The 71,104-nt window shown below is 38.0% G+C and overlaps 7 protein-coding genes and 1 long non-coding RNA gene across 11 annotated transcripts; 2 read left to right on the top strand and 6 right to left on the bottom strand.

The window, feature by feature from the left end:
• Positions 1-13,406: 13,406 nt before the first annotated feature.
• On the bottom strand, positions 13,407-14,549 carry LOC112022629 (uncharacterized). Its single transcript, XM_024055249.1, has one exon. The coding sequence runs from the start codon at positions 14,547-14,549 to the stop codon at positions 13,407-13,409; it is 1,143 nt and encodes a 380-aa protein (XP_023911017.1).
• A 7,237-nt stretch (positions 14,550-21,786) lies between these two features.
• Positions 21,787-24,262, bottom strand: LOC112013218 (G-type lectin S-receptor-like serine/threonine-protein kinase SD2-5). The gene is made up of 2 exons (XM_024045602.2): positions 24,250-24,262; positions 21,787-24,089 (listed from the first exon to the last, which is right to left on the bottom strand). The coding sequence occupies exons 1-2, from the start codon at positions 24,260-24,262 to the stop codon at positions 23,548-23,550; spliced, it is 555 nt and encodes a 184-aa protein (XP_023901370.2). The 3' UTR covers positions 21,787-23,547.
• A 491-nt stretch (positions 24,263-24,753) lies between these two features.
• On the bottom strand, positions 24,754-27,853 carry LOC112013249 (large ribosomal subunit protein uL29c). Its single transcript, XM_024045637.2, has 2 exons — positions 27,427-27,853; positions 24,754-25,181 (listed from the first exon to the last, which is right to left on the bottom strand). The coding sequence occupies exons 1-2, from the start codon at positions 27,757-27,759 to the stop codon at positions 25,008-25,010; spliced, it is 507 nt and encodes a 168-aa protein (XP_023901405.1). The 5' UTR covers positions 27,760-27,853; the 3' UTR covers positions 24,754-25,007.
• Positions 27,854-35,743: 7,890 nt separating this feature from the next.
• On the top strand, positions 35,744-41,898 carry LOC112013260 (ubiquitin carboxyl-terminal hydrolase 3). 3 transcript variants are annotated; one of them, XM_065773722.1, is made up of 7 exons: positions 35,744-36,190; positions 37,119-37,235; positions 38,102-38,200; positions 39,287-39,475; positions 39,930-40,111; positions 40,930-41,364; positions 41,768-41,898. In XM_065773722.1, the coding sequence occupies exons 1-6, from the start codon at positions 36,074-36,076 to the stop codon at positions 41,336-41,338; spliced, it is 1,113 nt and encodes a 370-aa protein (XP_065629794.1). In that variant the 5' UTR covers positions 35,744-36,073; the 3' UTR covers positions 41,339-41,364; positions 41,768-41,898. The 3 variants fall into 3 exon arrangements, with proteins under 3 accessions (XP_065629794.1, XP_023901422.1, XP_023901421.1); XM_024045654.2 differs by lacking the exon at positions 41,768-41,898 and adding an exon at positions 41,506-41,707; XM_024045653.2 differs by lacking the exon at positions 41,768-41,898 and having other exon boundaries at positions 40,930-41,707.
• Positions 41,899-44,201: 2,303 nt separating this feature from the next.
• On the bottom strand, positions 44,202-47,167 carry LOC112013275 (calmodulin-binding transcription activator 2). Of its 2 annotated transcripts, XM_065773721.1 has the most exons (5): positions 47,077-47,147; positions 46,321-46,952; positions 45,398-45,974; positions 44,930-45,250; positions 44,202-44,419 (listed from the first exon to the last, which is right to left on the bottom strand). In XM_065773721.1, the coding sequence occupies exons 2-5, from the start codon at positions 46,872-46,874 to the stop codon at positions 44,318-44,320; spliced, it is 1,554 nt and encodes a 517-aa protein (XP_065629793.1). In that variant the 5' UTR covers positions 46,875-46,952; positions 47,077-47,147; the 3' UTR covers positions 44,202-44,317. The 2 variants fall into 2 exon arrangements, with proteins under 2 accessions (XP_065629793.1, XP_065629792.1); XM_065773720.1 differs by having other exon boundaries at positions 46,321-47,167.
• A 1,696-nt stretch (positions 47,168-48,863) lies between these two features.
• LOC112031553 (uncharacterized) lies at positions 48,864-50,562 on the top strand. Its single transcript, XR_002884973.2, has 2 exons — positions 48,864-49,342; positions 50,132-50,562. It is a non-coding gene; the product is annotated as an uncharacterized LOC112031553 (long non-coding RNA).
• A 5,357-nt stretch (positions 50,563-55,919) lies between these two features.
• Positions 55,920-56,690, bottom strand: LOC112022729 (uncharacterized). Its single transcript, XM_024055358.1, has one exon. The coding sequence runs from the start codon at positions 56,688-56,690 to the stop codon at positions 55,920-55,922; it is 771 nt and encodes a 256-aa protein (XP_023911126.1).
• Positions 56,691-57,284: 594 nt separating this feature from the next.
• Positions 57,285-58,010, bottom strand: LOC112022731 (uncharacterized). The gene has a single exon (XM_024055359.1). The coding sequence runs from the start codon at positions 58,008-58,010 to the stop codon at positions 57,285-57,287; it is 726 nt and encodes a 241-aa protein (XP_023911127.1).
• Positions 58,011-71,104: the final 13,094 nt, after the last annotated feature.

The raw sequence follows: 71,104 nt of genomic DNA, 5'->3' as shown, positions 1-71,104 counted from the left end.
TGTTTCGAGGGGAAAGAGCTACCTTTGACGAAGCTGAAATTTTATTTATGAATACTTTATGTGGAATTCGGTTTCAATTTCTCTCTCTGTCTCAAACATAGTTTTTTTGGATAAAATAATTAACTCAACGTGTTCTTTCTTTCTTTTTCCCTAATTTTTAAAAAATTCCACTTGAAACCATGATTTTTTAAATCGTTTTAGCTATATACTTATATGTTCTTATTAAGTTATTAACAAAAGCTCTATCACCAAAGTCTCAAAAAATTAAACCAGTACATTTTCTTTTATATTATTGTCACTTTTAATGACATTAGTGAAATATTTTTGTCAATACATGTTTTCAACAAATACATTGTTGGATTATATTCTCCTTATACCCTCTATACTTACAAAACATTAATGGCTTGTTTGGAAGTTTAGAGAGGGAGGAGGGTAGAGGGGAGTAGAGGGAAGGGGAGTAGTGGGGAGGAGAGTAGAGGAGAATGATTCACCTCCACCTTATTTGGATGTTTTTAAAATTAGTAAGGGGGAAGGGAGTAATTAGCCCTTCCCCTTGTGTAATTTTGTTAATATAATAAGGGTAAATTAGGTAATTTACTTGGTCAATAGTTTATGTAATCTACTCTCCCTCCAAATCTCTCCAATTTGGGAGAATTAAAATTGGGGGGCTAGAGGGAGTCCAAACTCCTCCAAACTCCTCTAAACCCCTCCCCCTCATTCTTTAAAAAACTTCCAAACAAGGTAATTGCATTACTCTCCCTCCCTCTACTCTACTCCCCCTCCTTTTTTAAACATCCAAACATGCCATAAGATAATAAGAGATCAATAACTATTTATCGATAATTTCATGTTTTATCTACTTAATATTTTTTTTACACAAAAGTATGAGTTAATAAATTGGAATCATTGGATGGTCAATAACATTTTATTTATACAAAATTGGATGTATGTCTTGAGAACTTAAAGAACTCGTAATTTGAGTGTGGAAATTTAAAAATATTAAACAAATTAAACATTGTTAAATTGCATGACATTGACAAGAAATTACATAAGTATACCTTCTTTAATATATACTCAGTATAATATTAAAAATGCACACTTATTGGATTAGTTTATGATTGTTTTTAATTAATTTGATGTGAAATAGATAATTGGATAAGAGTTTTATAATCAGTTCGGATCATAGAATTTAAATTCTGATAAATATCAACCAATTATGACTTATCTATAATTCCCCTACTCTTAATTCTTATCCAATTGATTCTCTAAAAAAAAAAAAAAAGTCTTATCCAATTGTTTTCAACACTATTATTAAAAAGATTTTATTTTGGTTTATTTGGTTTATGTGATTTGTTTTTCAATGCTTTATTCCTCTGCAAGATTCCTTTTGTTGATTATTGCTTTCTTATTATTTAATTTGCCTTCATTTTCTATCCATATCAATCTTTGATGGAAGGTCACTTAAGATATTTGCATGTTTATTTATCTATTAATAATCTATATACTGTATACTATTGTAAAAATGCCAAAAGTCTTATAGCTAAACTGATTAAATCTCCCCATACTCAACCATGGAATTATCCCAAAAAAAAAGTGGATACTATATCTAAGGATTAAGATTGTATTTGGTACATCAATTACACTAGACACATATCCAGTGAACAATACACCATACGCAAGAGGGACGTACAGTTTTTTTGATACACGCCTTTTTGTTCAATCTAATCATTATTTCTCAATAAAATTATATATTTTATAAACTCATGACCAAAAGCACGCAACCCATACCCACACACATTCAACTAGTTATTAACAATAATAAAAAGTGTACTAACAGATCAAGATTTGAAGTCCAATCTGTTTGGCCAAAGGCTGACATAACACGCGGTTTCAAACCGCAGCTTGGCAAAATACTTAAAGTCTGACACGGAGACAAAAACGTGACCTATAAGCATCTCCCGGTAGCTGCGGTATGCTTGATTTTTTTTTTTTTTTTTTTCTCATAAACAGTCTGATAAGTTACTGTTTATCCTTCAAATACATTTTTTCTATTATAAAAATTAAGCGTTGAATAAAAAAAATATTAAAAAATGTATAGTTATTAAAAAAAAAATTAAAAAAATTTAAATAAAAATAAAATAAAAAATCTATTAAAAATATATTTAAAAAAATAAGTAGTTAAAAAGAGTAAAAATTACTGTCTATTCTCAAAAATTGTTCAAAAATTTAGAGATCCTATTCAAGATGCCCTGGAAGCTTGGCAATTCATAGCTAAGAAAGAACACTTCCAACAAAGCCATAATTAAACAGATAATAGTCACCTCACGGTCAATAAAGCTTAGCTGAAGTTTGACCAAAAAACTAATAATTTTTCACTTCTCGTTAACATTTTAAAGTTCTTCGCTGACAATAAAGGGCTTAAAGGAAGAGTTTAGCAGCACAAAGATTCTGAATTGTCGTTACCTAACACTCTTATTATTAGAGATTATTATCCATTTGGAATTGGATGCATCCACACGAAAAGTTTTATGATGTTTACTTCATGACTATTTCCTTGTCTTTTTTATCACGTTTACTGCAAGATTTCGAAAGGAAAAAGAATGCATTTGAAAAAGACTTATCGATAATTATGGTTAATATAATAATATTAATAAATAATAAGAAGTTTTAGAAGAGACATGTTATCAGAGAGAAATTATAGAGTTTTCTAGTAGACTACATCATTTGTCTACTATTTCATTGAAAAACTTCCACTTGTTTAAAATTGCTGAGTCAGTAATTAATTTCTGTTTAAAAATTTTTTTAGCTAACAATTTTAAACAAGTGGCAGTTTTTTAATCGAATAGTAGATCACATCACTTATCTACCTTGTGGATCTTATAATTTCTCGTTACCTAGGAAAAAAACATTGCAACCTTGAAATGGGAATGAAACTAGGAGGATTCCTAAGAATAACAAGCACGAACACGGTTACGAAATAGTAATATGAGTAATTTCTAAAAAATTATAATATTAAACGGTCGGTACGACACCAGTATGACATGACCCATATACAACACCCAAAATGAAGTGTTTGCCATTCTTAGCCTAAGATATGTTTGTTCAAGTTTAAAATGCTAATTTTTTGTCATCAATATAAGTTATGTATATCAATCATATATATATATATAGAGGTCATGTATAAGTATAATTTTTTTAAAGTCACGCGAAAAGTTGTACATTAATTTATATACATTTGGTATTTGAGTAGTCAAAGGAAACCAAAAATAACATTACTTCTATAAAAGTACATAATTTTCAATGAGCCAATGAAAATAGTTAACTTCATTCACGCTCCTAGAAGTGATCTACTTACTCAAAAAAGTGATTTTCTAATGTTTTAGCAGCTTAGTAAGCAGGGTGTTTAGTTTAGTTTTTTCTAGGAACTCTTTTTTTATTAATCCACTTTCACTTGGACTAAATCAGAAAATAAATAAATCAATTATTCCAAACACACATTTATATAATCATATTAACATTCTCTCGTTTACCCATTCTAAAACACAAGGAAACCACCGTCGATATATCTGACCCCATTGTGCTTTGTTAATATCCGACCCCAAAGCTCCTAAGCAGCCCCGAGCTTGACGCTTTCACTTTGAGGCTATGTGGACAAAGAGGGAGGAATGCAAGGAGTAGTGCTCTGGAGGTGACTTGAACACGCAAGAAGGAGTAGCTTCAACATTGAAAGCCTGTGCCTCTGATCTTAAGGCTTGGAGCTCAACAACATTTGGGCAAATCCCAAAGAAAATTTAGGAAAAAAGGAGAAAGCTCAGTACGTTGATTCAGTTGGACAGAGACAGGTCTTTGGGTGTAGAAGTAAACCAAGCAAGGAAGGAAATCAACGATCTCCTGGACAACGGAGAAATTTATTTGGGTTAGCGTTCGAAGTCTCACTGGCTTAGAAAGGGAGATAGGAATACCAAGTTTTTTCATGCAAGGACCTTTGAAAGAATAAAACAAAATACAATCTTGGGAATCCAAGATAAAACTGGAAATTGGTGTGGGGATCAAGATATTTTTGCCAAGCCTGCTATTTCCTATTTTGAGGAAATATACTCTACCTCCTTCCCAAGTCAAACAGAGAATGTAACTAATTCCATCCCTATCAAGGTGACTAATGAAATGAATTTAGAGCTATCGAGAGCCTTAACTAGAGAAGAAGTGGTCACTGCCCTCAAGCAATTACACCCCACAAAATCATCTGGTCCCAATGGTATGTCAGCACTCTTCTTTCAAAAGTATTAGAGAATTGTAGGTACTAATGTCTCAAATATGGTTCTAAATGTTCTTAACTCTGTCATGTCTTTATCTAAAATTAATAGAACCAATATTGCCCTTGTGCCAAAAACAAATAATCCTCAAAGAATGACTGACTTCAGGCCAATTAGCCTCTGCAATGTGGTTTATAAGCCTATCTTAAAAACTCTTGCTAATCGTCTCAAAGCTATCCTTCCCCATATTATTACAGAAACTTAACGTGCGTTTATAGCAGATAGGCTCATTACTGACAATGTTTTGGTGGCATATGAGATCGTGCATTTTTTAAAGCAGAAAAAGGGCGGGAATGATAGCTTCATGGTAGCAAAACTCGACATGAGCAAAGCTTTTGACAAAGTTAAATGGATTTTTATTGAAAAGGTCATGAGGAAGATGGGCTTCAATGAAGGTTGGATCAATTTAGTGATGAAATGCATATCCTCTGTGTCATACTCAGTCATTATCAACAACACGACTCATGGAAACATTGTACCTACCAGGGGACTCAGACAAGGCGATCCGCTATCCCCGTATTTATTCCTTTTGTGTGCGGAAGGCTTCTCTGCCCTCATTCATGAAGTGGCAAGGACCAAGCAGTTGAATGGCATATCCATTTGCAGGGGTGCACCAAAAATCACTCATCTCTTCTTTGCTGACGACAGCTTTCTCTTCTGTAGGGCCAATAGTGAAGAGTGTAACAAGCTGAAGGAAATTCTTGGAATCTATGAGTCTGCCTCGGGGCAGAAGATTAACACCGACAAATCCTCTATCTTCTTCAGCCCGAATACTTCCCAAGGACTCAAAGAAGAGATCATGAACATTCTTGGGCCAATGCAAGACTCAAGACACTCAAAGTACCTTGGCCTTCCCTCCATTATAGGTAGATCAAAAAAGCTTATCTTTGCAGAGATTAAGGAAAAGGTTTGCAAGAAGCTAGCTAGCTGGAAGGGCAAGTTGCTCTCTTTGGGGGGAAAGGAAGTACTTATCAAAGCAGAGACCCAAGCCATTCCCACTTACACAATGAGTTGCTTCCAACTCCCGAAGAGTCTTTATGAAGACCTTGAAAAAATTATGAGGAGCTTTTGGTGGGGGCAGAAACAACAAGAATCCAAAATGGCCTAGATTAGTTGGAAGACAATGTGCAAACCGAAATCCCTTGGTGGTATGGGCTTCAGGAACTTGTAGGCCTTTAATCTTGCCTTGCTCGTAAAACAATCCTATAGAATCCTCACAAACTCGAGCTCCCTGGTAGCTCATATCCTCAAGGAAAAATATTTCCCCTTTAGTGATATACACCATCCAAAGTTAGGCAGTAGCCCCCCCTTCACCTAGTGAAGTATTTTTAACAACCTTGAAGTCATAAGAAGTGGAACACAATGAAGAGTGGGAAATGGACGACTAATCCACATTTGGGAAGACAAATGGCTCCCAACTCCCTCAACATACAAGTCATTACCCCCTCCCCCCTCTCAAGCCCTTGAGGATTTTCCAATGGTCTCCTCTCTCATTGATCCGATGTCAAGATGGTGGAAAATCAATGCTGTCAGAGCTCTCTTCTTGTCCTTTGAGGTAGACACGATTTTAAAAATCCCCTTAAGCCATAATCTGCCTGAAGATAAGCTTATTTGGACCAGGAGTAAAAAAGAGGTGAATTCACAGTTAAAAGTGCCTACTTTGTCGCAACCAAACTCCTTGACACAAAGGATGAGGGGGAATGCTCTACTGGAGACCCAAATGCTCGGCTGTGGAAAAAACTATGGACGTTAAAGCTCCCTACTAAAATCAAGATATTTTCTTGGAGAGCATGTGTAAATGACCTCCCTGTGCTTACAAATATGGCTGCAAAGGGTTTGCAAGTTTCTTGCGTCTGCCCAATTTGCGGAGAGGAGCCTAAAAGTCTAATTCACGCCTTAATCTCCTGTGACTATGCATTCTCGGTGTGGTCCCTATGGCAAGACTACCCTATTGAGGTACCACTGAAAGCAAAAGACTTCACTGGTCTGGTGCACCAAATCAGCTTAAACTCCACTACTAAACAACTTGAATTTTTCTTTGCTATCTCCTGGTCTATCTGGTATAATAGGAACATGCTTGTCCATGATGAGAATGGTCTGCCACCCTTGCAAATCTAAGAAATGGTTAAAAGCATTGTTGAAGATTTCCAGGAAGCCATCTCGGTGGATTTTCCCCTAAAGCAGCCTATTCAAAGGGGCTGGGTAGCTCCTCTATCTAGTTATTTCAAAGTAAATGTGGATGGTGCAACATCCTTGGATGGCTTGGGACCTTTGGAGTTGGTGTGATCATTCGCAATGAGGAGGGAAGGGTGGTTGCAGCCCTTAGTAAAGCACAGCCCTTGCATTACCCTGCTGATTGGACAGAGCTCTTTGCAATGGAGCAGGGTGTTCTCTTGGCCCAGGAGATGACTCTCCCCAATGTCATCTTTGAAACTGATGCTATCTCGGTCATTCAGGCAATTTCCCAAGACCTCAATGGCAGTGAAATGGGTCACTTGATCCAAGGTATTCAACTAGCAAAGTCTTCCTTCTCTTTATGTTCTTTTCATCAAGTGAAAAGGGACTACAACAGGGCTGCGCATGAGCTTGCCCAGTTTGCCAAATGTAATCAAGTGAACAGCCTTTGGAAGGGTGTTACCCCGCCCTTTTTAGATCATCTAATTCAATTAGGCCTAGGATGATTTATTGTATGCTTTTGGCCTCTGTTGTATTCCTTTTCTTGTGTTAATGAAATATAAATTTCTGCTCAAAAGAATAAAAATAAAACACAAGGAAACCAAAATAATAAAATACGAAATAATATTAAATGTAGTCTACAGACTCTACACTATTGTCTTTGTCCCATTAGATTTTCTTTTTATGCTTACACGGTTTGCTCTAATATGGCCAACTTGTGTAGAAGGATTTATCAGAACAATGATGTTCACATTGACATAGCCATTTTGCTTTTAGTGCGCACAGCTGTATTACTGTAATAGCCTAATAGGTTAGCAAACGCAATAACTCGCTTGGGCTCCAGATTTGGCTTTTGTACTTTGCTTTATTTCAATTGGGAAAACCTTTTTCATATTCTTGTGAGAAAATTGAAAACAATTTTTTAAAAAAATTACTGTTCACGCGTGGGTTATTATTCATTTGCCTATTTGCACTGTTCATGTTCCATGAATATAGCAATAGTTGCTGGTTTAAAAAAAAAAAATTGGTGAAAAACGCAAATGTGGCCATGGACTCCGGATCCAAACGCTCACAAAGAAAATGAGAAGCTTATGTAATGTCACTTTCCTCCTATTTCAATTTTACACTTCTCTCTTTTAAGTATTTTTGTTTTTTTTGTTTTTTGAGTAAACCGTAATACTTGTGTTTTAATCTAAATTTATAATACATTACATAACCAGAGTATAACTACAAAAAGACTAACTTTTGTAATTGTAAACTGAGATTATAAACAGCGAACACTAGACACATACAACCAATTTGAGATAAACATCCTTTTTTTTTTTTAATAAATAGTAATACCTATTAGAACACACACAAAAATAGTAATAATAGTATTTTAAACCGAGTTTATAATAAATTATATAACCAGAGTACAATTGCTACTCCCCCTTGTTCGGTAAACATTAAAGTCTTTGAATTATCATATTAAATTAAATTCAGATGTAATGTTTTTTTAATTTTTTTTATAAGAAATAAATAAACTTCATTTAGAAATTACGTCAGTAAATAGTGCGTATTTTAAGAAACACAGATTCTCCCCTAGGCATGCTACAAAATGATCAATATGTAGAGCATGATGTGCTAAAGGTGTGCGGGTTTGTTGGCTTTTTACGACTCACATATGAGATTTCAAAGTGTCTGAAACTGTGTTTGAATCACTGCATTGGTGAATTTCTTAGGTGTTCTTTACAAAAAGGATAACAATTAAAGGGGAAATTATAAAAGGTGTACCAGGCTTCCAAATAATAAAATAAATAAAAGGTGTACATTTAGCCTATAGGATGTTATTGACCTCTCAAATATAACTAAAGATGATGGGACTGACGAAATCAAGTATAGACGAGACCAATTGTACAGACGAGAACAGCTTTCAGTGACGAATATCCACTCCACTGACGATGATAAACACCTTATTCAATGCCGCCCATAAACACCCCGGATGGTTACAAAGCCAATCGTATGAACCGTTGGAGCACATTAAAGCCACATTACACAGCACCAAACGTTACCAAGAGGAGCATTAAGACCTCCATAACTACTCCAACGGCTAGAAGCTATGAAAAGCATATATAAAGCCCACACATTGCCAAGTAAAAGGTACATACACATCTAGACACTAAGAGATCTCTTTCATTCTGTTCAATTATATTGTTTATTCCTAAGAGAGCTTCTTATACTGACTTTAGCATCGGAGGCATTGTGGCAGGCACCACACCGGTGACCACCTTTGAGAGTACGTTCATGCAGGCTGAGGATTGCTTCTGTGCGCACTCGAAACTGAAACCCGCTGGGCTGGGCATCACTTGGACTCACAGCTTACTTGTATTGTGGGTTTGGATTTCCTACACTGGGTCGTTCTTCACGCTAAGACTTAATGTGATCGTTTTTCTCTCCTCGGGGGTCCGAGCCACCTTCTTACTCTGCTTTCTCTCTGTTTACACTATTCTTCCAGCCCCTTTTCCAACCCTTGTCTTCTCAAAACTTCTTGTATTTATAGTCCATAGTTTAGTGGAGAGGTCATAATTACTTGCCAGTGAGTACAACCGGCGGTCCAGTATTATCGATCGTAAGTGGGTGGTCAGGTGGGAGTGGGAAGCGATGAGGGTGGCATTGGAACTTGGTTCCCACCTCTACGATAGTTCTCGGCAGCGGTGCCTCTCCGAGGCACAGCCGGGTAGGTACAGGGCGGGGCGTCCCGAGAGTCGAATATTTATCACTGCTTGGGAAGGTGTTGCCGAGAAACGATGAAGAGGCAAGGCTTGGGCCTGCAGCACGCGTGGCCCGAGGGTGGGCCGCCAGGTAGAAGGAGATTGGCCTTATGGGCCATATACCCAGGCCAGGGTCCAAAGCCCAATATAGGACACGGTGCGGGGGCCGTACAATAGCCCCCCCTTGATTCGCTCCCCATTCCTGGGGGTGAATCAAGGATCACAGGGGGTAGATACCCATCTGGGAAGTCGAAGGGTCAGTGCTCGGCCATTGAGGGGTGCATTAATGTGTGTCTCAAAAGACGCGTTTGGAGTTGACCGACGGCCTATCCGTCATTACTGTCTAACGGTTTGTGAACCGAGGCGTTACGCGTGTGGCAGTTGAAGCGACGGTCCTCGTGTTTTCTTGCTAGTGGATTTTAATGCTTCTCATTTTACTCCCCACGCTTATAAATAGTCCCTCTAGTCACTGGCTCTCACTTTCGCATTCCTCATTTTACCATATCTTACTCTGCCGAGCATCCCTCCTTCGTGGTTCACCCTCTGGCCCAGAACACACTTCCTCCTTAGAGCCCACAGTAAGTTCCTTTCCCTCTTCTTACTTTTTCTGTTTAGCCAGTTCAGTCTATTCTTTGATAATCATAGCATTTCTTTTCTTGATTTTCTTTAAAAAAACACTCGCTTTGAAAAATGAGTTACTCTCACCTCCTTTCTTTCGAACATGCTTTGGCTAGATTTAGGGAAGCATATAATGTCCCTAGTGACGTAGACATTGCCTACTATAATATGGGCGATATCAACATCCAGAGGCGCCGTGGTGAAAACACGGTGTTCTTTCCCTTGATGGCCATTCTAGAGGGTGGGCTTAGGTTCCCGGTTGACCCTCTAATTCTTAGTACCCTTAGATTTTACGGCCTTTGTCCTGACCAACTCCCTCCCAACTTTTACCGGGTAGTGAGTTGCGTGAGTAGGCTGAACCAGTTGTACGGGTTGCAACTAAATCACTATGACATTAATCAAATGTATAGTCTGTGCGGCAATATCGAGTCTGGCTATTATATAAAGACTAGGGATGTGAGGGTACGGCTTATTTCATGCCTACCAGATTCAAATCGTAACTCGGCAAAAGATTTCGTTCGGGTGAGCGGCAATTGGTTTGCCGAGGAGGTCCCCTGTGCATTTTCGCCGCGCGACGTTGGTCGGTGACTAGCCTTTATTTACTTTGGTCTCTTTTGATTTTGGTCCAGTTATGTAATTGTTAACCCTTTTTTCCTTTGTGCAGAGAGCAAAAGATTCAAGCCGGACATTAGAGTGGTACATGTTCGGGACCTAAACTTCGTGCTCAGGTCAGAAATCTTCGTACACACGGACAGACAACTTCGAGTGTCCCACCTCATCCTCGGTGTCAATCCCGTCTACTCAACTTGGCAGGCGTTCAGCCAAGCTTTGCTAGTTGACAGCCCTCTCCTCTCATATATCAATGTACGGCACGCGAACTTCTTCCCCCCAAGGCTAACTGTAGGCGAGGCACGTGATCTCGGCCCCCAGTTCATTTGTTTAGATGAGCGACAGCCCATCCGTGACGAATCAGCCGAGCGCGTATCTGCCGAGCGTAAGAGACGCGCCCACGAGCAAATCCAGCAAGAAGCTCCTACTCAACCCGAGAGAACTGTAGAGCCCGAGGCTCCTGTTCGAGAAGGGGAGGGTGCAGCCGCAGAACCAACTGACTCTTCTGAAACAGGATCCGATTAAGGCAACGCCATGGTGGCTAGGAGGAAGATGACGATCGACCGCTTTGTCCCGAGTGCCCGGCCTGCCGTGCAATGACAACAAACCTCCGGCCAAGATGCTTCGCCTCCCGCTGTCCCATCAACCCGAGTTCGAAAAAGGCCGCGCACAACCGATCAGACTCAGACGGGCTCGGGCAACGTGCCCCCTCGACCTTCGACCGGTATTGTCATCCGGGAACCGGTAACGCAAACCGGGATAGACCTGGCGTCTACTTCCCAGGCTCGGGCAGCATGGCGACCCTCCTTCCAACTTGGCGGCGAGCCTCTTCCATCGACGGCCAGTGCCCGAGTATGGGACAAAGGTTATGGTGGCCGTGTGGCGCAGAGTCTGGCATGCGGTATCCTCTTGCCCGAGGACTTGAACGCTTTTACGGAATCGACGGACGAGTCTTTGGGGAGGCGTTTGCAGTGGCACACCATAGCGGTAACTGTTTCACTTTTCTTTACGATTCTCGGTTTCCTATTTGCCTATCTACGTGTACTTTCCATTTTACATTACAAAGTGAATATTGTATGGTCAGGCTGCGCAAATGTCGTACGTTGTGGACGGGAGGATGAAGGAGCTGGCCGAGGAGGTTGAGCGGGAGAAGGCTCTGAAGGATGTCGCCGAGGTCACAGCGAAGGAGAAGTCGAAAATTGCCGAGTAGGCAGAGAATAAAATTGCCACAGCCGTAAAGGCCCAGGCTCTTGCCGAAACGAAGTCTGAGGAGCTGGAACTGCAACTGGGCGGCACCGAGCTTAAATTGGCGGAGGCTCAGAGCTTGAATACCATGCTGGAAGGACAATTGGCCGATTCGAAGGCGGCGCTGGAGGCTTGTGAAAACAAGTGGTATAACGAGGGGTTCGCGGATGCCGAGAATTTGGCCGAACCGGTCATTCGCCAGGCCCACAGGCTCGGATATGAAGAGGGCTGGTTCGCCGCTCTTCAAGCCTTGGGGATTCCCGAGGATTCTCCGTTGAGGGATCGTAGCAAGATCCCTTTCCCGAGCATCCCCCAAAACGAGAATCCCGCGCCCCTTGTTATTGACGAAGAAGAGACCTCCAGCATGAAGGAACTGGTGAACGCCATTGACTCTCATGCAGTGCCGACCGACATGTAGAGGACCAGCCACCCCCATATTGGGGACCGAACCGGGGAGGACATCCAGCCGCCAACTCCTCACGCCGACCAACGCTCTCAAGAGGACGCATCCTCCGCTCATGCGGCGGATATCTAAAGTTGAAAGCCTGCCCTTCTTTATTTTTCTTTCTTTTGAGAATTTCAATGAGCGGAATTGCCTATGTCACCGGGTTGTGGTGACGGGATAATTTGTTTATGTTGTCTTTTCTTTATTTCGAGTTGCCGGGTTTTGGCAACAAAACGTTAATTTAAGTTTTATGCTTTAATATGAATGCTTTATCGTGTTGCTCTTTCGTATTGACCGAGTAATGAACTCTTATTGGTTGCCTCTTTATTGTGATGTGTCCGACCATGGTAAGGTTTCCACCTGCTCGGTGGTAGGATCGAACCGAGGGTCAGGCTTCTGTCCTCAAACCCTTAAGGTTTCCACCTGCTCGGTGATAGGGATCGAACCGAGGGTCAGGCTTCTGTCCTTAGAACCCTTAAGGTTTCCACCTGCTCGGTGATAGGGATCAAACCGAGGGTCAGGCTTCTGTCCTTAGAGTGGATTGTCCGGGTTTCCACCTGCTCGGTGATAGGATCGAACCGAGGGTCAGGGTCAGAAAGACGCGGATCTGCTTGAAAAACATCATTAGTATATCTACAAAACATATACAACAGGTTGCGATTAACTTTATGCCCGGCATATCGCCCATCAATGATAGTACTTCTTGAGATTATGGACGTTCCATGGTCGGGGCAGCTGTCTCTCGTCTAGGTCTTCCAAGAAGTAAGCCCCGGTGCCGGCCACGGCTGTGACCCTGTAGGGTTTCTCCCATGTCTGCGCCAATTTCCCGGCACTAGTGTCCCGCATGTTGCCCACGGCTCTTCTGAGAACCAAGTCCCCGGTGACAAACTCCCTCGTTCTTACACCTCGGTTGTATCTCTGGGTGAGCTTCTGCTGATATTCCGCAAGCCGTATTGTCACCATTTCGCGGTACTCTTCCACCTTATCCAAATATCCTACCATCATTTCGTCGTTTTGGGCGTGATCGAACCTCGCTACTCGCGCACTGCATAGATTCACCTCGGTAGGGATCACGGCTTCCGCTCCGTACGTGAGAGAGAAAGGGGTCTCCCCGATGAACCGTCTAGGAGTGGTGCGGCATGCCCACAAGACTTTTGGAAGCTCCTAGGCCCAGTTTCCCTTTGCGCCCTCTAGCCTTTTCTTCAGCCCACTCACAATCACCTTATTCACGGCCTCAGCCTGACCGTTGCCCTATGGATAAGCAGGAGTTGAGTACCTGTTTTTGATACCGAGACCACCACAAAAGTCTCGGAACGCCCGGCTATCAAACTGTAGCCCGTTGTCCGACATGATAGTGTTCGGCACCCCGAACCTAGTGATGATATTTTTCCATACGAATTTCTTTACTTCCACATCTCGTATGTTGGCCAAAGCTTCCGCCTCCGCCCACTTGGTAAAATAGTCGACGGCCACCAAAACGAACTTTTGGCCGACCGTCGCCCAAGGGAACGGGACGATGATGTCCAGCCCCCATTGTGCAAAAGGCCAAGGACTGCTGATCGGGTTCAGGTGGCCCGCGGGCTGATGGATCAGAGAGGCCTGCTTTTGACACCACTCACACTTAAGCACATACTCGGCGGCGTCTTTCTGCATCTGAGGCCACCAAAACCCCTGAGTCATTGCTCGGTGCGCCAATGAACGTCCCCCGACATGGCTGCCGCACACCCCAGAGTGGAGCTCCGCCAAGAGCTCGCCCACCTTCTCCGGGCGTAAGCACAAGAGGTACGGCCCTTCGAAGGACCTTCGATACAAAGTCCGGTCTTCTGCTAACCAATACCGAGGAGCCATCCTACGGATCCTGATGCCCTCTTTTTCGTCACTCGGCAGTCGGTCGTTGGCCAGAAAGTCGATTATGGGGTCGATCCAGCACGGGGCAGGGGCTGCGATTGCTGTGGCATTGATCCCTGTAGTTCCCGAGTCGCTCATTACCCTGACGCTCGGCTCCGAGATAAGCTCGACTTTGATTTGCCGTGGTATCTCTTCGATTATTGACGACGCCAACGTGGCTAGGGAGTCAGCATGTCTGTTCTGTGTTCGGGCTATGTGGAAAACCTTCACCGTGTTAAAGAGGGCCATAACTAGCCATGCTTGTTCTAGGTATGCTTTCATCCGGGGATCTCGGGCTTCAAAACTGCCCAGCACCTGATTAACCACCAGACGCGAATCCGAATATAGCTCAATCTCCCGAGCCCCCAGGCTCGAAGCTGCCCTCAGTCCGGCCAGAAAAGCCTTGTATTCTGCCTCGTTGTTGGATGCCTTGAAACCCAATCTAAACCAGTGTTCTAGTCGTATTCCTTCGGGGGTGATCATAACAACTCCTGAACCGGCACCCATGGAGCTCGACGTGCCGTCTACGAATACCTTCCACGGTCGAGCCTCCAGTTGGCAAACAATCTCCCCCTTCTATCTGGGCGAAAACTCAGCGATAAAATCCGCAAGGATTTGGCCCTTCACCGAGCTTTGAGGTCTGTACCGTATGTCGAAGGAACCGAGTCGAGTCCCCTATTTGGCTATACGGCCCGTGAAATCCGACCTCTTTAATAACGACTGTAATGGGTACTAGGTCAGGACGTGTACGGTGTGAGCTTGGAAATAGTGCAGCAACTTCCTGGTGGCGTGTATCAGGGCTAATACGAGCTTCTCCAAGGGCAAGTATCTCGCCTCGGCGTCAACAAGAGTTTTGCTGATGTAGTACACGGGTTGCTGGATCCCTTTGTCCTTCAGTAGCACAGCACTCGCGGCGTGCTCAGATACCGCCAGATACATGAACAAATCCTCACCTGGCTCCGGTGCCGTAAGCATGGGCGCTCGCGCCAAATAAACCTTCAGATCCACAAAGGCCTCTTCGCACTCCTTGCTCCACCGAAATCCAGTCCATTTCTTCAGCAGTTGGTAGAACGGTCGGCAGCGATCTGCGAATTTTAAGATGAACCGGTTAAGGGCTGCCAGCATCCCGGTTAGTATTTGCACTTCCTTCGGGTTGCTCGGTGGCTTCAATCTTCTCACAGCTTCTATCTGGTCGGGGTTGACCTCAATTCCCCATGTACTGATCAGGTACCCCAAGAACTTCCCGGCCCCAACGCCAAACGCGCACTTCTCCGCATTAAGGCACAACTTGTGCCGTCGGAGAACCTTGAAAACCGCCTGGAGGTCCCCCATATGCAGGGCTTCCTGTTTGCTCTTAACCACCATGTCGTCGATGTACACCTCGACCGTGCGCCCTGTCTTGTCTCGGAACATTCTTGTCATCATTCGTTGGTAGGTGGCCCCGGCGTTCTTCAGTCCGAAGGACATCCTCGTGTAGTGGTAATTTGCCTCCGGGGAGATGAACGCCGTTTTTTCTTGATCCTCGGGCACCAGGGCGATTTGGTGATACCCTTGGAAAGCGTCCAGAAAACTCATCCTCGAGTGCCCACACGTGGCGTCCACCAGCTGATCAATCTTGGGCACGGGAAAAGGGTCTTTTGGGCAGGCCCTGTTCAGATCGGTGAAATCGACGCAGACCCTCCACTTGCCGTTCTTCTTCTTCACTACCACGATGTTCGCCAACCAATCCGGGAAGAAGATCTCCCGAATCACCCCTGCCTCCTTCAATCTTTGAACTTCCACTTTTACTGCCTCGGAGTGCTCCCAGGCTGATCTCCTCGGCCTCTGCTTTTTAGGGGCGAATGAGGGGTCAACTCCAAGTCTATGCACGATGAATTCGGGGTCCACCCTGGGAACCTCGTATGGACTCCATGCAAATACGTCCACATTCTGTATTAGGAGTAACAACATCTCTACTTTTTCCCGGTCCTCCATGCTCTCCCCTATTTGGAAGTACTTGTCCGTATCCGGCAACACCTTTACCTTGAGCATGCTCTCGGCGCGCGCGACCTCCTTCTCTGGCGGGCTCTGTAATTGCTATAAAGGCGTCCTCGACGACGAACATTTGGGGTCGGCCTGATCCTTCTGGTCTGTTTGCTCCTTCTTCCAATCGACCATGGCGATCAAACATTGCCTGGCCGCCTGCTGACTTCCTTGTATCACCGTGACACCACAATCAGTATTAAACTTGACCTTCATGTGCAGGGTGGACGGGACAGCCCCAATTGCATGTATCCATGGCCTCCCTAGAATCGCCGTATAGGGGGAGTATGAGGCCACCTAGAATCACGGGCAGAGAGATTTGCCCCTTGGGAGCCACCATTTTCCCGTCGAACCCAACCAGGGGAGTGTTGTACATCGACAGATTCTCATCCCTCAACCCAAGCCCCCTGAATATGTCCGGGTACATAACATTTGCTCCGCTTCCCTGGTCTATCATTATTCTCTTCATAACGAAGCCACCAATCCTCGCCATGACTATCAACGCGTCGTCGTGCGGCTGAATGGTTCCTTCCAAATCACTGTCGCCGAAAGCGATTGGCTCTTGGGTTAGTCTGATCTTCTTTGCGGGAGGCGGCACGCCCGTACTCCCCTCTACCGATATCACTGTCAACACCTCCTTCCCCTTTGCCGTCAAAATGCCCCTCGTGGCAACGTGAATTACATCAATTATCCCAAGAGGGGGCGGAAGGGGATTCCCTCTGTGTGGGGCGCCATGCCCTGTTCCTCGATCCCCGGCATCCGTCACAAAATCCTTGAGGTGTCCTGCCTTAGCCAACTGCCCGAGATGGTCCCTTAACACTCGGCACTGCTCGGTAGTATGGCCCCGGTCTTTGTGGTAGGTGCAGTATAGGTTCTGATTCCTCCTAGAGGGGTCGCCAGCCATCCGGTTCGGCCACCTGAAGTACGGCTCGTGCTTAATCTTATCCACAATTTTATGCACGGGCTCCTTGAACGTCACGTTCACCTCCCCTACTGGCGCTACTGGTTCTTGAATCCTCAAATTTCCCCGTGCCCTCTGTTGAAAACCGCTCTGCCGAGGACGATCCGTCACCTGTGCCTTGCCTTTGCTTTGTATTCTATCATCTTCCAACCGCTTGTACTCCTCAATGGGCCTCATCAGCTGCCTCATATCCTCGGGAGGTTTCTTAGTTAATGATTCCCTCAACCCCGACTCGTCAGGCAATCCCATTCTGAAAGTGCTCGCTGCAATCTTCTCGTTCCCTCTGCCAATCTCGTTATAGAGCTCCCAGTATCAGCTAGCATAATCACGGAGGGTTTCCCCTGCCCTCATCTTCATAGACAGCAGCGCGTCCACCGGTTGCTATTCCCAGCTGCACGTCACGAAACGGGAACCGAACTCCTGTATTAGCTCGGCGAAACTATGAATGGAGCCCTTGCGCAACCCGTTGAACCACCTTAAGCCGTGGGACCAAGGCTGGAGGGAAAAACCTTGCACATCAGAGCGTCATTGCGGGTATGCAGAGACATCATCTGGATATAGTGGCTGACATGCTCCACGGGGTCCGTTTTCCCACCATACGAATTGAACGGCGGGCGCGTAAATCTGTCTGGCATCGGTGCTCGCTCAATATCTGCTGAGAATGGGGACCGAGCTGCCCTGCGCAATGCACGGCTCATAGCATCCATGGCCGCATTCCTTGGCCGTCCCTCTGGAGAACCCGAGCCCTGATTCCCGTATTCCCGCGACCGAGAGCGATTTCGCCATCGGCGAGATTTCGCTGAATTGGAGCGGTCTCGATGGCGACGGGACTCCCTCGAGTGCGAGCGCTCCCTGTGGAGGCGGGATCCTGATTGATTCGATCCCATCCCGCGTCTCTCTTCCTCGGCGTCAGGCCTTTTCCCTCGGTCATCTTGACCGGCTCAGCGGCGCTCGTTTCGTGCTTCCAACTCCAGGTCTCGTACTAACCTCCGCAGCCGCTCAAGCTCTTCATCCCTGGCGTCGGGCTGCCTGTGCCGGGAAGCATGGGATGCCGTTCTCCCCGTTTGATATGACCCTTCTCCAAGACCGGATCGTTCTTCCAGTTGCTCGTAAACCGGATCCTTGCGTCTCTTCTGCCTCTGTTCCCGCCAGGTGAAGCCCCGGGAAGACCCTGCCGAGCCGCTCTCAGCGTTACTTCCGGACATCTTCCTGTAAACGAGTCTCGGCGGAACCACTGCTTAGTAGGATTTTCCCACAGACGGCGCCAATTGTGTGCACTCGAAACTGAAACCCGCTGGGCTGGGCCTCACTTGGACTCACAACTTACTTGTATTGTGGGTTTGGATTTCCTACACTAGGTCGTTCTTCACGCTAAGACTTAATGTGATCGCTTTTCTCTCCTTGGGGGTCCGGGCCACCTTCTTACTCTGCTTTCTCTCTATTTACACTATTCTTCCAGCCCCTTTTCCAACCCTTGTCTTCTCAAAACTTCTTGTATTTATAGTCCATAGTTTAGTGGAGAGGTCATAATTACTTGCCAGTGAGTGCAACCGGCGGTCCAGTATTATCGATCGTAAGTGGGTGGTCAGGTGGGAGTGGGAAGCGGTGAGGGTGGCGTTGGAACTTGGTTCCCACCTCTACGATAGTTCTCGGCAGCGGTGCCTCTCCGAGGCACAGCCGGGTAGGTACAGGGCGGGGCGTCCCGAGAGTCGAATATTTATCACTGCTTGGGAAGAGTGGGTGGTCAGGTGGGAGTGGGAAGCGGTGAGGGTGGCGTTGGAACTTGGTTCCCACCTCTACGATAGTTCTCGGCAGCGGTGCCTCTCCGAGGCACAGCCGGGTAGGCACAGGGCGGGGCGTCCCGAGAGTCGAATATTTATCACTGCTTAGGAAGGTGTTGCCGAGAAACGATGAAGAGGCAAGGCTTGGGCCTGCAGCACGCGTGGCCCGGGGGTGGGCCGCCAGGTAGAAGGAGATTGGCCTTATGGGCCATATACCCAGGCCAGGGTCCAAAGCCCAATATAGGACACGGTGCGGGGGCCGTACATGAATGTATAAAATAGAAAAAATAGTTTTTTTTTGCAAAATAGACGAAAGTTTACAATGGCTAATGCGGTTGCTCTAATGGTAATGGACCTAGTGGTGCGAGTGGTATTTGACTTTGGACTAAATTATTTTATTTAATAAAATATGTACCCATGGCAAAGAGTTTATGGCACATATGAATTAATTTTTTTTTAAATAATAATAATAATAATAATAATAGGTCAGTTATTAACATGCTACCAAGGTCTAACCTCTAATAATAATAGGTCATTTTTCCTTTGATTCATTTTTTATCCTACCAAACACTCAAAAATACAAAAAATTATCTTTCTACAAAGTTTTTAATAGAAACAAACAGTGTGTTAAAGTACTTATACAACTCTATCCTACTTTCATTTCCTTCCCACTTAAAATCTCCAATTTCCACTAATACGCTACTTCACGAATTCGATTGTGTAATTCAAGCATTATAACAACACAAACTTTAATAACCACGCATAAACTATCCAATCAATTTACAATTCAAATCAAAAGAATTGGGAAAGCAAAACTAACCTCCAATTATTCATGAGTCCTCCTCTTCATATTCATAGTCCCTTCACCGCTCGTTAACAATCCCTGCCATCCCTACCTTCAACTTCTTCCTCGTTCAAGCTCAGCTCCGCCAATGCCGGTGCTTTCTTCTCCTTCTTCTGCATAATCACCTCGCGCCTCAGTTGGTGGTATTTGGTTAGGCGGAACCCGTACCCGGAAACCAAACCGGGTTCTCGGGAGTGGACCAGCTCGTACAGAGAGTGTGTCCGACCCGGTGTTTGGGTAATTGGTGGGGCAAAGGGATGAAGATTTTTCCGGCATTTGGGCTCGGGTTTGGGTTTGGGTTTGGGTTTGGGGAATCTTCGGTGAAGCCGAAGGAGCAGAGCTTGTGGGCAATGCATTGGATAGCGGATTTGGGGAGGGTTTGGGTTTGGGTGTCGAAGGCGGAGCTCCGAATACGGAATCCAGTTTTGGTGAAGAAAATGAAGGGGAAGGGTGATTGGTCTGTGAGGGGCTTTGAAGAGAGTGAGGAGGTGGTGAAATGAAGTTTCTTTTGCAATAAGATTTTTTGTCAAAATCAAAATTCATAAAATCCTGCTTAATATTGACTATATCACATAAAGATTAAAGCTAAACTATATATTTGCAACTTTTTGTAACAAAATTAGTAATTTTGCATATAAAAAAATGAAAAATAAATTCTAAATATAAAATATAAAATCTACTATAAAATTAATTAGAAATAATGTGACTGACAATAACATTATCGTATTAGTCTTCAAATTGTATCCATCTAGTCCTTAAAGGGAGAAAAGTATTGTATCTCAAAAAAAAAAAAAAAAAAAAAAAAGGCACCAGCTCAAATTAAGTTTACAACACAATTACTTTTTGAGTGAATTTTGTTTCATTAGAAAGTAACTTTTGGGGCTTTAAATAATCTAATTAGAATTTGAAATTAGTGAAACATGACTATTTAAAGTTGGCACAGCTATACTGTGTTCGAGGGTTGCTCAATCCTTGTTATACTTATACACTTGCTTAACCAAAATTGCAGCAAAGCTAATACTTTTGAAAAGTTCTTCAAAAATTCCACTTTGTTACAAATTTATATGAGTTTTATTGTTATTTATTGAATTTTGATTTTGATGATACTTTTTTATTTATTTATCGATAATTCAATAGTTGGTAGTAGAGATTTTGGTGATACTTATTGTGTTTGTTCAATTCAATATATCAAATGGTTAACTTTGTAACTTTTTAATAAATAAGGATTTTTGCAATTGAACATCTATGCATTATTAGGGTTCCAGTTAGCTCAATTGGTAAAGTCTCTGATGGTTGTATAAGAGATCTGAGGTTCAATCCCTGCCTACACCAAAAACTAATTAATGTCTTGGTTTGATGATAAAGAACTATCATTAGAAACGGACGCCATAAGTTGAAACTTTCTCTCAAAAAAAAAAAAAAAAAAAAACATCTATGCATTATACATGTCAAAATTAGAAAGGAAAAAAAAAATCAAAACAAAAAAACTTTGGACATAATTGAAAATCTATCAGTTAATTCGTTATTCCGCTACATAACTAAATCTGACTTTTCAGCAACATTGCATGCAAAAACAATTCAAAACAACGCTTTTTGCCTTTTTTTTTTTTTTTTTTTTTTTTTTTTTAGAATCAACGATTTTTGCAATTGGACATCTATGCATTATACATGTCAAAAATAGAAAATAAAAAACCATATCAAATGTCCTTCAGTCCTTGTGCTCAAGAAACCTCTGCTTCTAAGACCGAGTAGCATCCAAGAAATGGACGTAATTACAATAAACCAAAGATTTGATTGCCATAAATTAACTTGCCTGAAAAAAGTTTGTTAGCTGCTTCAGGATATACTAGAATGTATATGAGGAATTCCATATAGTAGATTAGAAAAGGAAAAAAAAAAAAAACCAATAGCATCCTGATTAAGGTACAAAACGATTTCAAAAGGAACAACTGAATTAACTAAAAAGTCTATGCTCTCTTCTTGGTTACATCCAAAATTAATTAGCCAACACATTAGCGCGTTGATTGGCTTCACAGAGGACATGCTTCAGACTGTATTGCTAAATCACATAAAAAGAGAGGAGAGAGATCCATTAAAAGAAGAATCGGATCAGAGTTGACTAAAGTTCACAATAAATTGATCTATTTAGATACCGCTTATTATTGAAAATTAAAAATACTGTAGCAAAATAATTTTTAAATGTGTGAATAGTATCCCATAAACAGTGCACAGAATCCACTGACAGCACCAGTCCCAGTGTTGAAAATGCCAAAACGCAGACGCACTCCTTTATCAGCTGTATCCAACCGGGTACTTGGCATACAACTCTATTTCAATACTCTTGAACCACAGCTTAGAAGCTAGGATCAGCCCAGCACTCAGCAACAACGCTGGAAGAAGTCCCGATCTCTTGGTCTCTGCCACCTACCTACAAGGTTTGTTTAATTTAGAGCACAAATTCCGGGAACCAAAAGGATTTAGCAAATCTACAGTCTCTGAGAATGTAAATAATGGATTCATTACCAAAGTTGCAAACAGAACAAGTAGTGGTACAATTAATGCCTCCTCGGCAACGACCTCTGTGACTGGGACACCATCCAGCACACACAACTACAGTATAATCCAAGTTCTGCTACTTCATTTCAAACTTACATAAACAATGCAACTATATATTACGCATATGATTCGAAACACAACAATACAACAACTGAACAAAGTCTACAACTCTTCCTCACTTTAAAAAAGCCTGCAACTCAAATTTAAATTTCAGTGTCAATGATAGAATAAACTCATTTGCATCACTGAACAACGTCAAATAGAAGTTAACAAATTAAGAAGCCATGCTATTGCCAATAAATGACCATTGGCATGACTCATCTTGAAAGCTTCCATTAAAATTTGAACCACCAATATTTGTCAATGGACATGAGAATTTATTAGAAGTATGGAAATTACCTCATTTGTCAAGAAGAAACAAAAGATGGTATAGTGAACAGTCACCGTGGTTCTGATAAAACTAAAGGCAACAATGGAGTAGCAGAAACAACATGAACTTCGTGGTTATCAACTCCAGCTCTTGTGTTTGGTAAAGGTGGATTCAAGAAGAAATAATCTACTATATATAATTATGTGCATATGTCGAAATAAAACAATACAATAACAAAGTCAACAACTTTTCCTCTCATAAAAAAAGGGTCTACAATTCAAACTAAAAGTTTAGTGTCAATGACAGAGTAACCACTCATACAGCTAGGACTGCAACAATGTCAAATAACTGAATAAGTGTTTACAGAGAAGCCTTGCTATTGCGAATAAATGACCACATGAGTTATTCCTGTTAAAAGCTTCCATCTAAAAAAAAAATTCGAACTACTAGTATTAGTCATTGGATGAGGGACTTTATTAGTAGTATGGAAATTACCTCATTTGTTGGGCAATGAAAGATGGTATGGTGAACTGTCACTGTGGTCTTGATAAGATTGAAGGCAACAATGGAGTAGTAGTAACAACATATTCCTGGTTATCAACTCCAGCTCTCATTTTTGGTAAAGGTGGATTCAAGAAGATATAATCTAGGTTAGATTCAACATTTGCAACACCCTTCAAGACCTTAATCACCATGGACATGGTAGGCCTCTTTGTGAAATCATTTTGCAAACACCAGGTTGCAACCCTCATCATATTCACTACTTCTAGTCCATGTAATTGCATATCTTCACTATACTTATCAACTAGATCCAATAATCGGTCCTCCTCAATTTTTTTCTTAAAAAAATCAAATAGATGCATTGCTTCCTTTGGCTGGGAGTGATCAAAAATTTTCCTTCCACACAATACCTCTAGGACCATTACTCCAAAGCTATAGACATCCACTTTTTCTAGAATTTTTGAACTCAATCATTCTGGAGCCATATAGCCAGGAGTTTCTCTCATGGTTGTCACAACTTGGCTTTGGTCACGATCAACTAGTTTAGACAATCCAAAATTAAAGACTTTTGCATTAAAGTTCTCATCTAAAAGGATATTATGGGGTTTAATATCCAAGTGAACTATCTTTTGTCTGCAATCCTCATGTAAATAAGTTAGTCCCCTTGCTACGTCCATGATGATCTTCTTTCTATGTTGCCAATCAAGCAGCATCTCGGGATTTTTTTCGAATACCCATTTATCTAAAGACCCATTAGACATGTATTCATAAACAGAAAGCCTATGAAATTTCTCAGTACAAAATCCCATCAATCTTACCAAGTTGAAATGATGAGTGTTGCCAATTGTCTTAACTTCAGCTAAAAATGATTTTTTGATTTGACTAGAACCACCAAGACGCTTCACTGCAAACATTTTCCCACCAACTAGAATCCCTCCAAAAACTGTGCCAAATCCTCCCCTACCGAGTTCCTTATTGAAATTATCTGTTATGGCTTGCAAATCATCATAAGCTCAATCACTCTTTCTCTAAAGTAATTGGCATAGTTGATAACCTCTCCATCCTAAAGGACTTTGTGGACATGAATGTGGCCTAGTCGTGTCTATTTATGTTTTCAATTCATTGCATTTGAATTGGATACAAAATGGCTTAGAGTCAAATACCAACGTTACCTGAGATTTCCATGTTCAACGTTACAAAAAGAGGGGCAAAAATATAATTGATTGAGTTGAAGCAAAGTCCCCCAAGTTTTCTGTCCAAATTGGAGAGAGGATTTTGGTGGGCTAGGAAAGAGAACACCCGAGCCCACCAAAATTTCCTCCCCCTCCCCTTTCCAACCAAACACCTCTCTCACCTGTTTTCTCTTCTTTTTTTTCCACTCTCCCTATTTCACCTCCAACCAAAGGAAGCCTTACTACTTCCACCAAAGATGGGGGTTAGGATCTTCATAGGAACAGGATAAGGATCTCTTTAAAGAAGAAAGGGAAAGTAAGGAAACAAGGTGGTGATTATAAAGGCTGGGGTTTCATATGCAGGTCATTGACATTTTCAGACTATCAAGAAAAAATATCATGCTTCCCAACAAGCAGAGAATAAAACTCTTTTATCCTTTCCATCTGTTCTCATTAGGCTCATTAGCAAAACTGCCAATCTGCTCCTATACAACCAAACAGAGCTAATTCAAAAACAGATTTTAATTAGCAACGAGATGAGCATATACTCAAGATTTTCATCCAAAATTCTAATGAGTTTGGACTTCAAAGAAAACCCGAGCAAGAAAACAACAATTGGAGGGGAATGGGGGGAATCATATTACACTACTAGCAAGAAGACATTATACACAAAAAACAAAAAAGAAAAGGCCTGAAATAGAGCAGCACTCTAAACCATGAAAGAACATCGTATTCATTATGAAGATATTGAGATTGGCTCATGCAGATTTCTCAGCTTCTGCAGCTGCTTCTTCTTCTTGCAACTTCTTCAAAGAAGGAGGTGGTCTGACAACAATGCTTTTCTTCCATTGTCGGTCCAACTTTCTTGACAACCTCTTGTTGATTCCCTCCTCAAGCTCTCTTTCCCGTTTAACAGTAAGCATACGAGCAATCTATTATTGATATCAGCCTCCATATTAGAATAATATAGATCTTAAGGATAATAAATATGCAGAGTCAAGTCCAGAATACAACATTGCAGTTTCACAGATTATCATAAAACCAGCATATATTATATAAGGAAAGCTTATTAAATCAACAAGCCGTAGCTCATTTGCATCTTGAAATATAGATAACAAAGCATCTGATGTCACAAAATTGTCTATTCTAGAAAAAGGAGAAATGAGGAAAATAATGCTGAATTGTATATTTTGAAAGGAGCAAACAAATTAACTTCTTATATTTACAAATAAAAATGACGCAGAGATTAGCATGAGGTTTTCAAGGTACATAAAACATAAACAATAGGTAGCTATACATTCACCCACCTCTGAAACATAGACAATCTGAAACATCTCTATAGTCCATACAACTAGATGATTCACTAACATTTTCCCAACAATAAATTTTAGTACCACGTCACTAACTAATCTCACCTCCCGACAAAATTTCCAACATATAAGTGCGTATATATGTCAACTATTAGAAATTGAACCCTTGCCATATGCTTCACATTGCATCAACAAAACCCAACAAAAAAAAAAAAACCACAAGCGCTTGCATTATCAGATAAGGACCTCACCACCATATTAGTAGATCAACCAAAATTTACCAATCCTGGTAATGCAGCAGCCTAGAGACAGTTTCAAACAGAAAACTGAAGCTAAAAGAATAATTGAATATGATGTGCATTCCAAATATTTCCGATGAGCAAATTTTTAAACCTAGACATGATATGTTCATTGCAACTAGAAATATCAACAATATGCCTTTGGTTTATTAAGCCATTATAAATGGACAAACATGTTATGGCTTTATTGAATTTTATTTGAAAGAATACAACAACAAAGCCACACCCTTGAAGGCCCTATTTTTGGGCTCATTCCAAATGCTCCACTTTAAGCATGGTGGCATCACTTGCCAGGCCAAATCTCCCCTTTTTCTTCCTGCCTACCCCTCTTTAAATTCCAAAAAACCTAAATACAATCTTTGGCACAAAGCTATCCGCTTGAGCTTATGAAAAAACAAGTTTAAATTAGTTTTTTTTTTTTTTTTACATAGATTCTTTAAATTGTTGTCAATTACTATATCATGAGGAGTTATCAGCATTTTTCACTTTACTCCATCATTGCTCCATATTTAGCACATACAGCAACTCCTCTTCTTTCACAATGTAGAAGAGATGCATAGTCAAAATTACAGAAATAAACTTGGTTTTATTATTTATTATACGAACCAAAAGCCTAACCCTCATACCTGACACAATAGATTGACAACTGTCCTAACTCAAACTAACAAACAGTCCATTTCAACCTATTGTCATCTTTTTAGCATAACAATACACTTAAGCTTTCTCATTCCAGCTTACTCTAGGTGCTACTTCCTATAATCCTATTCACCACAACCTACACATAAGCAATTTAGAATTATCAAAGTTTCCTGAGCTCAATAAAGCACAGTGAAATAATATCACATTGCAATGCTATTAGATATCAATACCAACATTCCCCAAATGTATCAATCTTTAATGAATTAAATCACAACAAAATTCTACCTCATCCAGACTTCTTATCAAATCTGAGAAGCAAACACTAGCCACAAAAAAACCTAGCCACGGAAGGCTACATAGGACTCAATTCAACACAGAATTTCCCAAAATTATGAAAAGAATTAGCCCTTCTTCTAACATCATCTCTAACCGCTCGAACGAGGCCTTCTTCATATCTAATACTCCAACAATGAACCCTTTACAATGCGCTGCAACCAAATATAACAAAATGTAGGCAGCCAGCAAAAGCGAGTTTTCACAGCTTCACACGAAACCCCTTACATAGCCCAACTAAATTCCTCGTTTCTTCTAAAATAGAATCTTCAAACCACAGTATGAAGCTCATAGTCTAAACAACAACAACAACAAAACTTTAGTCCCAAAATCATGGGGTCGACTATAAATACTCAACAGACTAATCAAATCATTCACATGTATCCTTCTCCGCCATTCTATCTTATCCAAATTTTACTACTTCTACAAGTGTTATATGAGCTTCTTAGTCTAAAAAACGTAAAAAAAATCTGAAATTTCCATGAAAAACTTACAATTCTCATTTCTATGTTTCAATAATGAATGCAAAACAAACAGAAACAGGTAGTCCAAAGTTTGAAGAAGCAAAAACGAAAAGAAGAGGAAATGAAGAGTACCCTTTTGCGCATGCGACCGAACTCGCTGGACTTGAACTCGTTCCGTGCTGACTTCTGGAGGCGAAGCATGAGGAGCTCGCCCTTGAGGTCCACTACCTCCTCGTTGATTTCTTCAGTGGTTTTGGTCCTTATTTCTTTCATTTCATCCAACCGCTTCGACATCATCACTACCGACGACGATGGAGAGAACGAGACCCTTTGAGGAGGCACGCGAATGTGTGTTTGGATCTTAACGCCATTGAATGCGGAGGAGGATGAGGATTTGGGGATTGGAATGTGGGGTTTTGGAGAGAAGATGATTGTTGAAGGTGAGGCAATTGAGAGACTCAACATCTTCTGCTACTGCTTCTTTCTTGGCCAAGTAGTACTACTTCGGAGTTCGGATTTCACAACTCAAGTTTAGTAGATAAGGCGCTCTCCTTTGAGCCCTTTCGTTGTGTTTTTTTTTTTGTTTTTTTTATTTATTTATTTTTTTTAATGAAAAAGTTAGTTACAAATTTTGTTGTAATATAAAAATCAAACTATTAAATTGTATATTCATTACACATGTCAAATTTTATATCAATTAGATATTATGTACTATATAATTTATAAACTTATATTTTATATATAATTTAAATAATTTATTGATGGCATACTTATTAATCTTTAATTTTCTAAAAATTTTACAAGTATGGAAGATATAAAAAGAAAATGTATTCCACTGGTAGAATTCTCAAAATTCACCTCCAATATTAGGTTACAACTAATTTTGTAACTAAATTTTATCTTTTTCTTTTTTAAGGAAAAAAACCATTTTACTTTTCTCAAAAAAAAATAAAAAAAAATAAATTATAAAATATGAAGAGACTTTTAAATTAACTCTTTGGTTGGTGTTTTCAATTGAGACATTTAAAATTAAGGGTAAATTTCACTAAACCACTATGAGGTTTAGGCTAATATTTATTAAGTCCAAAACTTTTCAAAAATGACCAACTTGATCCTTAAAAGATAAATTTGTCTCTGACTCCTTTAGCACCGTTACTTTAGTTCAAACCCTTCTCTTCTTCTCATCTCAGACTCAAACATTTCTCCTCTCTCTCTCTCGGGCCTTTGGCTCTTTCTTTTTTTATTTCTCTTTCATCCACAGCGGCTCACTCACTCTCTCTCTCTCTCTCACCCACACCTGTGGCGGCTGAAAACTCCCTCTTTCATGGCTGAAACCTATGTTTTTCCACTACCATCTTCCACAATCTTCTCAAATTAGTGCCATGGAGACATTTGGCTAGCGATTTTTGAGCTTCACATCACTAACACTGCTATTGTTCCACGCCAACAGCTCTAATATGGTGTCAAACATGTTTGGGTCTTCATTTTTGGGTTTAGGTCTCTATTTCTGGGTTTGGGTCTTTGTTTGTGTTTGGGTTTGTGTGTCAAACATCAAGGGAATGTTTGACAAAGACCTACGAGCTTCGCCACCACTATCAGCGATTCCACCATTGGTGGCCATCAATCTCTATTCTCTTAACCTATTCTTTATTTATTTTTATTTTTTTCCTCTTTTGGTTTGGTTCTTGGTCAATTTAGGGATTGAGTTTTCTTATGTGATATAAGGATTTGGTGATTTTTTATTTGGATTTGAAAGGCGGTTTGGGTATGGTCATTTGCAAATTTGTGGATTTTTTTGATTTAGGGTTTGTCTTAAAATGGCTCTAATATGGTGATTTTGTTGGTGTGTGCATTTGAATTTGTGTGTATGATTGATAATCTGGTATTATTTTTGGGGTTTTAGGTTTTGGAATTTATATGGCTATGTGTGTATGTTTATGTTTTATGACATGGTGCAGCTATGTAGTGTGATTTGTGCCCAAATCCACACTCATGTTAGTGTAATCACAGTGAATAGAACTCAAATACCTTAGTATGTAATAAGCATTTACTAGAGAAGAGAAAATATGAGAGAAGAGAGTGAAGAGAGGGTCTGAGATGAGAAAGAGAAGAGTGAATAGAATGTGAGAAAAAAATAACTGTGCTAAACGAAGTTAGGGATAAAATTGTCTTTTAAGGACCAAGTTGGTCGTTTTTTAAAAGTCTTGGACCTAGTTGGTATTAACCCAAACCTTAGGGTGGTTTAGTGGAATTTACCCTAAAATTAATTATCATACCTCCAATTATGAATTATAATAAAAGAAGAAAAAAATATGAATCATTTGATAATATTCAAAATTTATGCCTATTTAATGAAATGTGTGATTTGTTTAAATAAATATATGTGGATTATTTTATGAGTCATTATGTAGTGGGCTTGAGAAGATTTCTCGGAACTAATTTAGAGAAAAACTTATATTAAATATCTTATGCAACATAGGCAGGTGAAACCTATATATATTTTATAGGCGTAAATGCACTTTTAGTCCCTGCATTTTGACATTTTTTCATTTTAGTCCATACATTTTATTTTTTTCACTTTTAGTCCCTAAACCAATTAACGCGTTCCATTTTAGTCCTTTCCGTCAGTCAACCGACGGAAATTGCTGAGGTGGCAGCCGGAAGAATTAAAATATTATAAAAAATGCCACATCACCCTGACACATCAGCATATAAATTTCAAAAATTAATTTATTAATTTTAACAAAATTAAAAAACATAAAAACAAAATTTAAAACATAAAAATAAGTTAGAAAATCAAACCAAGAACACAAAAAACAAACCCAGAACTAAACACAAACTCAAATTTAAAAACACAAAAAAAAAAAAAAAAAAAAAAAAAGGAATTCAAAATCCCAAAATGGCAGAACACAGGAGCACAGACCCAAAAAATTCATACATTCTCAAGCCTTCCTCTCTCTCTCTCTCTCTCTCTTCCAAACCCAGCTCAAACACAAACCCAGAACCAACCCTTCCAAAACATTCTCAAACCTTCCTTTCTCTCTCTCTCTTCCAAAACTCTCACAAATATCTTTCAAACTCCATGGCCGCCACCACCACAATCGACGATGGTTTTTTCTTTTCTTTCTCTGACCGATCCTCTTTAATGCTTGGCTTGTCTGAATCTGGAACCACTGACGACGAAAAAGAAGACGAACAACAAGCCCCCGTAATCCGGATTTGTTTTTTTTTTTTTTTTTTCTGATTTCATTTTCTGGTTTGGGTATTTGATTTTCGGGTTTTATTTTCTGGGTTTGATTTTTTCGGTAAGCAGATCTGGGTTTGATTTTTTTGGTATTTGTTCTAGGTTTGATTTTCTAGATTTGGGTATTTGTTCTGGCCGTCACTCCTCTCGATCTTGTCAAGTGCAATATGTAGGTCTGATTCTTCTAGATCCCTCGCTCTCTTCCGTTTTCAGCTTCCATGTCAAAGATTTTCTCCATGGGTCTTCGGCCATGGATCGGCCATGAGAGGAGAGAGAGCTCGGGTATGAGCCATAAGAGAAAAGAGAGTTTGAGATGGAAGAGAGAGTTTGAGATGAGAGAGTAGTGTGTGGCTGTGTATTTTGAGTTTGAGATGAGAGAATAGAGTTTGAGTTTGAGATGAAAATGTGTGGCCAGTTTGAGTTTGGGGTGCTCAGGTTTGGATTTTGTTTTTGTGTTCTTTGTGTTATTCTTGTTTTTAATTCTGGGTTGCGGGGCTGAGTTCTTGGGTTTAATTTGATTCAACAGGTTTAATTTTGAATTTGTGTTCTTGGTTTGATTTTCTGATGTGTTTTTATGTTTTAAATTTTGTTTTTATGTTTTTTAATTTTGTTAAAATTAATAAATTAATTTTTGAAATTTATATGCTGATGTGTCAGGTGATGTGGCATTTTTTATAATATTTTAATTCTTCCGGCTGCCACCTCAGCAATTTCCGTCGGTTGACTGACGGAAAGGACTAAAATGGAACGCGTTAATTGGTTTAGGGATTAAAAGTGGAAAAAATAAAATGTAGGGACTAAAATGGAAAAAGTCAAAATGTAGGGACTAAAAGTGCATTTACGCCTATTTTATAATTTAATAGTGGGGGGAAGGGGAGATGAACCTTGTATGCCTCATTTATAAACATTAAAAAATGTCAACTAATTGAGTTAAAAGACTATTGACAATGATATTAAGTTATTAACAAATAGTCCCTTACACAGGTGCAAAACCTTGGAATTTAATAATTTGAATGTATACATAAATTATTTGTTAGCAGAAACGATACTAGACTTTATTTATTCAAAATCACGCTATACAATGTGAAAGAGAAGAGAGGGGCATTTTTCTAACTTAAACAATAACATCTTTATTCTTTTTTGCAACACTAGCAAGGATTAGAGTAGGACAATTACATCATAAAGGTATGTTAACAAATGGTATATTAACAAAATTCTCACATTTAAGCATAATATCCTCAAGAATCCAAGCTACTTCCAATGAATATATCCATAGATTGAAGCTAATGAAGAGCATCATCTATGAGATCCATGAAAAAAATTTGAAAGGACGAAAAAAAAAAAAGAATTCTAGAGTCAAAAAGTCAAACGACTTGAGCAAAGAAACAATCCCATAATAAATGGTTACATGATTTAGTTTCCTTAATACACCGCACACATAAGAACGCGTGATTAGGGACTTTCTTATCGTGCCAAACAACATAGTTCTTGAACTGCCTATGGGATCCCAAGCCCACAGCAATTTAGACTAGGGATTTTCATAAAGGGAAAAGGGGTTGGATACTAACATCAATGGATGGAAGAGGAGAATAATTATTATCTTTATCAATTGCCGACTTCTTGTGATAAAGAATTTCAACAGGGGAAAATAGACTTTTATTAGCTTTAGAAAAACTTTATGAGAATGTGTATATAATTTTGATAAATGATAAAGTGTAGCTGTATTAAACTATGAAGCACAAACACTTCATTTAGCCTGTCATACACATGTCATATCTATGTCGTACCGGTTGTTTAATGTTATAATTTTTTAGAAATTGCTCGTATCACCATGTTGTTTGTGCTTCCCATGTTTTAAATGATGGGATTACCATGAAACCTAAATTAAAATTAAAGGAAGGGAATTTTTTACTATTTTAACCTTGCTGTATACTTTTTTTATTTATTCAAAAATTGCAATGAGAGAGTAATAATTTGAATCATAGATATCTCCATTAAAAATACTAAAAAGTACCAATTGAACTACAAGCATATAAGGCTATTGGCTATCATATATTTTCTTTAGATTCACTTTTAACTGTGTAATAGATTTTTTTTTTTTTTAATATGAGATAGTACATTGTATATTTTGATAACTTTTAAAAGTGGACACCAAGCTCCAAAACTAAATTTCTTCTCTTCTTCTCAAAAAAAAAAAAAAAAGAAAAGTCTACCTAAATCATCATGTTGATATTGCTGCCATTTAAAATATTCATTACAAAACTTTTCTTTTCACAAATACAAAACCTTTAAAATTGGCTTTAATCAACCAGATCAGTGTGTGTATAATAGAACAAGGTGTTACATTTATGCATTAAAGCCCAAAAACTACAAACATTAGTCAATTCATAAATATATACAAGATAACTATTCACATGCAAATCCATTTTTTAATAATTTTTTACTTTTATATATATATATATATATATATAGAGAGAGAGAGAGAGAGAGAGAGAGAGAGAGAGAGAATTTGAGATTTTTTTTTTTTTTTTGAGAAGAAGAGAGAATTTGAGATAGTAATAAAAAATTGATAACATACAATATTTTAATAAAATATAGTATAAAATAGATAATCTAACATGTGTATTTTTGAAAAGTGATTGTGTAAAATAAAAAATAAAAAATTCTTGTACTAAAATAAACAAAAATTTGTATACGAACTAATACGGATGCTTAGCAATCTCCATAAATCATTGTCAATTTAAAAAAAATATCTGAATTGTTATGGACCTCAACATAGTGGTCGTATCAAAATATAATATTGGTCCTTGAATTAGTTGTAATTTAATCATGAACTACATGTGCCAATTGACTCAATTTTAATCATTGATGTTTTGAAACACTTCAATGCAAGTGCATTTCTGTCTGGTCGCCACCATGCAAATGGTAATTATTCATGAAGTCGAAGTTTTATTCATGTCGTCAAGGTGTAGTTTGATTAGCGGCAATGTATTGGCAACCACCTTTGGGTCAAATAATATATTATGGACTTCCATTCTCCACTTATATTTATCTAATGTTGATTGACTTTTCAAGATTAATTTTGCTCCTAAACTCAAATTTTGGCTCCACTCCTTTATATATATATATATATATATAATAAAATAATATAATCGTCATATAAAATCTTTTTCTTTTTTTTAGAGATAGTTTCAACCATGGTTATTAGGGTGTGTTTGGATACCGCATATTTTGCTAAAACTGAAAAATTATTGCTGAAAGTACTGTAGATAAAGGTAAAAGTTAATTGAAATAATACAGTAGAGCCCATAAATAGTATTAAAAAGTACAGTGAGATTCATAAATAGTAGCAAAAATAAGCTGAATAGTAAAATAATTCTCATATCTCAATTCAAATGCACGCTTAGTATCCCAATCTACATCTTAGGATCTCATCCTTAAATTGTCCTAGATTTCACTAGAATCTCTACTAAGGTCAAATCCATGTGGGATCCTGATCCAGATCTAAGAATTTTATAGGATTCCGATCCCACGACGATACTAAAGATTCTGTGATATAAAGGAAAAAAAAAAAAAAAAACTTTTTTTGGGCCTCCAAATGCCCCAAATTGATATAAAAAATATAATAAACAGATTAGCCAATGACCTTAGCCCAAATTGATAAAACTTTAAATACAAACTTCCTTTTTTTTTTTTTTTTTTTTTGCTAGGTGAAAATGATAAAAAAAGTTCATACTATTAGTGATGAATTTGAGTTTGGTGATGCCAATGAAAATGAAGTGGATGAACCCCCAAATGCAATATTAAGAGATTTTGATGATTATCTAATGGATGATACGGGTCATGTGGCTACTAACAATGACGATAATGTTATTTATAATGATCAACTGCACTGTTGCAATAATCTATTGCAACAAAAATTGTGTTGTAACAAATTATAGCAACAATATTTTTTGTTGCAATAAAATATTTTTAATAATAATAAAAATATTTTATTGCAACAAAACTCTATTGCAATGAAAATTTTTGTTGCAATAGTCTATTGCTACAGACTTTATCGCAATAGTGGGCAACAAAATTTTTTCGTTGCAACTGAAGTTTATTGCAACAAAAAATTTCATTACAATAAAGTTTTTTTCTTGTAGTGATTTGTAATTTGGTACTTTATTAGTAATTTCACTAATTTGTGTCAAAAATTACATTTTTTTCAATATCTCTTTAATATATATTATGAATTATAATTATGAATATTTTTTAGTATTTTTTTAATCAGAAAGTAAGATCTTACGATCCTCGTACCGATATTATGATTCAATCCCTGAACACTCTCACCAATCTCGTGTAGGATCTCGATTCTCGTGCTGATCCTATGATCTGATTCCTAAACTCTCTCACCGATCTCGTGTAAGATCTCAATTTCGATCCTGATAACTTTGGTTTCAACCTATGATGTTCGCTACAGATGATAGTTCTTTATTATCAGATTAAGACACCGATAACTTTTTATTTCTAAGTTGTTAAAATTAAGTATAGCAATATATTTGAAGAGTTATATATTACATCATTGTCTTGATTGCTTTTAAATAATTATGTAGAATTATTGATTTTGTCTTTAATACTACTTTTCAAATTACATTGTCAAATATTGTTACCAACAAGTTACCTCCATTTAATGCTTTGTCATATTATAAATGTACACCTAAACAACCACCAAAGTCAAATAGACATTTAATACAAATAATAAATTTCCACGTTACTATAATTCATTTAAAACCAAAGAATTTATTTTTTCAATTAATTAATATTAAAAAAACAATATTTTTCACAATTTTTCATTACATGATTAGAATAACATTATTTTTACATAAGTCTGTTTACTGACATCATTTTTACTTTTTCACCAATCAAAATATATCATATGTAAAAAATTTTGAAAATAATGGAGTTCTATACTTACTAAATTCTTTGGGTCATAATCCAAAATTTTACTTAATTAATTAATTAAAAAAAAAAAAAAAAACCTCTTAAAAAACCATGGGCTAGGCTAATAAAACACAATGAAGCCCAACCCAAAATTTCTAGGCCCAAAAATGAAGGGCAACTCATATTGACCCCTGTACAGCTTGGCAACCCACGTGATCTGTGGCGCCAGCAGCAAATAATGTGAAGTGTCAAACCTTGTTTTTATATTTTATCCATTTATTATTATTAATTTTTTCTTTCTTCATTCTCTTCGTCCACTCTCTCTCTCTTACAGTGTCGAACGAAACCCTCATTTCCTCTTTCAACTCACAAAGAGAGATAAAAAACCATCCGAACTAACTTTCCAAACAAACCCTAACGATTCCAACACATAAAATAAATAAAAAACACAAACACAAAGCTCGTCTCTACGAGTTGTCGATGGAGAGCGAATCGCTGAGTTGAAACACCGCCGATTTTGAAAGATCTGAGAGATAGAGAGAGATATATATAATTTTTTTCGAAGAAAACAACAAAGAAAAAGTCATCGCTCGGTTTTTGCAACGCGCTCTCATGGGTGCTGCGGGCTCGAAGCTCGAGAAAGCTCTCGGAGACCAGTTCCCTGAAGGCGAGCGCTACTTCGGTCTCGAAAATTTCGGCAACACTTGCTATTGCAACAGCGTTTTGCAGGTTCAATCCGAATCGTTTTGCTTCTTTTTAAAAATAAAAAAAAAATGTTTGTTTTGTTTTTTTTTTTTTTTCGTTTTGATTTTGTGGTTAGGGTTTCAATTTCTAACGGAATTTGTATTTCATCGCGAGTTTGAATTTTTCTTGTTGGGTTGCGTTATTTGCAAAGTCAATTTTAGTGTAGGGTTTTCTTTTTCAGGAAATTTGAGTTGTTTGTTTACTCATTTGTGTGAATTAGTTCTTGTGCGTGCAAATTTGTGAAGCTGAAATGATTAGTTACTCTTTTAAAGTTTTTGGTGTGTTGGATGGTGGTGTTAGAACTATTTGGAAATATCGTCCGGGTTTGATTGTGTGCTTTGCTTGGTTTCTCTGGCAATTTGTATTTAGAATTAGAGGAGTGAGAGGAATTATGCTTTGGAGTTATGTCTAGATATTTAAAGAAATGTTTTCTTTTTATATCTTTTAACTACTTTTTGTGGGTATGTATGATTCAATGGTTATTTTTATGGCAGCCGTGATTACTTGAAATGTGCTTTAGGCACTTGTTCGCATTGTGTTTGGTTGCTTGAGGTAATGTTGACGAAAGACATGAGCCTCATTCAAAGACAAGTCTATATTTTATATCTTTGGTTCCCTTGTGCTTTGAGCTCTGTAATTTGAAAGATTGATTGTTCTTCTCCCCAAGTACACCATTGGTGTTTACGGGTGTTTCCTTTTTGATCAATAAAATTTCGTTTCTTACAAAAATAAAATTAAAATGTTCCTATTTGGGATCTTCAATGATAGACGTGTGTGCACATCCTTGTTGGTAATATTTAGTGGCATACTTTTGTGTTTTGATTTGATATTTTGATAACATATTGTGAATACTGTTGCTAATGATGGATGACAAATAATTTTATTGTATTTGATTGTCATTTTTTGCATGCAGGCACTTTACTTTTGTGTCCCATTTCGTGAGCAACTGCTGGATTATTATACAAATAACAAAAGCATTGGTGATGTGGAAGAAAATCTATTAACATGCTTGGCAGACCTATTTTCACAGGTGAATATCAGTATGTATTATGTGTGTGTTTGTGAGAGAGAGAGAGAGAGAGAGAGAGAGAGAGAGGTTTATGTACAAGATTTCAATGAATTGAAAAAGGATGCCCCTCCCCCACTTAAATAAATAAATATAAAACCAAGACACACACATGTATGCAGGATGTCTTAAGAAATAAGCCAGCCCAGTTCCTTCTTTTTGTTGTTGTTGTTGAGAATGATGCAAGAAGTCTCCAATATGTATAGTTTTAAAAAGTTGGTAAACTAGCTTGTTTCTTTGCGATGTGATATGATTGATATTGTGGAAGAGCATGGCTCAGACTAGATAGTAAAATCTTACCTAGCAATAGAGGGAAATCATGTTTTAGTGGTCTTTATTATGTTAGATATTATTCTTGCAAGTTTTTCTTCCTGTGCATTTGTTGGAAGACAATTTCCATAAGTTAGTTCTACTATTTCAGGCACTATTTAGGCATTTACTTATATTTGATTGGCAGGTTTTACTGTTGAATCCTGCTTCCTTTGTTGATACATCTAGCCTCATCTGTCTTGTAGATGTCTATATATTTTGTGTTTTTAGAATTAACATAAAATGTTCCAGGTACTTATTTTGGGACATCACTTTTAGGTTTCCATGCATCTGATAAAAATTTTTTAAAAGATTTTTGTTTTGTATTGTTAAATATTTGCTGCAGTTTTAAGTATCCATGCTCCCTCTGTGTCATTTAAAAGTTTTAACTAGAATCTTTTTTCCTCTTTCCCCTGAAAAGGGAATGTCTATATTAATGCCATGACAAATATATGCAGTTTACTTGTTAATTTTTTCAGTCATGATAGTGGGGCCAACAGTTCATTGTTGCCTTTGTGTAGATAAGTTCTCAGAAGAAGAAAACAGGCGTGATTGCTCCAAAGCGCTTTGTACAGAGATTGAAGAAACAAAATGAGCTTTTCCGTAGCTATATGCACCAGGTATGTATCTAATAGAAATATGAAGGAAAATGATCTTTGAATTGGGAAAGTAACATGTATAGAAATTTCTTAAAATATAAAGAATCTAATTTCTGAAAAATACAGGAAATTGAATTTTTCTGCAACTAACCAAAGCATTAGTCCCAAACTTTGGGGTTGACTATGAATCCTTAACAAATTAATCAAGAAAATTGTCGGCTAGATGTTCAAAAAAGTGATTACTAGTAATTTAATTGCAGTGCTTGTTCAACAAGGGCTTTTTTTTGTAAGGGAGTGGAAGGTGACAAGAAATGCATGTATACACACCTCTGTTTGCTAATGTGCACACGCACATGCATACTGCAATTTTTTAGTATGGAGTGTATTTAGAGATGCCAACTTATGGAATATTTCGAGCAGTCTAGAGAAGCTGAATTTTTTCTATATTTTATATATCATTACTTGGGGATTATAATGTATACTTGGTTTTGATCAATTTTTTTATCAGAATGACTAGGTTTTATGATTGGAATGCCAGTTTTTGGATTTTTTTTGCATTGGTGGCAATCTAATAATAGTTGGATCGTGTTATCAATAAAAAAAATTAATTGGACTGTGGAGATTCAGATGACAAATTGAGAATCCTGGTACTCTAGAGATGTTAGATGTATAGTATTGTAGACTGGGATTGATTATCCTTATTTTGCGCTTTGTCCAGTGTGCAGAGGCATGTTGCATCATGGCTTATACTATATTGTAATGAAGTCTGGGGCTTCCTTACCCTTCTTTAAAAAATATACATATATCTTAGATGAAAGATTGAGAATGTGATCATGCATAGACATCTGATAACACGTTCTAAGGTATGAGATGATGTTTACTAAATGGGACAAAATACATAATCTTGTAGAAAGTTGATGTTCCATGTTTTAATACCAACATCTGTCTCATTTTTGCATCTTTGCTTAATCTTTCTCTTCAGTGGTTCAAATTATATAGGTTGAATTTCTTCAATGTTCTCTTGTATAATACAAAATTTATAAGATTATGAACAGATTTTCTTTACTATATTATATACATAACATATATTATATTTTCTTTTTGTAGGATGCCCATGAGTTTTTGAATTTTTTGCTGAATGAACTTGTTGACATACTGGAGAAAGAGGCCCAAGCTGTGAAAAGTGATCCAGAAACTTCATCACCTTCTGATAAAACTGCAAATGGGCCAAAGAATGCACAGGCTAATGGTGCTCTAAAGGAGCCTTTAGTTACCTGGGTGCACAAAAATTTTCAGGTGACTTTGCTCTGCCATATCATATGTTATTTCAATAAAGTTATTTGCTTTTGGTAAATTGCCAGGGAAGATGACTGACAAAATTACTCCAAAAAAAAAAAACCAGTTTTCGTGTTCTTGCTATATTGCTTGCATTTCTCTTCATATCAATTACTTCGGATAGTTTATTTGATGATCAGTTATATGATTGGTATGCTGCTGATTCATGGTGATTTCACAGTTGGTCCAATTTTTTATATCTGTGTTCTCTTTTCCTGTTTTATTCTTATCACCAATGAGCACCCTGCCCCCGCTAACAAAGGAAAAAAGAAGAAGAGAGAAATGGAGGACATCCTAGTGTCTGTGCAGCATATTTGTTCTCCTTTATTTATTGTTTAGCAGTGATGGTGTAAATACTTTTCTCTTCGCTGACTCTTGTTAGATTCTCATAACTTTCTATGGCTATTTGAGTCAGGGAATACTCACCAATGAAACAAGGTGCCTGCGATGCGAGACAGTGACAGCAAGGGATGAAACCTTTTTTGACTTGAGCCTCGATATTGAACAGAATAGTTCAATTACAAGTTGTTTGAAAAACTTCAGCTCAACAGAGACATTGAATGCCGAGGACAAATTTTTCTGTGACAAATGCTGTAGGTAGGCAGCTCTCATTATTCTGTCCCCTCCTTCCTTTTCTCTTTTCTCTTCACCTTGTTATTAGTTGTATGATATGAATACCATATGATATGTGCTTTGATTACATGTTTCTCATAGTGATTTGGATTGGGCATTTTATTGAAATATTGTATACTTAAGCTGCCATTTTTCTCAGCTTGACACTCAGAGTGCTTGTCCTTTGGTCTTAGCTTACTAAAGCACTACAAAATGGAATAGCAATCATATGAAAAGTTCTGTTAATTTGTCTATGGTATGTGTGCGCTAATAGATTTTATTGATTGCTTATTTAGCTAAATATCTGTTGTTTCTTTGCCTGGTATAGCAATCATGTAAAGGTGATCAATTTATTGACACCATAATCTGTTGATGGCAACTTCCAATCAGAGATAAGGGTTCAAGATATATGGGCACCATTGATTAAAAGTAATGAATTTACATTATTCTTTTACAATTCTCTTGCCCTCTATCACCACAAAGCTCTCTTGCTTTGATATGTGAAAACAATTATCAACTTGATTCCTAAAAGTAGGTGATGATTTTCACATTTAGGAAGGTGATTGACACCATATGGTTATGGTTCTATCCTCTGACAATTTAAGATTGTCTTGTGCATTCAAATGCAATGAGTGCAGCCAACTAATAGTTTCTCTTGGGTTAATTATTTTGTATTAAAGCAACACTCAAACATTTTATGCCATAAAGGGTCTTCTAGAAATTATTCTATAATAAATATTATAATAAACATTTTATAATGCCTTTTCGGCTGATTAGTGAAAATGGATCTCGTTATCATGCAGTTTGCAAGAGGCACAGAAGAGGATGAAGATAAAGAAACCACCTCACATTTTAGTCATCCATCTGAAGCGGTTCAAATACATTGAGCAGCTGGGTCGGTACAAGAAGCTGTCATACCGGGTTGTCTTCCCACTTGAGCTGAAGCTGAGCAACACAATGGAAGATGCAGATTCTGAGTATTCCCTATTTGCAGTAGTTGTTCATGTTGGCAGTGGGCCCAACCATGGACACTATGTAAGCCTTGTGAAAAGCCATAACCATTGGTTGTTTTTCGATGATGAAAACGTGGAGATGATTGATGAGTCTGCTGTGCAGACATTCTTTGGGTCAGCGCAGGAATATTCAAGTAATACAGACCATGGATACATTTTATTCTATGAGTGCCTGGGCAGCACTAGTAACAAGAGCTGAGAAGAGGGACTTTTGAATTTACCAAGGTTAGATAATTTAATTATTTGGACTCATTTTTCTTCTGTTTTTGTTTTATGTTTATTATTTTTTTTCCCCTTTTTCAACCTATGGGAAGGAGATGTCAAATATCAATGAGATATTATGGGTTGTGAAAAATGTATACTTAGGTGGTTGCCATGTACAGTGGATGGTGGAAGCACACCGTCCTTTGGTTTTTCACAATAAGAAGAAAAAGAGCAGTGTATATGGTGTGAGAGAGGTTCACAGAGAAAGTTTGTATTCTTCATGACTAAGAATGTTTGACTAAGAATGTTTAATTGACATCAGAAATGCAATGCAATCGGATCTGCTCACGACGGTTCTGTAACATTGTATGCTTTGTTTTCCCCTTCTTTTTTTTTTTCTTTTTTTTTTTTTTTGAGTTTTTAGGTTGTTGGAGGCAGATAACATTGTATGATTTGGTCATCACAATAATTACTTTTACAAAAAAAGAAATGTCATCACAGTAAAGCTTATATTGTGCACTTGAATTTTGGTTATCTTTCTACCCAGTTTAGTTCCTTGCAAGTTCTCTCTCTCTCTCTCTCTCTCTCTCTCTCTCTCTCTCTCTTGTAATGGATATGTGTAACATCATTTTTATATGTATATGTGGTCAACCTATATGGATCTGCATACTTGTATTATAAACTATAAAAGATACCTTTTGCCCAAAAAAAATTCCTTCGGTAATGGTAGGGGTTATCTTATCTGTCCTATTTTATTTTAAAACTACTCGGGTATGAATGTTGTAATTGTTGCAGGTTTTCTCCTTAACCCTATGTTTGTATGGAGGGAGATGAGGAGAGCCCATCTCCCTCCATTACAAACATTGTGTTCGTTTTGGTGGCTTTTTTTTTTCCTGCTTGTGAAGTGTTATAAATGGGGTGTCAAATGGGTGGGTTTGGGGTGGGCATAATTGGGTTGGGTATATAAAACTTATTTACCCATTAAAACTCATTTAATTAATTGTTTCTAACTCAAATTCAACCTAACTCAATTATTATGGCTAAATCCTAACTTCTCTAATTATTAAAATTACCAAAATGTCATTAAAGTGAAAACTCTAACATTTTTATGGATTTTCTTTTCCACTCTATAGTCTCCATTCTTGGGATTAAAAAATTCCACATAAGCATATCCACATCAGCAATTATATTAAAAATCCAAATAAAAAAATATTTTCTTTCCTTTTCTATTTTCTCTCAGTTTCTTGGCAACCAAACAGATACAAAAAAAAAAAAAAAAAAAAAAGAGTCATTTCAAGCTCAAAATTACTTTGCTGTCCTAAACAGTTTTTTAAAAAACATGAAAGACAATCAACAAACTCCATCACCACTCGCTCTCACTCACTTAACTATATGTTCATATTCTCCATTATTTCTCTAACTAATCACTCACTCTCAGTCTCTCTTACTATTTCTTTTTCCAATGGCTTTGTCGATCGTTTACGCTTCCAACCTCGCCTTGCTCCGCGGCAAGAACCACCACAATGACGACGCCGCCGCGGAGGTTTTGGATGACCGGATCGCAGAGAAGGAAGAGCAAGCGATGAAGAATCGTAGAGTTCTTAGAGTCGGTATCGTTTGCGGTGGTCCCTCGGCGGAGCGTAGAATTTTACTTAACTTTGCGAGATTGGTTCTCGATAATATTCAGGTTTTTTTTTTTTTTTTTTTTTTTTTTTTTTTTTTCTCGGATTGATCATATATTTGTTTATATTCTGTTTGGTTCCCAAGAAATTAGCTGACAAAGAGGACTGTGATGAATTTGGGTATATTGTTTTTGGGTTAAATGAGGTCCAATGAGTTTTAGTTAAAACCCAATAATCATTGGGTCTAATTGGGTTGATGCCCATTTAACCCAACTAATAATTGAGTAAGTTTGGGTTCAATTAGAGTATGAGGATTTGGGTGGGCAAATGAGTTTGAGTTTACTTTGCCACCCCTAGTTATAATAATTTGCTTGCTCCAGCACTTGAAACAAATTTAGCATAAAAGCGAACCGAAAAGAGTCTCATTTAAACCGGTTTTGCTACAAGCCTTGATTATTTCTAATCAATTTTATAATGTTTTGACACACTTAACAAGGCACTGCAATAAGATGAATCATTTTGGAGTTTCAGAATTGGTCGCTAATTATTAAATGGCGGCAGGAAATTCCTTACAGAAACGTTAATGAGATGTCGGATTTACAGTGTGAAGTCTTTCCGCATTTCTGTAGATCAGAACCAAAAAACATTATTAGTTAGTTTAATAAAAGAGAATGCAATTCAGTTGCAATTTTTTAGATTTATTGAAAAATTATTTAATAGATATGACGCATGATCCAAAAGGACAGACGTTTAAATTTAAACTGTCAGTGACAAAATGGAGGCCAAATGTTCGAACTTTTTTTTTTTTTTTTCATTTTTTCTTTTTTCTTTAAACCGACCAAGGAAAAATGGAAACATAGCTACCAATAAGGTGCTATGGACTACTATGGAGGCCTGTCAATCCATCCTTGACAAAATTCGGACTAGATAGGATGGCGGAGAACTCACACAACTGAGAGGACGCATCCAAACGACCTTGAATCAATCTTTCTTCTTTTCTCTTTTCCCTCTTCTCTTTCTCTCTCTATTTTATTTTTTATTATTTGATGCGGCAAGTTATTGATTTTCACATTAATCCACCACCATTGGCACTACCTTCTAAAGGTTGTGTTTTTATTAAACCAAAAATCGCTATTAGAATGCTATTAATATTATACATTTTTTCTTTCCTCTTTATTCCTTTTTGTTATACAAGAATTTTAGCAAGAATTTACAAGAGACCAGAATGAACAAATATTTATACAAGAATTTGTTTTATTTATACAAGAATTTTAGCTAACCCAATTTATAAATACCATTCCCACTGCCACTAATAACAAATATTTTACAAGATAAGAGAATGAACCAGAGGTTCAGGATGAAGGCATGTTAGTGTCTACATCCAAGAATGCTTCAATCAGGTCATTATAATCAGCCATTTCATCTGAACTGCTTGGAACCCCATCACCCACAACCTGCAAAATCAACAGCAGTGAGATAGAAAGACTTCGACTATAAAACCAATCAAATGAAGAATATTACAATATACCAACAAACTCCATTCTATTTTAGTGATCCATTGAAGATGAAATCCCAAGTGGACAGCATGCTGCATGCCTACTGCTATAGGGTAACAAGTGATATTACATTCCCAGGATTAATGGCGTATAGTCAACACAAGCATTGATTTACAATTACTTAAAATATTTTGAGACTCCTAGGTTATTTTATCCCGCTTAGAGTTCAACCTAGTCTATCCATCCTTGGTTGTGTCATTCGCTTAAAAACTAATCTAACCAAAAAAATGTTAACAGGAACCATTGCGAAGCTCACTATGCTAAAATGATTTGATTCAGAGCTATTTCAGTTAAAAGGAAAACAGATTATGTTCCTAAAGGAAACACAATGGAATATTATTATTACATGAAAAATTGAGAAGAAAAAATGGAGAGAGAGAGGAGAATATCAAAATTGTAATAACGTACCATGGATCCCTGAATATTAGTCAGAACGTTCAGCAGCCTATGATATTGATCTCTTGCCTCTCTAGACTGAGCCATGGACTTCACCGTAGCATGCGCTTTTTGCAGCCTCTCTTCTGTTTGCTTTCGGCCTTCTTTCAGGAAGTCATAGTCATCCTCTGAAGATTTATCTTGCATTTTGTGGCCCTCAGCAAGTGCTTCTGCTTTAAACCCACGCAAGCCACCACCTTTTCGTTTCCAACGCAAAATTACCTTTTCTACAATTCCTACCAACCAGATAATTTTTATATAGTTCTTCCTGACCTGGTGTTGTCTTGCTTGTGCCTTTCATTATTAAAGCTAAATAATTAGTATTCATGAACTTGGCACAACTGAGGAAAAAAAATGCTAGTAAAACAAATACAAGAATAAATTATAAGAGTAAATAGGAGCCTCAAAATCAAGCAAGCAAAAGAAATAGTGACAATGCACCTGAATTTCAACCATTCTCTGCTTGATTATCAAAAATTCTCTTCTACCCTTCCAGCTGCGGAACTTACTTTGTATCCGGATTGCAGCAGCAGCATGCACAGGTAGATCATGTTTTCCTGATTTGTTTGTCCTAAGAGCAAGAAGTGAAAGAGCTTGTGCATCGGACATTCCAAATTTACCATCACCACACTCTTTTAACTGCTTTTTTTGAAAGGACTTCACCCTGGAATCTTCATGAATACGAGCAAAAGCTTGGCTGGCATTACAGACAGCAGCTAATGAATCCTTCAATGAATATGGTAAATCCCTATCACTGACTGGAGTTGCACTTCGTTCTGAAACTGTTTCTACTGCTTTTGCTCCAGAAATCCCTGCAGCATTGCCTTCCCCAGTTTCCAGCGTAAGAGATGAAAGGTGGCTGTTCAGATGAGATTTTGCAAGATAACCAGCAATTCCTTTGTGTCCATTGGCAGAAGCTAGGTCAGCAGCTGTTCTGCCTGAAGGATATTTGGAACATGGATCAACCAATGCAGCAGGATCCGCACCAAGAGAGACAAGGAAAGCAACTGTGCGCTCTCTGATAAAGCATGTTCAAACAAGAAGTCAACAGAAAGGTAAAGAGAAGGAAAAGGAATATCACTTTCTTTTCAGGTGTATCCTTGTCAATTAAACCATTTTTAAACCTATATTGAGTTTATAAGGATTTCAATTTCCCTCTCATGTACATAGAAGGCTTTCATGGCATACATAGTTCTCTGCAATATATTCATTATATGAAATAGGTGTTTTTCCCTTTTCTTCTCATATGAGATTCAGCCTGAATGCGGTGTCCTCTAAACCGGAAGGCAGATCAAAGATTAGAACAGAAGTATCCAAGGCAAAGTTTACTACAAAGAAGCAAGCAAGAAATCATAAGTGCTCACCTGCCACAAAATGCTGCCCAATGAAGTGCAGTCCATCCATTCACATCACGGAAATTGACACTGACACCTGCAATAATAGTTGGTTCTAGGGCCCAATCATAGCCAAGAGAAGCTGCTAAATGTAGCACACCTTGGCCACCCTCATCTAATACAGAAGGGCCTTTTCCATCTTCTGCTTCTTTCTGAAGGAGCCATACATGCAACTTCTCTTTCAGTAGCTTTTTAAGGAGCTTTTTCTGTACTTTTTTAGAAGAGAAATCGTTCTCAGAAGCAAGCTCTAATATTTGATGCCATTCTTTTTTTTGATTAATAATAACATTTAGCATTTGATCCCTTTCTTCATCTTCCCATTCTAACAATGAACTGATTTTACTCCTTACTTCGGATTTCTTGCTCACACTAATGAAATCAGCACTTGGAGGGCAGACAGAGGTCAGAGACAATAGTTTTTCAAATCGCAAAAGAAAAATACCACTCGTTTTGCCACTATAATTATCTGTAGTATCTGCATATTTATTATGTTTGAATAGGCATTCAACTTCATCACTCATCATCCATTGGTTTAAAATGGCAAAATCTATCTTTCCCTCTAGGGCCGTTTTGCATCCATGATCTGCATCTGAAAGCTGTACCTGAAGGTTATTTTGCATAGGATGAATTTCTTGATTATCAGTCTGTAGAAGGCAAGACTCCTGAAAGTTGAATTGTTCATCCAAATTAACATCTTGTTCATGAAACAAAGAAGTGGCACCATACTCTGATTCTGGATGCACATTCTGATTTAAGGGCCAATTGCCTTCAGAAGTCTGTTTACAAGGAAAATTAAAACCTCAACACAAATAGTTGAACTTGGACAAGAAAACAGTTTATGGCCCTATGAACTCTTAAACCAACATATAAATAATTATGTACTCTGCTAGTTAATTAAAAGGTAATTACTATGTTACAACAAAAAATTTAGGCATTTAAGCCACCAGCCAGAAACTCAGTCAGTTAACTACATCAATATTAACTACTAGCAGTTACACTATTGTCCCAATGTTTTATATATATATATATAGTGAGAGAGAAATATAGTAAAGACTTCAAAGTGATGTAGGATAAATTGGGGGAATCGTCTACTTGGGAGGAATTGTGAATTTTTGGTTTAGAACCTTTGGAATGAAGAATTAGAGTTCAAGAATGACTATGGTTTTTGTAAGGAATATAAAAGAATTGATTTAGGGTTGCACAGAGATAAGAAGAAACAGAATTCGAGTCTGCACATAATCTGTGAACAGTATCATGAACAGTACATATATACTGTTGTGTGAACGGTACCCATGAGTAACAGTACATATATACTGTTGTGTGAACGGTACCCATGAGTGGTACTAATATCGACAGAATATTAAAGAGAAAGGAAAGAGATATAAGAAAAGAAGAAAAATAACAATAAGGCCAACACCGTGCAATACTTTATAGATCAATTTTACTTATATTGACCCTAAATCTAACTTTTCCTAATAGAACTAGAACCCCTACTTTAACAAATAAATCAAACCCTGATTGAATTGAACCAAAGACCAGTTATAAAGATCTATAAACTAAATAAGACTTACTTATTAATAAAAAACACTCAAGGCCCACAGCAATGGCCCATACCTAATAATTATAGAATTACTAGAATTCCTAGACCCTAGGAAAACCTAATAAATTACTAACAACCTAATTAACTACCATGGGCACTTCTTGGAATTTACCTTAACCTTATGTTGTGAAAATACACGCAAAACAACAAAAAAGCAAGCACAAAACACACAAACTCCATGGGATGCCAACCAAGCCTACCTCCATGGGCAATGCCAACCAAAATTCACTATTAATAATAGGAATTATAATCACACAAACTCTCACAAAAAACCCTCAACAATAAACTAACCCAAAATCACAATACATCCAAAGGTAAGGTGCTCTGACACTAACTCACTAGGCAAAGCTAGCCTCTACCTCTCTCACAAGACAAACCTTTGCGCCTAACTACCTACACAATAAAGCTACTCTACCACTTCTTTTATAAGGGAGGGGCACACCTCCTAGCTAATTCTCTTTTAAAATGTGGGACTACCTTTTTAATAGAGCAAGTCACCTCCTTATTATTCCTCTAACCAAAGTGGGATTTCAAAACACTCCTATCATGGGCTGGACTCAACACCTTAGATTTCCAAACAATATATTGTTTCTCTCATCATGGTTCTGCTACCATCAATAACATAGATTTTCACCTAATCAACCTCAACATGCTTAACTTAACTAACATGGTAAGTATTACAAATAAATGACTCAATTTTGTGATAGATAATGTACAGGTGCCAAATCTAAATATGCATCATCATCTATACTTTGATAAAATAACTATGCACAAATCTCATAAGCATAGATTCTAAAAGTGCACCAACAAAATCTAAGAAAGGATGCAACTTTCCATCTCTAATGAGGCATCAACATTTTTTTGGGGGGCCCGGGGAGGGCAGAAGATGGGTGTCACGCGGATTGATGGGTTGTCCTTATTAGGTGTCACTGTTTTATGCGTTGGATTAAATAAACGGTTGCGATTGAAACTAGGGTATTGCACGCACGCCGTGCAATATGTGAATCCTCCCCTATATAAAATCAGCTCCTCGTTTCTAGCTCCCACTATCAAAGGTGACAATTTCCTTGCTTCCCAGGAAACCTAGAAAATCTCTCATCCATCCAAGAAAGCAAGAACGTATACCCAGCCATGAAGCTGCAGCCCCAGCCACACATCGTGAGAATCCTCAATCAACAGCCACGGCCACCGCCAAACAACAGTTCAGCCATACCTTGGTGGAATACCACTGCCGGCTCCTTTTTGATTTATTGCATTTTAATGGCACTCTCCCTCCCAATCGCTGTTGCAATAGTATATTTAATAATTTTAATTATTAATATACGCCAGCCTAAGATGATCTGCACATGCACTCGTCATTAGCGAGATCGAGCCTTGAGCAGTGTGTTCTTGGTAATATTATTTTCTCCATTATTTATTTTTTTTTCTTTTACTTGTTTGTGCTTGTATAATACTACATGGATTTTTCTTGTTTTTGATAATTGTGGATTATATTGAGCTTAGAATTATTACCAATGCTTTGTTATGTTTGATAACCTACTGATAGTTCTGCACGGTTTTTTTTTTAATTAAAAAAAATCAAATCAAATCAAACCGCTGTCGAGAAGAATAAATTATGGGCGAGAAACTTGGTTCTTAGAGGGCTAACTGTTTTTTTTTTTAACTCTTTCTTAATTCTCTTAAGCACAATTATTTTTTCCAACACCAGATTTAGCTAACCTAAATTTATTTTTTTTACCTACTCAACCTAATAAGTTAACCTAATAATAACTTATTACAAGGTTACTAGTTTATTTGATTTGTCTCAAAAAAAAAGGAAAAGAAAAAAAAGTAACAGGTCATCGTAACATGCAAAATTGTCTAAACTTTAACTATGAAAAACTAATTCAAACTTATGAAACAAAAAAAAAAAAAAATTTATGTTAAATTGAATTGATATAATTTTGGATGAACTTATTTTCATCTTTCAATAGAATTTACAGATTATTGTTTAAACCTCTTTTTCAATGTAAAGAGTTACAGATAGATGGGAATAGACTTTTAACACTAAGAGGATAGTGATAAGAACCAAAACACAGTTTGAGAAATACGGAAAACTCTTTCCTTGTATGATATATTCTCCTATAAATCTTTTATTCCTTGGATTACAAGCTGACTTATCTTCTAAAATTTTCCTATCAGGTCCAGAAGTACATTGAATGGAATTAGATGCATTCCATATGGTCATGTTCAATCTCTGGATACGCTACCACAACTAGAATTACTAGAAGAACTTCCAACTTATTGATACGCTACCACATCAATATCAAGTAGAAAAACTAGTTAAAATTTACTTATGTAGGATTGAACATGGGGATAATTTTAATTGTTTTTTTTTTTTTTTAAGTTTTATGTGATTTCCATAACCCTAGGTTTAGGGTTATTATTTCCTTGAATTTTAGGAATATGCTTTTCTAGCCAAATTAGGATATCAATTCGGATCTCTTCTAGAATATTTTTACTTGAAAAATAAGTATTTTTTGGAGACTTTAAATATGCCTACAATATGCAAAATGAAAATTGAGGTTCAGAATTTCATGAATAATAATATTTTTATAGTGGTTATTTCTTTTTCTAATGGATTAGATTCACAGGAATCCTATGTAAGAATTTTGTTAGTTCATTATTTGCTTTCTTTTTCTTTTTTCTAAATTTGTGCTGATTTAAATACTCTGAATATATGCATAAAATGTTACAAAAGATACTTTTTCTTTTTTAGATCTTACTCGTTTGTTTTTCACTTTTGAACTATTCCCTACCATAATTACTTTTGATCAATTCATTCGATTTTGGCGTTGCATTTGATAAAAATATTTACTTGAATAGTGATCCATTGGCAAATTCGAGAATTATTATCTAGCTATAATTTTTTACCAAAGAAAAATTATCTAGTTGTAATATATATATATATATATAAAGTTGGATTATAATAATTTGCCCTCATATCAAATACAAAGTTGGATTGTAAAAGTAAAACGAAAGAAAATACAGAATACAACGTGTTAATGATATATAATGAGCTTCACAGCCACACAAGAATCTTCTATTTAATACAAAACAAAATAATGGTTAACAATATAGATGAACATTGATAATAAATGTTATCCCAAACACAAGTTATCGGCCAAAATAGCTAACTATTTTTTTTTTCTCAAACTATCTAGTTAGTAGTTTCAGTTTTGAAACTATATTATTTAGTAGCACCTCGAGTCTTAGAGGCTCGATGTTGGCACATAAAAATCGAGTTTCTAACACTCGAGGTCCAACCCAATAAAACATAAACCAGAACAGAGAAGGGGGATAAGCCAGAGAAACAAAAAAAAAAAAAAAAAAAACCAGAATGAGAAGAACGCAGAAAAAAAAAAAAAAAAAAACGGAGAAGATCCAGATCGGATCACTACCCAGGCCGCGCGACCCAGGCGCGGCGCGCGAGCCCAGGCGGCGCGAGGCCTGGGCGTCGCGCGGCCTGGGTCGCGCGCGGCCTGGGCGTCGCGCGACCCAGGCCGCGCGACGCCCAGGCAGCGCGCCGCCCAGACCGCGCGCCAGCCGCGGCCGCGCCTGGCTGGTGAGGTGAGCTCCTTCTCTCCCTCTGAGCTCTTTCCCTTCCTCTGATCTGAGTTTGGATTGAGATGCATGGATTTGAAATTTTTGAAATTTGTTTTTGGTATTTTCGCTGGTTACAGACTTAGAATTTATAAATTTTTTTTTTTATTGGACCTCGAGTGTTAGAAACTCGATTTTTATGCCAACATCGAGCCTCTAAGACTCGAGGTGCTACTAAATAATATAGTTTCAAAACTGAAACTACTAACTAGATAGTTTGAGAAAAAAAAATAGTTAGCTATTTTGGCCCATAGCGTTGTCTCTTGTTGGCTGCAACTTTCATTATCCGTAACTGTTTGCTTTTGAAAATTGGTGTTAAGCGTGTTTTTTTTTCCCCGACTGAAAGTGTGAAAACTGGAAGTTTTAAAAGGGAAACAACAGAGAAACTTCATCAAAATGCCCACTTCACCATCCCAACGTCATATTAAAATACAAACTACTATCTTCACGGATTCTACCAACCAACCCCACTCATATAGCGTTTTCAGTGTCAGAATCTTTGAAATAAATAACCCATAATAATGCATTTGTTTTTTTTCATTTCGAAAGACTTGTATATTATGCCGTAGCTTTAAGACACAATGTTTTTTGCTTTTTTTTTTTTTATTCATAAAGATTTATTTGGAAACAACTTATTTAATTAGAATTAAAATTTAAAAAAAAATTAGTTTTAAAATAAACTAAATAATATAATAAAATTTATAAATAATATAAAAAAATACAGTAAAATTTATAAATAATAGTTGAAATAAGATAAAATTGCAAACTATGTCAAAGTTGACTCCATAGTATGCACCTTCAGTCTTCACTTCACCTAGCTAGCTTCAATTCATCAATTGTGGTGTTAATGGAATCCGAATCTTTTTGTCTTCTCACGCGGAATTGCGAATGTCCATGCATGAATAATAATATTTACTAGTTTTGATTTCTTTTTAAAATGAATAAATATTGATTTAAGTTTTTGGTTTTTTAGCCATGAAGTAAGTGGACGACTTGACTCCATAGCACTTTCCCTTCACCTAGCTACTTTAGCTTCAATGCTTTTACACCACTTTTCTTGACGTATTTGTGGTGTTAATAGAACACAAGAAAACTAAACATGCTCTTGATTCTTTTCTTTCTCTTTTTTAGAATCAACACATGTACATGTTCTTGATTTTGAAAACACAAGAAAATTATTATTATTATTTTAAAAAAATATTCATAGAAACAAATTTTGGACAAAGAAACAAAAATAGTTATCTAACATGTCCTAAGGTTTTTCTCTTTCAAAATTTCAAAACTTGATTAAAATTATTTTTAGAAATATTCTACACGAGGCTAAACGTGGTTACATGTACAACTTAATCAAGAATTATATGTAAATCATATATAATAAAAGCAAATTTAATACATTGAGTGAGTGATTTATATGTGAATAATATTTTATTTTATAAAATACAAAAAATTAGACTAGAATAACTAATCATATGTGGGTAACCAGTAATCATTATAGTAATTAATACATAGAGTGAATTAGTTGCGGTTTAGATAGCTGAAACGTAGCGCGTTTTGCATTTGTGTTTCCTCTTTTTTTTTTTTTTTTTTTTTTTTAAGCCGTGATTGTTGACTTTTCTCGTGAATAGTGTATGCACAAAGAACAACTCACACACCTCCAGAGGCATCACATCCAAAACTTTTTCAACTAGGTGCAAAAAGGAGACCTGCTGCGACGAAAACTTCTGCAAACCCACCAAGCTACCAGCCCACACATCTTGGGCAACACCACACTCCCAAAGGGCGTGGGCACAGTCTTCAGGAGCCAGGGAACACAAATTACACCTAGCCTCGTCAAGAACCCTGCGATGCACCAAATTCTGACGTGTAGGCAAAGCATTTAGGCAGGCTCTCCACCCGAACACCTTAACTTTGTTTGGGATCATCAGCCTCCATAGTTTTTTCCAGATCCTTTGGCTTATTGACCCAGCAGAAGGTTCAGCCCAATTCTCACCCCGAAATAACAGCCTTGCAACATGGTACCCGCTCTTTACCGAATAGCTCCCCTGTTTTGTATGAAGCCAAAACAATTCATCCAGCGATAGCCGAAAGCTGAAGGGAGTGTTTAAAATTGCAGTTGCATCAGCACTACTGAAAAGTTGGAAAATAAGCTGGCGGTTCCAATCATTTACCTCAAAGTCAATTAATTCGGAAACCCGCATTTCCCAAGCAGAAGGAGAGAGGGGCATCAGGACCTTCTTCGAAGGATGGTGAGGGAGCCAATTGTCTCTACAGACCCGAATACAATTCCCAATCCCCACACGCCAGCAAGTCCCAGAGACCAAGATGAGCTTTGCAGCCATTAAGCTTTTCCAAATGTAAGAGCTGTTTGGGCAGTCACCAGCTTCCAGAAAGTTGCACCTTGGGAAGTAATGGGCTTTAAGGCAACGGTGAAGGAGAGAATCAGGTTCACATAGTAATTTCCATCCTTGCTTGGCTAGCATTGCCAAATTAAAGGTCCTTAAGCTACAGAAACCCAAACCTCCCTCATCTTTAGGCAAACAGAGCTTTTCCCAACTCAACCAATGGATCTTACGCTCATTAGCTATATGACCCCACCAGAATTTGGCACACAAAGAGTTTAGCTCATTGCACAGTTTTAGAGGAATAAGGAACACACTCATTGTGTAGGTTGGAATTGCTTGGGCCACCGCTTTAATCAACACCTCCTTACCCGCTTTAGACAACATCCTACCTTTCCACCCTTGTAATTTCTTCCAAACTCGATCCTTAAGGTAGGTAAAGGTCTGATATTTTGCCCTCCCAATAAGAGTGGGAAGGCCCAGGTAAGATTCGAAACGCTCCACCCCTTGCACACCGAGAAGAACCTTGATCACCTCTCGTTGAATTCGGGGGGTATTGCTACTGAAGAAAACGGAGGATTTTGCTAAGCTAATGCACTGCCCAGATGCTTCCTCATAAAGCTTTAAAATATCATTTATCACCTCAACCTCATTATGTGTAGCACGGCAGAAAATTAGTGAGTCATCCACAAAAAGTAAATGGGAGATAGGGGGTGCTCTTCTGCAAATAGCGAGACCATGGATCTGCCCCTCGTCCTCTGCTTGTTGTAAAAGAGAGTGAAGCCTTCTGCACATAAAAGAAACAGATAAGGAGAGAGAGGGTCCCCTTGTCGAAGTCCCCTACTAGGAAAAACATGACCATGAGGTTTTCCATTAATAAGGATAGAGAAAGATTTAGTGGTAATACAACCCATAATAAGCTTAATCCAAGCCTCCGGAAAGCCTAGTTTTGTCAAGATTCCACGTAAAAAGTCCCACTCCACCCTATCATATGCCTTACTAACATCCAACTTCATCATCATCCCTCCCTTACTCCCCTTTTTTTTACAGTGCATAGCATGTAAAACCTCATAGGCAACAAGAATATTATCTGTAATAAGACGCCCCAGAACAAAAGCACTTTGTGTGGGAGAAATAACATGTGGAAGGATTTGTTTTAAATGGTTAGCTAACACCTTAGCAATGATTTTATAAATAACATTACATAGACTAATAGGTCTATAGTCAGTCATCTTTTCCGGTGTCTTTACTTTTGGAATTAAAACAATATAGGTAAAGTTTATGTTACTTACCATTTGTCCTGAATTGGGGAAGGAAAGGACAGCCGCCACAACACTGTCACCCACAATATGCCAATATTTCTGGAAGAAAAGTGCATTCAACCCATCAGGGCCAGGCGCCTTCGTAGGGCCCATTTGAAAGAGAGCAACTCTAACTTCCTCAGCCTCATAGTCTCTAGTTAGAAGGTCACTCATTTCGGCTGTCACTTTGTGAGGCACATGTGCTAGACACTCATCCATCTTGTTGCATGCACTTGAGGAGAAAATAGAGTCAAAATAGTTAGTAGCAATGCCAGCCACATCTTCAAAATCCTCACACCAACGCCCTTGATTGTCCAAAAGCCCCTAAATACCATTACGCCTCCTCCTCTGAGATGCCTTAGCGTGGAAAAATTTGGTGTTCTTGTCCCCGTGTTTCATCCATGAAATCCGCGCCCATTGGTGCCAATAGATTTCTTGTTTACGAAGTAAATCATCCAAGGATTTACTAAGCTCAACAAAAGCATTTCGGGTTTGTTCCGTAGGAGGAGCATAATTTAGAGCATCAAGCTGTTTCTGTAGGCGTTTTATTTCTTCTTTATTTGGGTGTGTTTTGTTTGCACCCCACGCATGTAAGTCCCTCCCACACTCTGAAATCTTCTGCCCAACCACTTCCAAAGCCGACCCAGCTCCAGTACTGTTTCTCCAAGACTCATTTATCACATTTTCTCACTCGTCCCATAACAGCCATGATTCCTCAAATTTGAACCCCCGTGGGCCCCTTTCGTGCCTTTGGTTATCAACCAAAATGTTGAGCAAGATAGGTAAGTGATCCGACGCATGAGTGGGAAGATGGGTGACCGTGCTCTTTGGAAAAATTAAACGCCAAGCTTCGTTGGCGACTGCGCGATCAAGTCTTTCCTTTGTATTGGCTTCCTCCAACCGTCTATTATTCCATGTATAAGGGTATCCCCGATACCCCAAGTTAACAAACTGGCTTTGCTCTAGAACCTCCCTGAAGGCATCAATTTGTTGTGAATCCAAAGCCCGTAAACTAAGCTTCTCCGATGAGCTCAGTATAGTGTTGAAGTCTCCAATGCAAAGCCAAGCACCCTCAACAAAGGACCTTATATGATTAAGCAAAACCCATGACTTGGCCTTTTGGCTCGCCTCAGGCCAACCATAAAACCCGGTCAAAAACCACTCCCTGCCATTCAACTCCACCACCTTGGCCAGAATGTGATGATCTGAGAAGTTGATAACATTGAGGTTGACATCTTCCTTCCATAACATGGCCAACCCGCCACCCCAATTTGGTTTCTTTACAACAAACTTGTTTGGAAGCTTAGTGTCCTTGCAAATCTGAGCAAACCCATCATCAAACAATTTTGTTTCCATCAGGAAACAAATTTTGGGCGCTTGTGCCTCTACGATGTCGCAAAGGCCCCGAACTGTCCAAGGGTTCCCAAGCCTTTGGCAGTTCCAACTTAAAAGCTTCATTGGTCCCAGTAGAGGTGACCACCCACCCCTGCCGATCCACATTTGATGTCCAGACCATCACACAAAGTTTGTTTTTCACGCTTCGAAGATCGAACTTCAATGTCACACAAGTTTAGTTCTTCCTCTCGCCATGTACTACTACGTTTGCCGAGTTCAACAGATAGAGGATAAGTTAGCCCACCATCCACACGTTTCATCTTGGTCCATGTCCCACTGGGCCTATCCGCTTGCTTTAACTCCTTAGAATGTCCCGGCCCACTTTTGGAAATGGCCAGCATTGGCCCATTTGTTTCCAAGCGTGTAGTGTCAGCCACCTCGTGATTCACAGGATTTGGTGGGTGGACTTCCTGAACATCTTGGACTTCCATATTGGTAGAAGTGACATCCGGATTTTTTGGGATATTTGCCAGTGAACCATTCTTGACTGATTGGCTTTCGTGTGGGTTTTCTTGACTAACTTCAGCCTCCGTTACATCCCCTTTTTCCAGTGGGGCAACTGCATTTTTCATCATTCCATCCCCTCTTGCCATTGGACCAGCATTAGTATTGCTCGCATATGACATCGGATCTCTCCGCCGTGGCGAAGAACGTTGTCTATTTGAAGTTGCACGCAACCAGTCTCCATATTGATAGTTGATGTCCTCCCCTAACTTCTTGGCCTCGTAGAAGGTCGTGTCCCAATAATCCACAGTAGTGACAGAACATTGGAAGACGCTCATACTTAAAGGTGGCCCAGGTTCGCTCCCCTCTTGTACCAACAAGAAAGCCCCCCCTATGTAATGGTTTCGCGATTGGAATAGCCACACGAACACACAAGAAGAGGCTCCGATCATCCCTTTGCTTTCTGGACTCCACCTCTTCCACCTGTCCCAGGTGACCCCCAATTTCAGCCACCACCTTCAGTGATAACATTTCAAAAAGGGCCCCCCAGATCTGAACCCATAGTGACGCATGTTCAAAGGACACGTTCCCAGCACACATACCTCTTTGCCATTTACGCAGCATGAGGAGTTGATTGTCGAATGACCAAGGGCCATCACTTAACACCCTTTCTATCACACACTCAGTTTGAAACTTGAACTGGAAAAGGTTTTCACCGACCTCTACGATCTGAAGATCCTTCTCTAAGCCCCATGCTCTTCTGATAGTATTCTTTGCAGCCTGTTTATTGTAAGATTTACAGGTAAGGAATTTCCCAATTAGGCTAAAAATGCAGCTTTCAATATCATCAGCTCGCCCCTTATCAGATATAACGATATCCTCCTCCTCTACTGTCGTCAGCCGCATCTTATTTAGGTTACTAATCACTTCCTCGACCATTTTTGCCCACGCACTAGAGCTGATAGAGTGGGAAAAATGCCCAGACAAGACCCAGATAAAAGAAAGGAAACAGAAGAAAAGAAAAGAGAAATGGAGGCGGAGAAAAATGTGTTTAGGTTGAGGGAGAAAAGTTATGAGAAAAGACAAAACCCCTAGGGGAAAGAGAGCCTCGTACAAGCCGAGGAGAGAGAGCTCCTACCAACGAGGAGAGACACCAAGAGGCAGAGTTAATCGTTTCATTTCTTGCACATATTGTTTCAACATGGTTGATTCTTCAAAATATGTCTATCAAATATCAGCAGCAAGTGGGGAGGCCAATCTGCATGACTGGGAAGGCCAAATTATAAGGAAATAAGCAGAAAAGAAGTTAACCACTCTAAAAAGGCAAAGTCCATAAAATAATAAAGCCTAAATTTCAACTTGATTGAAACCAAACTAAAGACATTAGAAAAAATCAATGTCACTTGGAAACTAATATTACCCGTCCTACCAAATATCAGTAGTGAGTGGAGAACTAAGCAAGCAAATTTAACATCCATACTCCAAAACCCAGAACAGGGGTCACAATCATTAACAATCTTTGCTTAGATATATTAAACCAAAAAATATTAAAATATATATATGATCTTCACGGCCGCGGTCGTCATGTTGCTGATCTTCTTCTTCTTCTTCGTTCGCTTCGCCCAGACCAACTTTTTCCTTTCATTTTGTTTAATCTGCATTTTTTTTTTCTTTTTTCTTTTTTTCGTGTGCCAAGTTTGACCCTTCAAGGCCTTTACGTGAGTTTTGAGCTATCCAAACTCGTCTACTACTATTATCATTATTATTTCTACATAAAATCGAAACTCCAGATAGGAAATCCAAAAAAAAAAAAAAGATAAATACATCATTTTTTAGCTTACATTTATAATATCTTTAACAATATATTAAAATAAATGCTTAACAATATATAAAAATGTTAAATAAAGATATATTTAATAATTAACTAATACACGTATCCCCACAGTACCTGTATCCTAATTTTTTAAGAATTGCCATATCACCGTACCATACCCGTATCGGTGCTTCTTAGGGGAACTTGCAAACACCTACTTCTTGATTGCTTTGGAGCATGGTTTTCAGTCTCGTTGGGCTTCATTGGGTTTTTTTTTTTTTTTTTTCTTTGATAGGTAATTGACGTTTTATTGATTAGAAAAGTACAGTGTGTTTACGATAGTAAACCCACCGCACTTGAAACAATTGGGCTTCATTGGGTTATACCATGTAGTCTAGTGGGCTGTTAATGAGTTGGCTGGCAGATTTGGTAGATGCAGCAATATAGAGATTTGGAACACAGTCCCTCACTGTCTCATGTGGTGTATTTGGAGAGAGAGAAATGCTAGAAGTTTTGAAGGATTTGAAAATTGTCTTAGACCTAAAACTTTGATTCCCCATATGTTTACTTGAGTGGGTAAATGCTTCAAGTCAATTGTCCTTTGCAAGTTAACTTGAGATGCTTGAGAATGGTAATTTTAGAGCTTAATGTTGGGGTACCTTTTGTATACATCCCATGTATATGGGTTATGCCTCTTACCTAAGTTTCTTTTTTCTTTTGATAATTTTTTTTACTTATCAAAAGAGGAAAGAATCCATGGGCCTGTGCCTAAGAAGAAGAAGAAAAATTTGACAAAACCCTAATAAAAAGAAAATCCTCTAATTATCCTTTTTTTTTTTTTCTTAATTCTACATCTTCCATTCATCTTATATTTAATCATCCCAAACTTCTTGTAATCCCCTCCTCAACTCTCCTGTCAACGACACATGTTCCTTTTAAGTTATAAGAGATAAAAGCCAACTCAAAAGTTCTACCATGATTTCCTATCAAAACACGACTCTTATTTGCAAGATGGTCCATGAAGATTGCCAATGGCAGTAAATGTAACTGATATAGAACAAAGATGCAATATAAGATAGATAAAACAGTGATAAGGAATGCAAAGTGAAATGACAAGAAATAAATGGCACAAATTTTGACAAGAGAACAGCAATCAAGATGTAGGTGGGGATAGAAGTTGACAGGTAGTTGGAGATGATGGAAGAGGAGAGTTGGTATAGGAAGAAAGAAACTATACATTGTAGGTTTTATATGCCAAAAGCAACTAAAATATGCATTGTAGCAATTTATTTACACAATCATAAAATAAATAAATAAAACTCAGCAGAAAGGAATTTCCAAATACTCCCTTAAAATTTAATCAGTCCTATCTCAAAAATGAAACCTCGTAATCTATAGATATATGCATACTCCAGCCTAGAGAACCAAATTGAATTTTCCACATAACATTACCATGATATGAACACAACAAGAGAAATGCAGCCGCCCGGGGGGGGGGGGGGGGTTGTATAGGGAACCCTACAGAAATGAGAACTTACCATTTTGCTGAACTTTTCTATGGTGGTCAGTGGAATTGTGCCAAGTGCAATGATATTCCTTGTTCCCTCTCTCTTAGAAAAGAAAAGGAAGAATATTAGAAAAAAGTGGAGGCAATGACGCACAACATACAAAATATATAAACATACACATGTCTATTTGTACATAAATACATACACCCATCTACATGGGCACACTCACAATTGCATAAATACATCCATACACATACACAACACACATTCATACATATGGAGATGCTTATATAGATACGTTTGTGGAGTATATTCGATTCTAATAGATGTAATATCTATTTTAAGCTTCTGCAGACCACATGCGCTGATAATAGTATTGAGCTAAAGCAAATGGAGCATAGGGGATCAAGTCATACAAACATGCAATAACAGCAGTTCTAATTATCAACAAGTTCTTTTTTTTTTTTTTTATTGGTCAGTTTACACATGCACTCCGTGGGTCTTGAACCCATAATCTCACCCTACACCTAGCTCTTACAAAGAGGAGAAGGTGCCAATTGAGCTAGAGCTCATTAGGCTAATTATCAACAACTTGTAAGGGAATTAATGTCATTATCATTTATATTAAATATAATAGGAGGGGAACCATAAATCTCTCTTGGGTTACCATACCAATTTTCTTCTCCTCTTCTTATTCTTCTTCTTTTTGCTTCTAATTATAAGCATTCATTATACACTACAACTTGCTACTAGAAATGATTAATTGATTACATCAGGGACCAATATTATATGAAATTGACTGCTGACGGAATCCAATGTCGCTTTATGTTCCATGCAATTCTTTTCTTTGTTTTAGTGTTTAAAATTGCAACTTATGAAAAGTATTTAATTCAAGTAGATAGAAAATCATTGAAGTCCTATGCATAAAACATCTTATCAACTGCACAACCCCCCCCCCCCCCCAAGCCAAAAAAAAAAAAAAAACCTGGAAGAAACAATTGTAAATTTTGGTGCTACTTTAGGAAGCACGGACACTTCATTTAGGGTGTCATACTGGCTATTTCATGCTATAATTTTTTAGAAATTTTTTGTGTTGTTGTGTCGTACCCGTATCCGTGTCAATGTCCATGCTCACTAGGTGCTGCTACAATGGTACCTAAGGTGTTTGGTCTTAAATTATATTATTCTCTCATGTCTTAAGTTCAACCTCCAACCCCACCCAAATTATTTTGTAATAATGGGCCGCCCAGTGGGAACCCATGGGTAGAAAAATCAACACATAGCCTGCCTCACCGCGCTACCCATGGACCTCAACAGTACCAGGCTTGGCCACCCATTAGCCTGGCGGGTTGGCGGGTTACTGGACCAGCCCGTGGGAATTGGGATATTTGATGACCCTTAGGCCTTAGGTACCTTCGTCATTCTATCGTGTGTTTGTTATGAGGCACACCATAGTATAAAGATGGACAAGTACCAGAACTTAGCTTTGGAATGCAATGCACATTGAGGCTAGCAATATAGTCATATCAAGAAAAGAAAAGAAAAAATTAACATGCAAAAAATATTTAACTCATACTTACTAGAAAAATTAGACAAAAATTGGTTACTATCAAGGTACCCGCCTCATCTGTATTAACAAGAACAACACCGTATCCCTGAAAGCAAAGTCCATATATCGAATGTATCTTAGCCACACATTTAGATAGCAAAAAACCAGAAAAATGAGTAGATCAAAAATTGAGCCACTATTACTTGTATATTAAGTACTGCAAAAACACTTATCGTCAATCTAACCACAGCTAGAAAGGTAAAAAAAAGACATCGTTAATCCCTTGTCCACTATTTATTGATTAAATTCAAAGCACAACCATCACAACTTCCAATTTTTTTTTTTTTTAATAAGTATCTAAAACAAATTACAATCAAATCAACATGAGAAACTAATAGAATGCCAGAAATCAAATTCTTGTGTCCACTGACAATCCAATCCAATTTTGATTACAATGAGTAGCTACAATCTAATTTTGCACAGTTTTCTCAATTAATGCACTAATTGGACATGACATTAACATTTGACACATATTTAATCTAAAGCAATCCAGAATTGCAATGAAAATGTAACTAGGTTTTTCAAAAAACATACTAATTGAGATTCTAAAATTATAGATATAACAAGCAATCGAAGCATAAACTTGACGCACCTCGACTATGACTTGTTCGACTTCGAGCAGGAAATCGAATTTCACATGCGAAACATACTGTGAATCAGGCTGTGAAAAGAAAAAAAAATGCATTGGAAGAAAAAGAGAATTCGATCAAGAACAAAAGCCCAAAATATAGAGAATTAGAGAGATGAGAGAGACTGAGAGAGAAGAAACCCTAGAATTGGATGGGAATTGGGAAAGGACCTCGATTTTGGTCCATTCGAAGGCATCCCAGCTAGAAGTGGATTTCTTTTACTTGTTTGTGCACACTTTTGTTGTATAATCCTACATGGATTTTTCTTGTCTTTGATAATTGTGGATTATATTGAGCTTAGAATTATTACATAGATATAGGTTAATGATTGTTTGACAATAAATTACTCATATTACAACCCAGTGCTCTGTTATGTTTGATGAAATTTTCGCAAGTGTTGAAGTACAAAACACAAACACAGCATAAATCTAACCCACAAATTCAAGCATTAATCTAACAACTCAGCATAAATCCAACCAATCCACCCACAACAACCACCTAAAATCCAGATTAAAAAAATAAAAACCCCAAAACCCATCAGATCAGAGAGAGAAAGAATCCGAGGAGAGAGAGCTCACCTCACCTGGGTCGCGCTGCTTGGGTCGTGCGACTTGGGTCGTGTTGCCTGGGTCGCGCGGCCTGGGTTGCGCTGCCTGGGTCGCGCGGCCTGGGTCGCGTTGCCTAGGTCGCGCTGCCTTGGTCATGCGGCCTGGATCGCGCGATTTGGGTCTAGCGCGATGGTGCGGTGGTGGCGTGGTCTGGCTATAACCAGACCACACCACCACCGCACAACCCAATGCTCTGTTATGTTTGATAACCTACTGATAGTTCTGCACTTCTGCTACAATGGTTTTTTTTAATTAAAAAAAAAAATCAAATCAAATCAAACTACTCATCGGGAAGAATGAATTATGGGCGAGAAACTTGGTTCTTAGAGGGCTGACTATTTTTTTTAAACTCTTTCTTAATTCTCTTAAGCACAATTATTTTTTCCAACACCAGATTTAGCTAACCTAATTTTTTTTTTTTTTACCTACTCAGCCTAATAATAACTTATTACAAGGTTACTAGTTTATTTGATTTGTCTCAAAAAAAAAAAAGAAAAATGTAACAGGTCAATTGCACTATCGTAACATGCAAAATTGTCCAAACTTTAACTATGAAAAACTAATTCAAACTTATGAAACAAAAAAAAAAATATATGTTAAATTGAATTGATATAATTTTGGATGAACTTATTTTCATCTTTCAATAGAATTTACAGTTTATTGTTTAAACCTCTTTTTCAATGTAGAGTTACAGTAAATAAACTAAATGGATGGGAATAGACTTTCAACACTAGGAGGATAGTGATAAGAACCAAAACACAGTTTGAGAAAGTCAAATACGGAAAACCCTTTCCTTGTATGATATATTCTCCTATGAATCTTTTATTCCTTGGATTATAGGCTCACTTATCTTCTAAAATTTTCCTTATTTGTTAACTTGTCTTCTAAAATATTCCTTATTTTTCAATCAGGTCCAAAAGTACGTTGAATGGAATTAGATACATTCCATAACTCTAGATCAGGATATTATGTATTTTGATAGTTCGCTTATGAACTTATATTTGCTTTTGTTTTATGACACTATGGGTCTGTATTATGAGAGGCGTAGTCCTTTGAATTTTGTTATTGTTGATTCAGTTCGTTAACGCTATCCGAATTCACCAAAAAGAAGAAAGAAGGTAATACTAGTAATCCTTTTTTAATGTAATTGAGAGAAGAAGAAAGTGTGGATAAGGCTCATAGGGTAAGAACTTGTAATCATAAATATCAATGAACTATGATCAAGCTAATTGACCTCCCATCTTTCCCAAGAAGAAAGGAACCTCAATACTTCAGAACATGAAAGTGATATAGTGTCAAGAAGCATTGTTTTGTCACACCATGAATTTTGACCATATATTGGCTATAATTATGTATAACTTTAAACACATATATAGTATATATCTAAGTATCTTATGATATTGGAAAGAGACAGCTTGTATGAACAAAAGCCTGCCTAAATAACACGCTTATTCAATGTAGTTCTATGCTCTGTTAGTCAATCTGCTTCTTGTTGACTAGGTAACATACAAGGCTAGCTTGTAGCAAGTAAAAATTTGAATCTGACATTGCATAAAATACTCTTCATTTGCAATGGGGGATAAAAAACTCACCATCAGTAATTACATCAATACAGACAGCCACTTAAAAAGGAAACATGCCTGACCTTGAGAGGTCTTACCTAAGGAAGACACCATTTATATGTACTTTCACAATATTACTATAAAAGAGTATTTCTAGTAAATACACCTTTCAGACTTAACCAATAACAAACTATGCTTTATGGTAAATAGAGGAGCCCATTTTTTGGCTGCTAGGAATTCTCACCAAAGGAAAGGAATGTTTGGAGGCTCAAACAATACCTTAACTAGCTAAGAATACCTTTTGGTATTAAACTATGTATGGAGTAGGGTAGGCTTTCTCTCCTGTACCAAGCAAATGATCAAGTGTTTTTTTCAGTACACCTGAGAAGCCTCATATGGACTAGCCAGTTAGTTCCATCTTTGCCAATGTAACTCTGGAAGCCAACCAGTTGCAAGGGACTCTAAATTCAGTTGTTAATTGCCACGAGCTGGAAATGATGCTACTTATCCATATCCAAATATTCATCAAATTTTCTACTGCTAGCACACTCCATTAGAGCTTTTGCATTGATTTCTCTACCGCATCTCCACACGTAATTCAGACCAACAAGAAGCTCAGTGATTAATGCTTCTGTCTTCTCTTAATTTGCAAAGTAAAGGGTTTGTACCAGAAGAACGTTGGTCCTCGAAACCAAGTTCTGCTGCTCAAAACTCCTCTCAGATTGCCATCTTATCATGTTATGAGCAAGTGGCGCCAACCATTCTAATATCCCGACATCACATTGCTCCACTCTCCTGCAAGAACTGTACCACAAACTGATGAAGTCAAATTCTTGGAGATTGGCTTCAGCTTTGCTCTAATGGCTGCTCTCACACTTATGGGTAACAAATTGTACAGGTCATCTCTATGGCTAGACTAAATGGGATTCAGAAAGCCATGTCGATAAGGCCATCCCCATCTCTCCTAGAGCTGGAAAAGAGCCTGCTAAAGAACCTTGATACAATCCTAGAGCAGGAACATGAGATTTGGGTGCTGAAATCCAGAGTGAATTGGATGGTTTAGGGGGATAGGAACACTTCTTTTTATCATATCTCTACTCTGGTTTGAAGGAAGAGGAATTTTATAGAAGCAATAAAAGACCAGCATGGGAATTGGGTGTACGAAGAAAGGGAAGTCATGAATATCATTAGAGGGGGTTTTGAGAGGCTTTTTAACACCTCTAAGAAAGTTCTCAGTGGATCCCAGAGACTCCTTCTCAGTGGCAAGCCACTATTTCAGACTCAGACAGCCATTATCTTAACCTTCCTATTTCAGAGGATAAAGTAAAAGGGGCCCTTTGGTCTATGAAGGCCTTTAAAGCCCCGGGCCCTGATGGGCTTCATACTGGCTTTTTCCAACGTTTTTGGCATACTGTGGGAAATTCCTTGACTGAAGAAGTGAGGAAATGTTTTGTTCAAAAGAGTATTCCGGAGTATTTGAATCGTACCCTGTTAGTTTGGATCCCAAAAATCCAAGGACCGGAAACTCTTGGTAATTATCACCCAATCAGCCTCTATAACACAGTATACAAGGTCATCACAAAAATTATTGTCAACCAGATCAGACCTGTTCTGGGCAGTATTATATCTCCTGTACAGACCGCGTTCGTCCCGGGTAGAAGGGGAACGGATAATGCAATCATTGTGCAAGAGCTAGTCCACACCATTGGCAAGGCCAAGGGTAAAGAGGGGTATATGGCCATCAAAATAGACCTTGAGAAAGCATACGACAAGTTGGAATGGGACTTCATTAGAGAAAGGCTTATTTGTGCTAAATTTCCTTTGGAACTCATTCAAATCATTATATGTTGTGTCACAACAGCCACAACTTCCATTCTGTTTAATGGGGGAACCATTGACCCTCTCATCCCCACTAGAGGAATAAGGCAAGGAGACCCACGGTCTCCTTACCTCTTTATCCTTTGCATTGACTTTCTTGGCCAGCTCATTGAAGGAAAGTGTGCAGGGAAGGAATGGGACCCAGTGAAGTCTTCCAAAAGCGGACCTTCCTTTTCTCACCTCTTCTTTGCTGATGACTTGGTGTTGTTTGCCAAAGCCAACCCCAAGAATTGCTCTGCCATCCGAAGTGTGTTAGATATCTTCTGTTCAAAATCGGGTGAAACTATTAGTGAAGCCAAATAAAGAGTATTTTTCTCCCCTAATGTGGATAGTGATACAAGGAATTCTCTTTGTGAAACTCTAGGTTTTAGCTTTACTAACTCCTTAGGGAAGTACTTGGGCATACCCATAAGGCAACAGGGGTCTTCACCTCATGACTTTAACTTCATTTTGGATAGAATGAAACAGAAATTGGCTGGCTAGAAATCTAATCTGCTGTCCATGGCAGGAAGGGCTGTACTAATTCAAACGTCACTCTCAACTATCCCGTCCTATGTAATGCAATGTGTCTCTCTCCCAAGTAAAATTCATGATGGGATTGACAGAATAAGCAGGAATTTCCTTTAGGAATCCACTGAGTCAGCTAAAAAGATGCATTGGGTTGGTTGAACCAAAATTACCAAACCTAAAAAAGAGGGTGGTTTAGGTTTTCAAACAGCCAAGGGCAGAAACACAGCTCTCCTCGCAAAGCTGAATTGGCGCTTCAATTCTGAGAAGGATAATCTATGGACTCAGGTGCTTAGAAAGAAGTATTGCACTAGCCGAAGGTTGAATTCGAATAATATCCATAGGCTTTCTTGCTCTCAAGTATGGAAGGGGATGAACGTTGGTCAGGACACATTCCAAAAAGGTGTGAGGTGGACATTAGGCCATAACAGTAACCTCAATCTATGGCATGACAAATGGTCTCCTTCTGGTCCGTTGAGGCTTGCTGTCCAGGGCCCCCTCACCCAAGAGGAAGCCAATCTCAAGGTAAAGGATGTGTTAAACTTAACTAGTTGGGATTGGGATAAGGTGTCTCTAAACATCCCAAAGGAAATTAAATTAGAAGTTCAAGCTACCCCTTCAGCCTTAACTGTTGGAAGTGTGGATAAAATGTGCTGGTCTGGAGATCCGAAAGGGAGTTTTGATCTTAAAAGTGCTTACCGCCTTGCAGTGGGGAATGAGATCAAGTCGTTTGATGGGGATTGGATTTGGCAGGTAAGAACCCTTCCAAGAATTCAGTTCTTCATCCGGAAGTGTCTTCATAACAGTTTAGGGGTCAAAACTTGTCTTAATTCTAGAGGTTTATCTCTAGACCCCCTCTGTCCTCTCTGCCAAAAACAACCTGAAACCATCATTCACAACCTTCGAGATTGCGATCTTGTGAAGGAAATCTGGACTAAATTAGGAGTGCAGGGAACGAACTCAAGGTTTTATGGAACCAACCTCAACCTTTGGCTGTCAGAGAATGCCAGATTGCCAAACTTTATCGGCCAACACAATCTGCCTTGGAAATTAGTTTTCCTCTTTGCAATCTGGATGATATGGAAGAGAAGAAACCTATTGGTCTTTCAAAAGAAAACTGCCAACCCAAACATCCACAAGGAGATTCTCCACTAAGCTTTGGGATTCACTCATTGTGCCTTAAATATCAGAGAGGCAATCCGCCATGTTTTAAAATCTATCAGGTGGGAAAAGCCAGCAACAGGGTGGAGGAAGTTAAACTCAGATGGATCATCGTTTGAGAATCCAGGCAGAGCTAGAGGGGGAGGAGTAATCCGTGATGAGGAAGGGAATTGGGTTCTTGGTTACTCAAGGCAGATCGGTGTTACCTCAAGCTTCATAGCTGAGTTATGGGCGTTGAGGGACGGTCTTATCATGTGTGTTGATAGAAGTTTTCCTGCTGTTGTGGTTGAAATGGTGCAAAGGCCATTATTGAAGTTCTGAACAATCCCAACAACACAAATCTAATTATTTCCTCCATTGTGGATGACCGCAGGCAGCTGGCCTCCCGTATTCCTGAAATCCGATTTGATCATTGCTATAGAGAAGCTAATAGGAGTGCGGACATGCTAGCTAGGATGGGAGCTCTACAAAATACATCCTTTACTTTATATGAAAACCCCCCTGAGGGCATTGAAGCTTTGTTAGATTTTGATAGATCTGATTTGTACTTGCACAGGCACTGTCCTGAGCCTTTTGTTAATTTCTAGTTTTAATACAATCCCTAGTTTACCAAAAAGAAAAAAAACTATTTACTAATAAATTTTTTTTATCTTGAAAAGAGACTGCGAATAATTTTTATTTATGTAAAATTATAAATTTGTGCATCAATATATTCTTTTATAGCTAGTATTTTTACCAACTTTAATTGAAACTTTTCACCAAGACTAGCTGCATACAGTTTGAGGGAAAAATATGTACTTATTTTTTTGTTGAATATCATTTAAATAATATTTATTTAATTTTCTATAGTATATTTTTTTTTTATTGAAGCCACTTTTCATACTTTTTGAAGTACAAAATTGCTAGTTAATTAAGGTCACCATTTATAGATTATTAAAAAATTATTATAGGATGTCATTGTCATTTTTTTTTAATAATTACGGCCACCCTCCAAGTACTTCACCTGCCAACTTTACTATTCCATACTTCTCAATGTTGGGTTACTTTAGAATTTTGAGCCAAATAAAAGTTAATTCATAGGGTCTTATTTTTAAAATTAATAATATATATATAGTATTTTTTTTATTAAATATTTTTTCAAAAAACACAACCCTCAACTTTTTATTATATTCAAATTTAAAAAAGAAAAGTTTCTAAACACACCACTAGCATAGTTGGAAAAGATAGTTTCATTTTAACTTATTTGGAGAATTGATGGGCATGAGAGATTGACTAGAAGTACAATTTTATTGACCATGTTAAATTTCTCAATTATATCTATTGTAATCTTAGTTTTAGAGTTTTTAAATACTTTCAATTAAGTATAATGTTATTTTGTGGAAGTGTATTTTTTATTCCAACTAAATATTGTGACCAACCCCTTTGCACAGGCGCGAGTTTAGAGGATTTCTTTTTATTATTGTTTAAAAATAAATATATAAAATTAATTGATAAAAGGTTATCAAAGAAAAGTTTACAGCACAATTTCTTTCCGAAAACGTTTGGTAGCAATAAAAAGATGACATGTGTCCTGTTGTGTGTAATACACTCTGAGTTGATTGGTTGGGTTAAGTGAGTCAATCGTTTTGGGGATTTTAAAGGATGTAAGCGATTTATAAATTTGGGACCAAATGTGGTGTGACAGAAAAATTAGTTCCTAAAAGAATCACTTTATAGTAGCTCAAAATGAACATTATTTTAGATTCTCCTACATTATAGAAATTTAATGTAGTGTAACTGAGTTTTACCCTTTATATAATTTGGGAGTGAACATTATATAGTAAGTGTAGTACCAAAATCTCATCTTATTAGAGCAAGATGGAGTGGGTCATGGGTTCAAGACACACTAGGTTTGTGTGTAACTTACCAATAAAAAAAAAAAAATAGTATGGAGATGCTTAAAATTATGGTTCTTGGGTTTCTTTACAATCAACATCAATAACAGAACCAAGAAAAAAGAATTAACATCAAGAAATTTCACTATAAGAAGTTGTTGACATTTACTGCTCTTATATATGTACATGAAGTAGAACATAGAATATAGGCTAGAGCTTTCCGGGTAACCAAAACTTTAACACCCTTGGAAGTTCAGCATAATGGCAAATGAAAATTTGCTGCTGAATATGAAAAGCTTCATCCTTTAGCAAGTTTAATTTGTGGGATAATGAGTCACTACAACATGCAATAAAAGTTCTAGAAAGTGATTTCTTGAAATTTAATAGGCGTTTTCCATTTATATATATTTATCCTTTGAATTTTCATTTTTGATTGTCAAAGTTAATAGATACCATCTTGTAGCATTTTGAGCTTACTTGTAACTCCTGGTTTCTACACCATAATTATATTTACTATACCATGCAAGTCCTTGCTTTTCAAGAAAACGATAAAGCTGGCTTGGAATTTTCCAATTTTAATTTCAATGTTTTTCATCATGGTAATTTTTTTTTTTTTTTTTTTTGAGGAACATCATCATGGTAACTATATGTGGCTATGGCATCTAAACATTTGTGCCCTGTACGCGTAAACATAATTTCTATAGTCAATGCCAACTCTTGTGAAGGTTTTGGGTTGAATTTTAGCACCTCCCATGCATAAAGTGCTTGGAGGTGTAGGAAGGCAAGAGTTCGAGTTGCAAGGTTAGTAGTCATATTGTAACTATCTCAAAAAAAAATAAATAATAAAATAAAAAATTGCACTTCATTTCTAGGGTGTCTTATCA

Source organism: Quercus suber, unplaced genomic scaffold, assembly GCF_002906115.3.
Source record: "Quercus suber isolate HL8 unplaced genomic scaffold, Cork oak 2.0 scaffold_79, whole genome shotgun sequence".
Taxonomy (NCBI): Eukaryota; Viridiplantae; Streptophyta; class Magnoliopsida; order Fagales; family Fagaceae; genus Quercus; species Quercus suber.
This window is presented reverse-complemented; position numbering and strand designations above follow the sequence as displayed.

What these genes read in the sequence shown, in the direction of transcription:
- LOC112013249 (XM_024045637.2), bottom strand. Translation starts at nt 27,759, where the DNA reads ATGTTGAGTCTCTCAATTGCCTCACCTTCAACAATCATCTTCTCTCCA. An exon ending in TCGGTCGCATGCGCAAAAGG is followed by an intron (nt 25,182 to 27,426) that starts GTACTCTTCATT and finishes TATCAATAATAG; the next exon opens with ATTGCTCGTATGCTTACTGT.
- LOC112013260 (XM_065773722.1), top strand. Translation starts at nt 36,074, where the DNA reads ATGGGTGCTGCGGGCTCGAAGCTCGAGAAAGCTCTCGGAGACCAGTTC. An exon ending in ATTGCAACAGCGTTTTGCAG is followed by an intron (nt 36,191 to 37,118) that starts GTTCAATCCGAA and finishes TTTTGCATGCAG; the next exon opens with GCACTTTACTTTTGTGTCCC. An exon ending in TGGCAGACCTATTTTCACAG is followed by an intron (nt 37,236 to 38,101) that starts GTGAATATCAGT and finishes GCCTTTGTGTAG; the next exon opens with ATAAGTTCTCAGAAGAAGAA.
- LOC112022729 (XM_024055358.1), bottom strand. Translation starts at nt 56,690, where the DNA reads ATGAAGCTTTTAAGTTGGAACTGCCAAAGGCTTGGGAACCCTTGGACA.
- LOC112022629 (XM_024055249.1), bottom strand. Translation starts at nt 14,549, where the DNA reads ATGGGTGCCGGTTCAGGAGTTGTTATGATCACCCCCGAAGGAATACGA.
- LOC112013275 (XM_065773720.1), bottom strand. Translation starts at nt 46,970, where the DNA reads ATGCAAAATAACCTTCAGGTACAGCTTTCAGATGCAGATCATGGATGC. An exon ending in TGGGCAGCATTTTGTGGCAG is followed by an intron (nt 45,975 to 46,320) that starts GTGAGCACTTAT and finishes ATGCTTTATCAG; the next exon opens with AGAGCGCACAGTTGCTTTCC. An exon ending in AGAGAATGGTTGAAATTCAG is followed by an intron (nt 45,251 to 45,397) that starts GTGCATTGTCAC and finishes TAATAATGAAAG; the next exon opens with GCACAAGCAAGACAACACCA.
- LOC112022731 (XM_024055359.1), bottom strand. Translation starts at nt 58,010, where the DNA reads ATGGTCGAGGAAGTGATTAGTAACCTAAATAAGATGCGGCTGACGACA.